The sequence below is a fragment of the Ammospiza caudacuta genome, chromosome 11 (genome assembly GCF_027887145.1).
Source record: "Ammospiza caudacuta isolate bAmmCau1 chromosome 11, bAmmCau1.pri, whole genome shotgun sequence".
NCBI classification, from domain to species: domain Eukaryota; kingdom Metazoa; phylum Chordata; class Aves; order Passeriformes; family Passerellidae; genus Ammospiza; species Ammospiza caudacuta.
In genome coordinates, this window is record NC_080603.1 from 5321299 (window position 1) to 5386488 (window position 65190).

The 65190-nt window shown below is 41.2% G+C and overlaps 3 protein-coding genes across 5 annotated transcripts; 1 reads left to right on the forward strand and 2 right to left on the reverse strand.

Annotated features, from left to right (window-relative positions):
* The first annotated feature begins 15277 nt into the window (after window positions 1–15277).
* MRPS22 (mitochondrial ribosomal protein S22) lies at window positions 15278–22437 on the forward strand. The gene is made up of 8 exons (XM_058812384.1): window positions 15278–15378; window positions 15619–15779; window positions 16366–16530; window positions 18247–18390; window positions 18767–18850; window positions 20788–20933; window positions 21911–22019; window positions 22262–22437. Exons 1-8 carry the CDS (start codon window positions 15279–15281, stop codon window positions 22352–22354), a joined length of 1002 nt encoding a protein of 333 aa, XP_058668367.1. The 5' UTR covers window position 15278; the 3' UTR covers window positions 22355–22437.
* A 543-nt stretch (window positions 22438–22980) lies between these two features.
* COPB2 (COPI coat complex subunit beta 2) lies at window positions 22981–37061 on the reverse strand. 3 transcript variants are annotated; one of them, XM_058811889.1, is made up of 22 exons: window positions 36970–37061; window positions 35378–35515; window positions 35071–35157; window positions 34091–34217; window positions 33380–33528; window positions 32239–32385; window positions 31140–31239; window positions 30882–31024; window positions 30144–30343; window positions 29747–29857; window positions 29405–29493; window positions 29222–29328; window positions 28797–28940; window positions 28022–28152; window positions 27547–27754; window positions 27215–27325; window positions 26213–26427; window positions 25861–25953; window positions 25601–25781; window positions 25419–25487; window positions 23693–23785; window positions 22981–23318 (listed from the first exon to the last, which is right to left on the reverse strand). In XM_058811889.1, the coding sequence occupies exons 1-22, from the start codon at window positions 36970–36972 to the stop codon at window positions 23223–23225; spliced, it is 2742 nt and encodes a 913-aa protein (XP_058667872.1). In that variant the 5' UTR covers window positions 36973–37061; the 3' UTR covers window positions 22981–23222. The 3 variants fall into 3 exon arrangements, with proteins under 3 accessions (XP_058667872.1, XP_058667871.1, XP_058667870.1); XM_058811888.1 differs by lacking the exon at window positions 36970–37061 and adding an exon at window positions 36633–36651 and having other exon boundaries at window positions 23693–23782; XM_058811887.1 differs by lacking the exon at window positions 36970–37061 and adding an exon at window positions 36633–36648.
* A 16559-nt stretch (window positions 37062–53620) lies between these two features.
* On the reverse strand, window positions 53621–60688 carry RBP2 (retinol binding protein 2). The gene is made up of 4 exons (XM_058812485.1): window positions 60616–60688; window positions 57802–57980; window positions 55232–55333; window positions 53621–53674 (listed from the first exon to the last, which is right to left on the reverse strand). Exons 1-4 carry the CDS (start codon window positions 60686–60688, stop codon window positions 53621–53623), a joined length of 408 nt encoding a protein of 135 aa, XP_058668468.1.
* Between the last annotated feature and the right edge of the window lie 4502 nt (window positions 60689–65190).

A 65190-nucleotide genomic window follows, 5' to 3' on the forward strand; every position in this document is an offset into this window, starting at 1 on the left:
TTAGCACAGGCAGTTATTATTTGATATGTACCAAACCTCCTTCTCTGAATGCTATTTAGATTAGAAGTATGAGCAGTTTAGTTTGAAGAGGGTCTCAGACAATAAATTACCTTCACTTGCAAATACTCACTTTTATTGAGTATTAATACTCACTTTTATTGAGTATTTTATTGAGTATTTGCTTGTTTAAATGCTGGAGTAGTGGTACTCAGCATTAGCACTGCTCACTATACAAAACTGATGCATGTTCCATAAAATACAACAAAAAAAGAGTCATGGGGTGAACAGTCACAGCCCAACATATGGCAGCAACTTGTGCAGTGAAATGGAGCAACAGTAAACCAGGAAAAGAAAGATAATACTGGACAGCACTTTCCTCAGCTAAGAAATTCTGAGCCTTGTAGTTACAGCACAAGTGAAGGAGACAGGAAATCTGGGATTTATTCTGGGATCTGTCACAGATTTCCTGCATGGCTTTAAGAAAGTCCTGTGGGGTTAACTTCAGCCATGGGCTCTTGTTCCTGTGAGAGCAGCTCATACCCCTATCTCAACCCTCCTTTACAGTGTGAGCTAATTAACACTAAGGGAGGTGATATTTGTGCAGATTTTGTACAGAAAAAACAGCAGAACCAGGTCTAATGCAGGTGAAACTGTATGATCACAGCAGCCTGGGCAATAATGGACCAAACACCAAGGCAGGCAACACCCCCTCCCCAGGAGCTGGCAGGGAGGGAGTAAAAAGGATGTGCACCGCAGTTGTGACACTGCTGGAATCAGGAAACAGAAATTTATCTCCACTGGAAGCCAAGACTTCATTTCCCTACTTTCTTCCAAGCCTAAAAACTAAAGAGGGACATAGAGGGCTTCTAATTTCTTGAGTGACACCTCTTTCCAGTTGTCACACAGAGTGCATTCTCCTTGTGCAATCCTGCTGTGGGAAACCAAGGCAGTCATTCTCCTAAAAGACTCCTTCACATGCTCAGCTAAGTTAGCCCAGAGCTTTCAGTTAGAGAAAGCAGTATGATAATTTCAGCAGGTCAGCTTTATTCCTCAGGCTTTAAGCCTTTCTCAGGTTTAATGTCCGAGATTTGAGCAAAACAGAATAAATCCCACATGTTCCTGTTGGGACCTGATACCCCTTTGGGTTCTTCTGGCTGGAGAGATGGTTCCATTCATTCTCTGAGGACTACCCCAAATGAAGACAACTAATCCACAATAAACCACTTGATTTAGGTCACTTGCCTGGTGCTCCCAGATGATCCCTTTTTATCCTTTGTGTTCTGAGCTATTTTGTTTCTACTCAGTGTTGCTACCTGCAAGAGAAGTAAAACCTCTAGAAGACAGCTCAATGATGCTCTGGTGTTCAGTTAACAAGGATCTGGAACCAGGCATTACCCAACTGAATTTCCCACCCTCTAGCCAATGGGGTTATTGAATCACAGCAGGTGTTTCTACTTGTTTCATGATGTTAATAGATGCTTGGATGCTAACTGAGTTTGTAACACATTTGCAGCTTTTGGTTATTTATGGAAAATGCAGTCTAGAAAAGCCTTATTTTGACTTTGATCTGTGTGAAGAATTTGTCAAACTTCTGCAGTGATTTATTTTAGTATGTGCATCAAATCTTCAGCTGAAGAATGACTTGCTTGAACTTTCATTTTTCAGAGAAAGACAAGACTGGAATTGGACACTTGGCCCATAAAATAATATTGCATCTCAATATATTAAATCATCCTCAAGAAAAAAGATGTGGCAACATAGAACTGCATCCACATAACCCTAAATCACAGCCTTTGGTACAAATTGTCTTTATAGACAGTTGTGGGGATTAAATTTCTAGGAGACCTGAAACCACATTTAACCACTGAAAATGAGGCATCTGGTTTCTCAAAGACATCCAGCTCAACTGGATCTGCTGGGCAATTGTGAGAAACCCATCACTGAAACCCTAACTGGAAACAAGTGACTAGTGATCCCATTCAGACCCACAAGCAGCACAACTCTAGAAATAAAACAGGAGGCAGGATAACAGCTTGTGTCCTGAGCTTCAGGCTCAGCTTTGAATTCAGACTTGATTATGGATGGAAATGTAAACCTTAAAATCAAAGTTTTATAACAGAAAAAAGTTCAGCATACAGGGCCACAGGTTGCTTTTGTCCACTGTAACTCTTCCCTGGTGTGGAGGTAAATCCCATCCCTACAAAGCCTTGCACTGCATTGAAATGGTTGTGACTGTCTGCTCACACTCATCCTCTTCCTCCTCAGCCACATGTGCAGCTTCACCTTCCAAGCAGCGTGCAGGAAGCAGTCCCTGAGCAAATTCCAACATCATGCCAAACACACAAACCTCCTCCTGATTTAGGGCCACTTATCAGCCCTCTTCTTCTTCACCAGCTCCTCCAGAGACTTACAGGAATATTCCCAGGAACAGGTCTAATCACAAGCATTAAGCATTCCACAGATCCTAAAGAGGTGCAGTGTCAGACCACACCAAAATAACTGGCAAAGGGCTAAGGGCTTTCCCTTTCCTAAGGGCTCTAAGGACCCTAGAACAAAAATACTCTGGACATCATTTTTCTCTTTAAATCCACAGTGACTCTAGAGACATTGATAGTGGAAAGATTTCTGACCTGAGGTATAAAACCAACATCTTCCTAAAATCTACAGGCTTAAGTTCTATGACTCTTGGACATAGCATAGGCCATGCAAATGTCTGTCCTAGTGAAATGTATCTGATTGCCACGTATTGTTCCAACTATTCTTTCCTCTGATGCTGTACCAGAGTCTTTAAAATCTCCTCAGAAAGTAGAACATTCAAGTTTAGGGTAAAAATCTCTTCTATGGTGGAGTTTAAGATGCAAGACAGTCAAATCCGTAGAAAAATTAAAGATTATGAAATATTTCTTTGGCATGAGATGCATTTTGTGTAAGTTTTTACATTCTCTTTTCCAGAATTCACATCCATCTACCTAAACAAACCCTGCTCACCTGCATCCACGTTTTCTAGCATGAGTTTTGCTACTTGTCCCCATTCTTGGGTGTGTGTTAAATGCAGTTATAAATCACCTGGGCCTACAAGGGGAGTTCCCACAGCCTCACACTGTTAGGGTTCAACTATTCCATGGTGCTCCTCCTTTGGAGCAAACACTCCCTGCCTACAGCCCATTACTTCCCAGGAACACCAAAACCAGGCTCCAATTTGGAAACACAAAATGAGAAAGACTTTTCACGTATTCATTTGAGATTAGAAAAACAAAAAGTCTTTATTTATTTTAGCTCTAAGAATGACTCAAACTTTCGAAACAAAACTGAAATTGAGTGCTGCTCTTTTATAGCCTTGGTCTGTCTAAAGCACCTTGGGAAAGCTTCTCCACGCTGTGCTAACAGGAACAACAGAAAAACCTCCCAGTTATGACTGTATCAAATTTGGGCCATGTCTTTTTCATTGTGTTTGTGGGCCTCTAATGCTGACACCTTTCTGAGAATACAGGAGAACAAAAACACAAAAAGGAGGCTGATGGTGGTGCTGCAGTTGTGGTTGGGTCATTCTGAGCATGGGTGTGAGGTTCAGCTCATCCAGAAGGGATGGGCAGACCAGATTGTTGACTACATGAGAAAAGATTCAGAAAGTTTTTAATAAATATTTTTTCATGCTGTTACTGCATTTTGACAACAATCTAATTTTGTTAAAATATCATAAGAATAGTTTATTAACTCAGAGCATTCCTTCAAAATCTAAACTGAGTTCTACAGAACAGTTCCAGATAATTGACATCAGAACATGCCCATCTGTTTTTCTTCCTGGAAAAGTGGTACCTCAGAAATGAACTGAAATTAGCAATCCCAAAGATTAAAAAAAATGAAAAATCTCCTTCAAAAAAGGAAAATGCGTGAGACAACACAACCAATGACTGGATAATATGTGGATAATTTATACAGGACCATTGTCCTGTCTAAATGACTGGATAATATAGGGATAATTTAGACAAAACCATAGTCCTGTCTAAATTACAGTATTGTAACTCTTTTATTCTCTTATATATTACAGTTCTAGATAGTTTTGTGTTATAGCAGAGAGCACCTTCAGAATATTTTAATTTTTTTTCATTTACTAAGTCTTTATTGCCATGAAACAGACGCTCAGTCAGAGCAGATTCTTGTATATAATAAACTTTATCATTTTGTAATATTTTTGCCAGTATCTTACACTATTACTGAAAATCTTACATAGATCTTCTAGGAAGCAGAGGAAGCATAATTATCCCTTCCTAATTATTGCACTTTGGCTTCCTTGGATTATTGGTTTAGCATGAAGATTTGTTTATGTTCACTGATACTTTGCTTAAGTTTATTCTTCATTTACTTTGAATTTGCTGTTCCAAGGATATTTTACTGAACACTCCTTGTAAGACCTTCAACTGTGGCCACCCACATCCTGAAGTTTTCTCTCTACCTAATCCTGCCTTATGTCATAACACAGTGTATATATATATATGTATATATATGTATATATATGTATATGTATATGTATATATGTATTTATATAAATATATATTATATAAAGATATATAAATATAATAAATAAATATAAAACAATTTATTAATATATAAATATAATATATAATAAAGAAACAAATATAAAAATATACATAGTAAATATAATATATAATATAATATATATTATGTGTATATATATATTATGTATATATATATATATATATGTATATATATATATATATATATATATATATAAATATTGTATTTACAACACAAATTTTTTCCAGCAAAATATACTGAGTATTTTGTATGTTATTTCAAAAAGCTTATGGAGCATTGCACAATGTGTGTATGTATACATAAACATGTGCACTTGCTAACCCCCCTAAGAACATGCACAGAGCCATTGTTGAAAATTTTCATTAAAACTGTGTAAAGGAAGTCCATCTGCCACAGCTCAGGATGTCCTGTTTCTCTGAGGAGCTTCAGCTATTGCTTGGCCATTTTCTCACTGAAAACACAAGTAGGAGACTTGAGGGCATTTAATCTGCTATTAAAACAAACTGATTTGGAATGGGTGTTGTGAAGAGTTTTCCCCCACCAGCTGAGAACCCTGAGGCAGGGACACCTCCGCAGACACAGCACACTCAGGTTTGTGTCCTCTGCACTGGTGCCATCAGTGGGAAGGGTGGGAGGAAAAATTCCTTCTGTAGGGAGGGCATATCATCTGGTCATTGAGATAACCTCAGAGAACAGCTTTGTTCCCAAGCAATATCTGTGCCCTGCTTGTGTTTCACAGCAGGGCCCAGCCAGGCCCTGGGGGCTGCTGGAGTGAACTGGGCTGCAGCTCCTGCCCTGCCCCAGCCCCTCAGCACAGGGAAGGCACAGAGATCCTTGGCTTTTAAAGCACTGGGGACACAGTTTGGAGTTAGCCTGTCTCATGGTATACATCTGCCTGCTCTGAGACTGATTGCTTTGCAAGAGGATGGGGACAGCTCTGTGGCCAGTTTGGATCCTGACTTTATTTTGAATCAAAACCCCAAAATTTCAAACCTCAGGAAAGTTCTTTCATGATTCATTGGGTGTATTTTGTTTTATTTTAGCACAGCTCTCCAAAATGTTCAGCTTTAATTTTACAGTTGATCAGTCTACAGGAAGTCCCAAATCTTATTTCCACTAAACAAGAGCTTTCCTTGTTTGTGTTCCTCATTGAGAAATAAAAGATTGTAGCCATGAGAGGTTTACACTTACATACAGTTGTTATGAGGACCCAAACCAAAATGTTTTTGGTGGGGACTGGTGTCAGTCCCAACCAAACAAAACCAAATGCCACAGGGATACGCCCTATTACCAGGAAAAGAAGAGAAGGACAGAAAGAGACAATGGGTGGAAAAAAAGGAAGTGCACAAAGGGTCAAAAATGTCAAAATAAAGCACCAGTGGGGAACATGGAGCAGAGAGACCAACTGCAAAGAAGAGACTGGGGGCAGAGAAGGGTCATTAATAAATGCCACAAATATCTTAGTTTTCCCATCCAAGTTCCCTTTCCCAATGGAATGACTACTGGTGTTTATCACAAGACAGCCCTGGATGCTGCCTTAGGATGGAGAAAGCAACAAGGAGACACTGGAAATCAAATGTCTGCTCTGGGCTCTGCCTCTCATTTTGGGCATGGAAAGCAGCATTGCCTCTGAGAAGAGAGAGAATGAGACATTCAACCTACATTCCAGGACAACCACAGGCCATGGATGGCCCTTCAATTCCATCAGAGCACAGCTGAAAGAGCCTTTTCACCCTCCTGTTGCAGAGGCAGACACACCTGCAGACACAAACCCTTCCTGCCCCATGGAGAGCCCTCCAGTGCAGGGGCAATCAACCATTCTGGCATGCCTTAAGCAAAATCCCCACCCCTGACAGCCATGGTGGGCCCTCACCATTCCAGATTTCCCCCTTGTCTGAACAGCAATAATACACTCCATGCAAAATTCCTCAAGAAATTATTTCTACCTGCCTGCCTGCAAAGTGAGATCATTGAGCCTGACAAACATAGGGCACCAGCTTATCTTGATAAAAAGTGACCCTCACAGGCTGGTCAGGAGGGAGACCTAAAGCAGAGGTAGGCTATGAAAAGAAAAAGTAGAAACACACCTCAAGGTGTTCAGCTTCATTCCCAAAACACACATAATATTTTCTATATTTTCTAGACACCCTGTGCAGGATTGGGCCCTTCAACAACTGTCAGTTGTGTGGTTTTGAAGCCACTTCTTTTGAAGTCACCCAAAAGCATTCAAACACTGACAGCTGCTGCACTGGCTGTCCTCAGGATGGCTCCATGGCTTGAAATAGGGGTACAAGTTTCCTATTGCCACCTGAGTTTTTAATGTCCATTCTCATCATTGCCCTGACACCAAATAAAAGGTTATTTGAGGAGAGAGGGGAGGGCAACATCTTGTCATTCCTCCTTCTTCTTTCATGGTAAGGAACACCCTAATGATGCCAGGAACTGGAAATTCTGCCTTTTGATAGATTAATCAATTGGAGAGCTTTACAGCAGACCAAAAAAACGGGTAAATGTTGTACTCACCAGTCTAACTCATTAAGAAATGTTCCCCATGTAGTCATAATGCAGGAAAAAGGAAGTTTGCACAGCTTTTAGACTGCAAAAAAGGAGCATTTACACATTATAATTGTTTTCATAATAAGAAGGCAATATTACAAATATTTTTGAAACACGAGGATTCTCTCACGTGTGGAGACTTTCGCTGCTGCCGTTCCCTGGATGTCGCACAGCCACATTGCCATCTAGCGCCAGAGGCCACACCCGCAGCAACAACTTGGAAAGGATATTCCGAATTAGTTCTCAATAACAAACACAGATCAGTTTTGTTTTTCACAAGTGCAGTACTATATGATAGAACAATCACATCTAACAGATGTCAAGGAAGATTTTTTTGTTAGTTATTTTTTTAGTTGTATTGAGGAAACCATGAGGAGAAAGCAAAAAAAAGTCTGACTATAAGCAATGTTGAACTATCAGTAGGAAATATAATAATATTTAGAGAATATAATAAATTGCACATATTTTATCAGCATTTAGAAGAAGTTTTATTGGATCTACAATGAAAAAAAGAGAGAAGAAAGGAGAAAAGAGTGAACAACTAATTCAAATTATGCTCTCTGCTTTAAAGGCAAATATTCAGTCCTTCAGGCAGAAATGTGCTTAAAAATGGCACAGTTAATTTTGGAGTGTTACAAAAAATCCCTCCAAGCAATACTCTGCTTAATTTACACGTATCAATCGAAAACTCCCCTGCCTCCCTGCAAAAGTGAAATTGTCTCAGTGCTGCCAAACTCTCCTGTGAAATACCCTTGGCTTGGCTGCATCTCAGTAAAATACCTTGTAAGGTTTAGGAGAGGTCTGTGCTGTTGCAGAGACTCAAAAGGGATGGAATCCAGTTTGCTTTTCCATTTAATCTCCCTTTCAGAGTGAGATCCTGAATTTCCATGTCACAAACTACTGTGCTTTTAATCAAAACTCACAAGAAAATTATTGACTCTGTTTAGTGGCTGTTATGAAGAACAAAATGTTTTTAGAGAGGGCTTGAACAGAGGAAACAGGAAAGTCTGAGATCAGTTTTGGGCAGATATAAAACTGCATCTTGAGATTGCAATTACCTGAAAAGCTGTAACAATCTGGAGGTTTGCTGCTAACAAACTGGGAAGATTCTTCTTCCATTTTTTCCTTCAGAGGATCTGGAACTCAGTGGGTCCCTCTGTAACTCGACTCAGCTCACTAACCAAAAAGAAAATTGATTCATTGTCTGCACTTGGATAATATACTGAAGGTGTTTATGAAAAGATATAATGTGTGTATTTGGTGTGGGTATAAAGGGAGGAATCAGACACAGCCTGCCCAGAAATGGGTATATAAAAGGGAAGACCAAGACATTCCCTTTGCCTGTGCAGTTGTAAAAAAATTAAATAAATAAAAAGATCAAACCAGACAAAAACACTTGGACTTCTAGCACTTTTAACTTTAATTTTCATTCTACTTGCTTGCTGAAGGGTTGTTTTTTATCCCCTTCCCCAACAATGAAAGAATTCCCTGCTCTCTGTGTCCCACACTCATCCCTCAGACAATGGGGACACCCTGCTCTGTGCACAGGGCAGTCAGGCCTGTGTTTCATGTTTCTATGTCTAATATTTCCCCTGCCATGCTTGGCTGTCTGCTGGCTTTTACTTCCCTTAAAGCATTTAATAAAACCACTACTAGATGCCTCCAGCTGCCCAGCTACATTATTTATTAAGATATGAAATATGTGCCTTCACAAAATGCCACTGCATTGCTGCAGAATGCTGTGGGCAGCAGGCAGGGCATGCAGGAGAAAGCCCTGTGGAAATTCAGGGCTCTGCCCAGAAACACTCTCTGAAAACCCCCAGAAGCATAAATGCAATTGATTCCTCAGTGTACAGGCTTAAACCAATTTATGAAGAGCATATATATATATATTTTGGCCCAAATACAGGCAGGGATAGCACCAGCTGAATCATTTTTTGTTGTGGCTCTTCTGGAAATCATCTGGTGATGGCTCGTTCTCCAATCAGACAGTTTGTCCAAAAAATGGAGGGGAGCCTTTCTATTAGCTACAGTGAGCTAATAAAATGTCAAGAGGTTTATTTGGAAATAAATGCAAAAAACAATCTGGTAACTATTTGACAAATTAATTATATTTCTGTTTTGGTTTCTGGAATTTTCTTGCTTCCTTTCTACTTAAGCAAGTCAGTTAGCACAAACACAACTGGAAAGTGTCCTTGTGAGACTGGCTCTTCCCTAAAGAACTGAATAACCATTTTTTCCTGGGCCTAAACACAACCTTCATATCAAACAGGTAAATAGAGCTGTTTGATTAGCAAATGAAAATGTTTCTGCTTAAAATGAAAATAAAAAAAATGTTGGATTTAACAGGAATGGCTAAGATTTTAACTGACACAAAATTCTTTTAGCTCTGCTTCTGTGAGATAAAAATATCTTTAACTTTCTGAGGCTTTTCTTTCACTTATTTGATCCTGAAGAAAAGATAGTGTAGATTTATGTGTTGTTTGTCCTGGAGAGCACAGCTGGTTTAGCTTTTCTGTCAGACCCCCAGGATCCTGTCTTTAAAATGACTTTTTAAAATCCACAGTGGGTTTGCCTAAGCAAATTTAATTTGTATTACAGTTTGGATCCAAAGGAAAGGATAAGAAAAAAACAGAAGGAAAAAAACAAACACACAAACAGATCTCCAGTGCCACCTTTAAAAGAGAGGTGATTCTATTTTAAGTAGTGTGATATTGGTATGAAATAGTTAAAAATGTTGGCCCTATCCTGCAGGCTATTTATATATATAATAGCAAGCCAAAGGTACACATTGCCCTTATCAACAACAACAAAGTAAATGAAAAAGTGCAGACTGTTAAATAGCAAACTACAGGAGCTATTTCCACAAAAAATTCAATTGGGGAAAGACAAAAGAAAAATCAAGGTGACAAAACAAATCCTAATAAACCCAGATGAATTCAAAGTGATATGAAGACAGGAAGGTTTAGGGGTACTATAAAGAACAAGTAAGACACTTAAAGAAAAATAATTGGATAAAAAGAGAAGTGAAATTGTACAAGAATCCCAGACAGATGAGTCTCAGAGGGAAAAAGAACTTGAGAAGGGAATGGCATGCAGATAAGAGTAGTTTCTTGGCATCACTAAGCAGCAAGATGGTTGGTGTTAAACTGGAAAAAATAAACAAACACAATTATAGAAATTGAACTGGTTTTGGAGAAAAAAATTAATGCTATTAACTATTACAAGTCACAAGAAGAGAAATATATTCACCTTCTGAGGCAATTTAAGAGTGAAGTAGTTGCTTATTAATAAAATCAAGAACAAGCTGGAAGAAACAAAACTTGGCTTGAGTGGTATTAAACCAGTTTATAACTAGGAGGATGTGCTTCTTTGCCAGGTAAATTCATTGATAAAATAATTAAATAAAAAACCATAAAATGAGTCAATAGCCCAGATGAAACTTGGATCTAAAAAAGCAGGAAAACCAGACCTCCAGGCTTCTTTGTAAGGATCACAAAACACAACAGTGTAACTAGCAGACACACGGGATTTAGATTTTTATGAAACCTTTGACAACAGACCAGGCAATACACACAACACACATCTAGGTTTAATTTGGACAGTTTTGGTTCCAGACGATTCTCTCAGTGAAAAACAGATAAAAGTACAATTATGAGAACAAGGTATTGACTACTTGTGCTAGCAACAGGAGAGAAGGAAAAGATTACAATTAACCTTTGAATTGGAAGGTGTTGTCTTCTCCTAATTTTCCTGTGCCCAAAGAACAAAACAAATCAACAAATCTGCCAGAATCATTGCTCTTCCTTCTCCTGTGAAAACAAAGGGATCAGACACATCCCACCTGCCCACACATAACAGTTTGTGCTGCACACCAGATTTAGTTCACAGTGCCCTGGCAAGTGCTTGGATTCAGAAGGAAAATAGTGATGGAATGTAGAGGGAGGTTAAAAACTATTAAGACTGGAAAAAAAACCCCAGTTGCTCAAACCATACCTTGCTTTGAATAATACTGAATATGTACTATTATTTTTTTCCTTGATAATTGTTTTTAAAAGATAAGTATTACAAGAGGACAAAGGAATAATAAAATTAATTTGGAAACTAGGAACTCCTAATTCAGAGCCCGCTGAAGTTAGGAAAGGACTTTAATGGGCTTTGGCTCAAGCCCTTATAGTGTAGCAAAGAAAACAATATAAACTGGAGTGGGATTTATATCCCTACTATAAATAATGTATGTAATCTCAACTACTGGAGACGGGTTTTGTGTGTATCTAATTCATCATTATTAAAGTGAGATTATGGCAGCTTTATGTGAGACAGAGGCAAATGTGGGTCATTAATGGAAACAGTTTATTTACATTACCCGCTGCAGCTCCTCAGGCACTTCCCTTGCTCGGAGCCCTCGCTCCTGCCCCGCAGCGGCCCGCAGGAACACAGCACAGAGCGCTGCCTGAAACAAGGCTGAAAACTGGAAATAAAGAGCACGGATAATCCTTCCTGCTTTGCCATTGCCCCCTCGAATTGGAAACACAGATGTCAAATAGTCACGGCACAAATAAAACCTCGAGGGGCATTTGGTGTACAACCTGTGCTGACTAGGAGCACTTGCTAAAAGTGACAGCACCAAAGGAGCAGCTTTGGGAGCCTTTCCATCACATTTCCTCAGGCATCTCCCTGGGGATGTCTGCAGCGGCAGAACACAGCTGGCTGCACAGCTCCAGCTCCTGAGGTTCAGTGGCAGCTCTGAAAACAAGCAATCCTACAGAAAACCACAACTCCAACAATTGTAGCAAAAAATATCCACTCCCTCAGTGTACATAATGAAACAAAACCAGCCACGTGTAGTATTTAATTCCTTTAAAAACTAACAAGGTTTGTGTCATCTTTCTTATGTTAGCACGCTACGCCTTCTCTGGAAAAAATAATTTATCTTCAGACTAATCCATGCAGGTTTAGTAAAAAGAGCTTCCCGCTTGGTCCATTGTGTCCTTCAGAAAAATATTCCACAGGATTGCCAGACTTTTTCTTATCAGGATGAAGAGAACCAACTATTAACTCTAAAAAGTTAATACATGCACAGCCTGACTGGGTCCACTCTGTGTTCTTCACATAACAATTGGATGCACAGTTACCAAACCTGACATTTTGTATTTTTCTCTGTGTTTTTCCAAGAAAGAATTCTTCCTACCAAACAACTTTTCACTACTAATTTGACATATTTATGGCTCAGGAAGACTAGTAAACTGCAGCCCCTTATTTGATCAATTAAATAGGCATAGCAGCAACACAAGCTCCTAAGCTCCTCATTTGTCTCCTCTCTCCCTGAGATGTCACTCTCAGCAGCCATCTGACCCTTCTGATATCCTGAAGCTGCCAACAAAAAGGAAATTAATGCCAACTGTGCAGGTGATCTTGTATAGACACTTTCCCTGCAGTGGAAACCCATTGGACCAGTCATGGGTTTCACTGGGGACATCCACCCATCATCAGATGGTTGTAATTTTCCAACAGCCAACTGTCCTGGGATGCATTGAAAATAATGACAAAAGCTCAGAAAATTTCTTTATTTCATTATTGATTTTTCCACCACTCATTCTTCAAGCTGGTGTTACATTTTTAACTACATCAAAATAAAATATCCTACTTAAAGCTGTTACTTCACTACAAATTTAATCCACAATAAAATATAACCAATTTACCCCTTATAAATGATCCTACTTTATAAGTATGTTAACCTGCTATACTTCCATCTACAGTATAGTTAGTTAATATTTCCTTTCATCCCACCAGCCAAAAAGGTTAATCCTCACAGCAGCTGTTACTACTCCAGTACAGACTGAATGTGAATTTAACCTCTCCTGGATATTGCCCAATAAATTCTGTTGTTTTTCTAAGCACTTCTGTGAATTAAAATGGACGTTGGCTTGCCATCCAAACTCATGAACAGGTCTGAAGTGGCTTTTAGGCACGTCGCCAAATAACTTCCCAATTCCCTTATAGGGTATAGCTCTCACTCCAGAGATCTTCCACGCAAGAATTGAGAAACAACACCTTCTCCATTTCATTAAAATTATTTTTCATTTTCTTAGCATTATTTAAATACATTCTGCACAAAATTACATTAAAATAATATTAAGGGTTTCATTTGCCCTCTGCAATACCCAGTCATTTCAATTTTGATGTAACAAGGCAAATATGAGAAGAACATATCCTCCTGCAACCTTTTTGACAAGGCCAGGATATTGAAAAGCCTGATTAATAAATTCAACTCAGAGCACGTGTTTGGATATAAAGCTGAAAAAAACCATGAATACTCCCCAGTACAAAAAAGATCAATTATAAGAAACAATACACTTTTAAAACTTTATTTTAACTAAAACCAATATATGTTAAAAAGTCTTCGTTTTCTCCCAAACTTCAATCATCATTTTCAAAAGTAGTATAACAGATCTGGGAAAGCAATGAACAACCATCTAAAGTTTAAAACAATTGGAGATCTACAGAACATGAGCATCATAAGCATCTTTCTCGTGTTGCCCCTCCTGGAGATGAACTCTTTCCTGTCTCAATGGGAAGGCAGAGCCAGCTTGCAGTGATGGATGGCTTTGATTTTCTGGAACTTGAGGCATTCCCGGTTCTTGGACAGAGACTTGCCTGCTGATAAGAGAATCATACAACAATCAGGACTGGAAGAGACCTTTAAGATCAAATTTTGTTTCACACCTCCCTGAGCAGAGTCTGTAAGACTGAAATTCACAATAAAAGATATACAGACTAACTAGAATAAATAATCTTCAAGTCATAATAAACTTGCAACCCCCTAAACAGGCCCAGTTATTAAGAAGTCAGTATCCCCTCTTCACAGACATTAGAGCCGATATGTCATAATTATTGAGTATAAAGCTAATTTTGGTTTTATGGTTAAGTGCAGTTATGTATTTTCCTTCCTTTACAAAAGCGTTAAAGCTCCCTGAACATGAGGGCAGCAGTTCCTCACTACCCGCGGCAGTGAAGCCGTGCCCGGGCTGACGAGGCCGGTGCCCCGCACAGTCCAGGCGCCTCAGGGCACCACGCAGGGCCGGAGTGGCACAGCCAGAGCCAGGTGGGGTTTGATGGGCGAATTCCCAGCGTGTTCCTCCCTTTGGGGCAGCCTGTCCGGCCGCAGGGCCGGGAGCTGCCTGCCCCTTACAGCGGGCAGCAGCCGGTGCAGGGCACCCACTGCCGCCCGCAGCCCTCCGGACCCGCGGGTCAACAGCGCTTTAATCCCTCACAGTGGCCTCAATTCCACCGGTTTTCCTAGTCTCCGCTAAGGAAGGAAACCCGCAGCCCTGCTCTGTGTCCCGGGCGGCTGAGGGAGCCGGGCACCCCGCAGCCCTGCTCCTAGCCCGGGGCAGCTGAGGGAGCCGGGCACCCCGCAGCCCTGCTCTGTGTCCTGGGCGGCTGAGGGAGCCGGGCACCCCGTGCTGAGGAAGGGAGCCGGCAGCCCTGCTCCGTGCCCGGGGCGGCTGAGGGAGCCGGGCACCCCGTGCTGAGGAAGGGAGCCGGCAGCCCTGCCCCGTGCCCGGGGCGGCTGAGGGAGCCGGGCACCCCGTGCTCCTGCCGGACTTGTGCTACACCCGCAGAATGAGCTCCCCGCCCTCACCAGGCCCTCAGCAGCGCTTTAATGGCACAAACGCGCTGGGAGCGCTTGGAGCAGCAACGTTCTTGCCCTTTGCCTCCGGGACAGTGCCGGGGGACCGCGTGTTTCCCTCACGCCGGGAGGAGACTCAGGAGACCTCATAACAGTCTACATCTTCCTCATGAGGGGAAACGGAGGGGCAAGCACTGATTTCTGCTCCCTGGCGACCAGTGACAGGACCCGAGAGAACGGCCTGAAGGTGTGTCAGGGGAGGTTTAAGTTGGATGTCACGGGAAGGTTTTGCACCCAGAGTGGCTGGGCGGCCGTGGTCACAGCACCAAGCCTGTCTGAGTTCAAGAAGCATTTGGACAAGGCTTTCAGGCACAGGGTGCGACTCCTCGCACACGACCTGACTCTTAGCACAGGATACGACTGCTGTGCAGGGCCAGGAGGAGTCGGGCTCACTGGTCCCGCTCGGGCTGCACCGCGGCTCCGTGACTCCATTTCCCGGCGCGCCGCGGGGCAGGAAGGGGCGGGATTGAAGATGGCGGCGCTGGCGGCGCGGGGCACCGCGGCGCTCCCGGCGCGGCTGCGGCCGCTCTGGGCGCTCCCCGCGCGGCGGGCGCTGGCGGCGGCTGCGGGCGGTACGCGAGGGGACCGGGGCTTCCCTCAGAGCGCTCCCGGCTGCCCCGGCCTCGGGGTCCGGCCGCCCCGCGTGTTGGTGTGGGCTGCGGTTCCCTGGGGAGGGATGCGGGTCGGGGCGGGTGTGGGGCCGGGAGGAGCCGTGAGGGCAGGGGGTGTCCCCTCGGTGACCGTGCGCGTCCCCTCGGTGACCGTGGCTGTCCCCTCAGCCCCCGGCTAACAGCGTATGCCCTCTCCTACAGAGGGAAAGGCCGCCCAGCCCAAGCCCGCCTTCACGGACGAAGCGGTTCAGCATCTGCTGTACAAAATGACGGGACTCGACCTGCACAAGGTGTTCCGGCCTGAGAAGAAGGGCCTCAAGCCGCCCCACTACAAGCTGATGACCGAAGCTCAGCTGGAAGAGGTAGGCTGCTCTGCTTCCTTCGGAAGTAAGTGTTGATTTTAGCAAAATACCTGTAATAGCCGTATTTCTGCCTTCCTTACTGCTGCGTTTGAAAACATTCTTGTTTCTTTTCTTCATAACTCTGTCAAATACCTTCATCTGATATTTAAGTTATAGCCCTGGGACTCCTTTGACTACTTTTTTCCCTCTCTCTTCTTGTCTGACTTCATTTAGGATGACAAAGGGCTTGACTTAAGCCGGTTCTGCTGTAGCCACAATTAAAGCTATATACAAGCTGTTGCAGTTTGTGTTTTGGGGGAAATTTACCATGGAAAAACACCTGAAATAAACTTGGTGTTTGCAATAGTTTGTCTGTTGTAGTTTTGTAACTTCCTCCAGCATTTTATCCAGGTTTTAGTAGTGGCAAATTGTTTACATGAAATTCACCTACCTAGAGGTGGAATTGGTGTCTGCTTTTTTCTCAACTGCAGAAGAAAAAAACCAAGCTTGTGTAACTGAAAATATTTGTCCCCAAAATGTATATTATCTTTCCAATGGGATTATATTTTTAGTTGTAAAATTAAACTACTTTTTTCCCCCCTACAAGGCCACAAGAAAAGCCATTGAGGAAGCTAAAACAAAACTAATCATGCCCCCTGTTTTGAATGAACGAGAGCCAATTGATGATGTCTTAGCAGAAGACAAAATCCTTGAAGGAACTGAAACTGCAAAATATGTGTTTACAGATTTAAGCCTCTCCATTCCACATCGTGTAAGTAATGTGATCAACATTATTAATTTGTTCTCAAAATAAGCTTTAATGCAAATGTAGATGGATCAGTTTGCAGAAGGGCTGAGGAGTTAGTCTGTACAAGGCAGTAGAGAAAAATGTATTTCTAAATACCTGCTTCTAACTGATAATCATAAATTACATTCTGCTACTCAAAAGTAGGCATGGGAAGGCTGTGTGGTAGGTGGTTAATTATTTTATAAGCAAGTGCTAGAAGCGCTGAGTTCTTCCATGCTCCTAGAAGGTTTTTGTAGGATTGGATTCCTTTGTAAGATGGAACTACTCCACGCTTGCAAAGATCTGGAAGAGGTTTGGAAAGAGCTGTGGAAATGATGAATGAGATCCTGTTCGGGGTTCCCAGAGAGCACTCGGGGTTCGGCATTCCCAGAGAGCACTCGGGGTTTGGGGTTCCCAGAGAGCACTTGGGGTTCAGCGTTCCCAGAGAGCACTTGGGGTTCAGCGTTCCCAGAGAGCACTCGGGGTTCCCAGAGAGCACTCGGGGTTTGGGGTTCCCAGAGAGCACTCGGGGTTTCCAGAGAGCACTTGGGGTTCAGCGTTCCCAGAGAGCACTCGGGGTTTGGGGTTCCCAGAGAGCACTTGGGGTTCAGCATTCCCAGAGAGCACTCGGGGTTCCCAGAGAGCACTCGGAGTTCCCAGAGAGCATTCGGGGTTCAGCGTTCCCAGAGAGCACTCGGGGTTCCCAGAGAGCACTCGGGGTTCGGGGTTCCCAGAGAGCACTCAGGGTTTGGGGTTCCCAGAGAGCACTCAGGGTTTGGGGTTCCCAGAGAGCACTCGGGGTTTGGGGTTCCCAGAGAGCACTCGGGGTTCGGGGTTCCCGGAGCAATCCAGGTTCGGGGTTCCCGGAGCAATCCAGGTTCGGGGTTCCCAGAGCAATGCAGGTTCGGGGTTCCCAGAGCAATGCAGGTTCGGGGTTCCTGGGCCCTGGAGCAGCCGGTGCTCGGTCCCTCAGGGCTGAGCTCCAGCAGTGCCGGTGAATTGTCCCCGCAGTGAGGGACAGCCTGGCCGCCCTCCCCAGCCCTGCCCATTACCTGCCTCTGTTGTCACGGGATCTCTGTCCCCCTGAAAGAAAACTCCCAAAAACCAGAGGAGTTCCCCCTCCTCGCTGCCTCAAGCACCCAGCCACCACTGCTTCTTACCAACTCAGTGGGAAAAAGTTCCACAAGTAACAAGAAAAACCCAACCCCCAACAACCATACTGAAAACTTTCCTGTCCAACAAACCTTCCCATTTGCCACCCTAAAGTAGTTATGCTTGTAAACAGATCTGAGTATGTTGTTTAATTTGTTGTATTTTTTGCCTTGCACTTGCTCTTACTTGATTCTAGCCTACCTCTTGAAAAAAGGTACAAAAGTGCACAACACTTGCATTCCTAATTTTGTAGGTGTTATTAAAAGATAAAATCAGGCTAACTGCCTGTCTGGGTGTGAATCATGTTTTCTCCAAACTTCCCAGAGCCACGGCTTTCAGTGTTGGCACATGCACAGTTGTCAGACAGTAAAACCGAGGTGCAAAAGCAGCACTTATCCAGCAGGTAGTAAGGCAGACATGAATCTGGCATATGGCCACAGTCAGCTAGAAACTGGTGTGACTTTAGGAGCAGAAGGACTTTGACAAATGAGGCTTTTTTTATGATGAGAGAAGGCTTTGGACAAGGTTTGGTTTTTACCTCATTTGCAGGAACGTTTCATTGTAGTCAGAGAACCAAACGGGGTGCTACGCAAAGCCACCTGGGAGGAACGAGACAGGATGATCCAGATATTCTTCCCAAAGGAAGGGCGCAGGGTGATTCCCCCAACATTATTCAAGGACGAGAACCTTGGGGTAAGCTCTTCTTGCCTTTGAAACTGAGCACTTTTATTTCATTGCAGTCCGATAGTGAAACTCTGCTCTCTGGACAGGGTAACTCGCAATAAGCCATTCTGCATGGGTGTGTTTAGTGCTTGAATTCTGTTTGGACCAATTGCCTTTCATTGTAACTTGGTTAAAATATTTGAAACAAAGTTCCAGGTTAGGGCCCAGCAAATCCTGGATAGGTGTAAGTACTGTGTCATACTAGAAACAATTGTCCATGTTGTCTTTTGATGAAGGGGTTACTCATTGTGTTGTCCAGAAAAGAGCTGTGGCTGCTGTTTTGATTTTGGAGAGTTGGGATGGTGGGATTACATGACCTACCCCTGAATCTAAACTCTTGTTTCAGACTGTATTTCAGCAAGACCGTCACGAAGATGTCCTGAACATGTGCATTGCTCAGTTTGAGCCAGATTCACCTGACTATATCAGAGTGAGTTCACTTTCCATTTTTCTAGCAAAAAAAAAAAATCCTAGTGGAGAATTGTAAGGTTTGTTTTGTAAACATAATATTTATCTGGGAGTAGAGGTGTTGGTCATATGTGCTCTAATTTCTCCCACATAGACTATCCTTGTGATGAGTTTTGGGGTTTATTTTTATGCAGAACAGTAAAACAGGATTTTGCACAAGTAATTTTTACCAGCCTAGAAGGATACTGCACATACAGAAATAGTCTTTATTCAGGCGCTTTTGGTATCAAAGCAGAATTGATGGTAACACTTGTCAGGGGCTCTGAGCAGAATTTTGCTGCTGAAGTCACACTGACTGCTGGCTTTGGAGCTCACAAAATGCATTTTGAGAAACAGCACTGTGCACAAAGTATTATTTTTGACAAAGATCAGCTACTAAAATGTAGTTCTAGCAGAATAAAATTAGTAGCTATAGCTGCTGGTAAATGTAAGTCTAGATTTGCTTTTAAAATGTTTACTTCTCTTTAAACTGTAATGTCACAGACATCTTTTATGAAAAATCCTTTCTTTAGGATTTTTCCTCTTGAGAAGCTGAGAGGCCTCAAGAACAAAATGTAAACAATGCTGGTGTGGGATGCAACAGGTGCATCTGTGATTGGTCTCATGTGGTTGTTTCTAATTAATGGCCAATCACAGTCAGCTGGCTCGGACAGAGAGGCTGAGCCATAAGCCTTTGTTATCATTCTTTTTTTTTTCTATTCTTAGCCTGCCTTCTGATGAAATCCTTTCTTCTACTCTCTTAGTATAGTTTTAATGTAATATATATCATAAAATAATAAATCAGACTTCTGAAACATAGTCAGATCCTTGTCTCTTCCCTCATCCTCAGACCCCTGTGAACACTGTCACACTGTAATGTTCTCAGTGATTTGAGAAACTGTAATTTGTATCAGCCTTAATAATAGGCTTTATTAAATTAGATTTTTCAAGTAACTTTTTTTCCTAAGAAAAATTTCACAGCTCTTTGCTCTAGGATTTTTCTCCTGAAATAATAGATGCAGCTTGACAGCAGTGCAGTGAAGGTGCAGAGCTCATGTCCCTATGTCCCCAAAAATTCAAGAGAGACAGGATTTAGCTTCCTTTTACCATAAGGATGTCTATGCCTGAGTACCAAGGACTGGGCTAGCCTGGCATTACCCTGAATTATAACAGGTGTATGGTTCAGCATGGGGCTTACCCCTGCACCTTAGGGTCTCGAGTTGTTGTTGATATTTGCTGCCCTGAGATGTGCAGGATGTCTCTGCTTTGGCCCACACAACTGAAGAACGAGTCTGGACTCTTCCCTTTTAGGTCTTGAGGTTGTTTATTAATTCTTATCTATAAAATTTTCTTTCTGCCCACCTGAGATCTGCTCAGCAGGGCCGCCACAGGCACTCTGTGTTGTCCTTTTATACTACAAACTACATATAACATATTTACACTTAATCCCCAATACCCATCACCTGTGTTAGACAGTGAGCTTCTACTCTAAACCAATCCCAAAGTGCCAACATCACTGCAGAAAATGGAGAACAAGAAGAAAGAAGAAGGACTAGACATGCCCTGATTCCTCCATCTTGTCTTCATAACCCCCATACCAAAAGTCCTAAAATCTACATTTTCACCCTGTGCATATTTTATTATTACACCATTCAAAGCTGTGTGACTTTCACATCCTCATACAAAGCTGGCAACTTGCTCCAGTGGTCAAAATCAAATCCCCAGGTGTTCTGGGCAGCATGCCAGGGTCTCTGAGCCCCCGATGAGGTTCTCTGGACATCCAAAGGGATGTGCTGAGTTCCGACATTAGGGAAATGAAAAAGATTAAAAACTCAGGTACAGGGGGAAAGCTGTCAGCAGGCTGCAGTTCTGCCATGAACAAGCCCATGTGTGTGTGTGTGTGTGTGTGTGTGTGTGCAGGTTCACCACCGCACCTACGAGGACATCGAGAAACACGGCAAGTACGACCTGCTGCGCTCCACCAGGCACTTCGGGGGCATGGTGTGGTACCTGCTCAGCAGGAAGAAGGCAGATGGATTACTCATAGACATGATCAACAGAGACCTGTGAGTACAGCCTGCCACTTGGTAATGCTGCCTTGCCTTAGAAAAGTACTGCTGTTTGGCAATAAAAACAGGATTTGTGTCAGATGTAGGAAAGTTCTCGTTTACCTGATGTTTTAGGCCAGCTGTGTAGGTACTGTTAGCTGTGCAGGAGCACCAGTAACAGTCCATGATGTTGTAGGGTGTATATGTAGGTTTCTGCAGAAATTAGCCTCCTGTGGTTTTTGGGTTTTTATTTTTGTTTCCCATGTAATTGTCAGAACACTTCCAGCTCTGAGCACTTCTGATCTTAAAGCCTGGCATTTCCATACTGAGTCCAGTTTTGCCTTATAAAGTTGATACACTCTGGGTTTTAGAGCAACTCCTAAGTAGCTTAGGAATATGTAGATAAGGTTTAATTTTAAATGGGTGAATTTCTATAAAACGTGGTGCTAAATTTATTCCAAGTTCCCTGAAGTGAACAATATTCAATAGTTCAAAATGCCACTAGAGCTGGGAGAAATTAGAAATGTGTACCATCAGAACTCCAGGTTGCAGTGATAGTGGCATTTATTTTCTGCTGTTTCAGTGGTCAGATCTTGCTTTTTAACCTGAGCACATGGAGAAATCAGAAAGGTTCCTGGTTTAGAATCGAATTGGTAAAAGGAAAATTCACGTATCTGGCCCATTTAACAAGCAGAGTTTGAATGTCTTTTCCTGCCACACACTTCAGTAGTTTTAAACTCAGCTGAGAGCTCTGTGTTACAGGATTTCTAATGCTACTTCTGTAAAACATACTGGTCATTGCAGTCAGAAAGTTCCACTAAACACTCATTAAGCAGGCCAGAGGGATAGATGTAGGTACTTGCTTGTGTATTCCAGGGACTGGATACTCAGTGGTGGCAGCAGTTTGACAGCCTGTGCTGTGCAAAGCACATCACAAAATACACTCTGTAAGTGCTCTGAGAGAGGAATTGCTAAATGAGCCTTTATTTGTTTAGGCTGGATGATGCTACAAGTTTAATTACCCTGTATCATATGCTTCACCCTGAATGTCAGTCAGCAAAGGAAGCTAAAGAACAGAAACTTCAAGGAGTTGATCTGATCAAGGTAAGCTTTTCTGCTTCTACATAACCTGCACAAGAGCGCTTTTAACCAGCAGAACCCAGTGAGCAGTTACATTTCTCCTTACCTTAGGAAGCAGATACTTAACAGAACTGTTGTACATGCCAGGCTGGGGTTTTTGTTAAACTCTATACCTACAGCTGCACCAGGACTGCAGTTGTGACTGATCTGCCACTGGCATGGTTAACTCTGCTGTTACATTAACCTCTCTCCTGCCATGGCTGCAGGTATTTGTGAAAACTGAATCCCAGAGAGAAGGTTACATCCAGCTGGCCCTGCAGGCTTATGAAGAAGCAATGGCAACTTCTTCAGCTTCATGAAGTAAACCTCAGCTCATCAAAAGTTTTAAGTCTGTTTATAAACATTTTCTGTACAGGATTCCACAATAAATATTTGAAAATTACTGCTGTAGAATGTATTTTTCTTTACTGAAATACATGTGCATCACTACAGCAGTTTATTTTGAGAAGTTCTGTAAGTGAACTTAGAGCAGCCCTCATGACTTGTTTTCACTGACACTGTACCCTGAGTTCAATTTTTTTACTGTTGCATCTTGAATCTAAGGATTTGCCCACAATTCATTTTACTTACTGAGGTAAGTGCAGGGTCTGGACAGCTTCCTTTAGGAAAGGGTGTAACAAACACCCCTTCTAACCCTTAAGCTGTATCACTGCTCTGTTGGAGCTTTTAGCTACAAGTGGTGTCTGAAAGAGTAACTGAGCTGATACTAATGGTTACCAGTGCTAGATGGCAGCACAGTGAAAACAGTGGAGGTGCTGACAAAAGTCAGGTTAAAATAAAATACCATTTTTCAGCTACTGTGTTCCTGTTTCACAGATTTGGAATGTACACTATGGAAGCTGGGTTATTCTTAAGAATTTGAGTATTCTTAGTAAATACTAGTAGTAAATGGAGAACTGAGGGAGCAGAAATTTTAAAAGGATTTATTGAACAGCTTGATAAATGAAAACTTTTTTAGTAGGTTCTGGAGCAGGTTTACATCTCGAATTTCAACATACTGGAAGCTGATTCTCTTTGTACAGTTGCTACTGTATACTTCCTTCTACATGTACATGGTCCACTTGTGATACAAAAATCAAAATAACTTGGAGCACACAGTCCACAGAACTTCATTCCTCTGGGTTTTGACCAAATTATTTCCTGATTTGGTCATCTAAAAAAGGATGTTCACTCATCTAAGATCTCTTCATCCAGATTGATATCTGTGGTATCAATATCCTCCAGATCCAAGTTATCTAAGTCATCTTCCAAGTCCAGCAGTGTCTAGGGAGAGAAAAGACTGGATGAGGAGGATTCCACTATGGTTACATGTGCTGCAGCTTGTGGGATGGATCTGCACTCTGCAAAGCCCAGCCAAGGCCTCATGAGGAACACCATGCCAAAGGAGGCTGCAGAGCAGCTGCCTGCTGGTGAGGAAGCCTCTTCCACCAGTGCAGCTTTCTACCATGGGAGCAGCTGGGTTTGAACTCCCTCTGTCCCCCTGCCTGCTGCACTGGTCTGTTACTGTGTGCAGGGCTCTGAACACTGCTCTGGGACTGCCACAGTCACGTGTGCAGCTGCTTGAATCACACTCCTTGAAGTCTTAGTGTAAAATGAATTCAGTGCTTATACTTCACCTCATCAAACTGTTTGGGTACCTTTTGATCTCTTGCTGGAAGGTTATCAGAATTCTGCACAACTGTCTTCATCACTTCTTGTTTAGGAGAGGGAACTGGTTCTTCAGCCTTCTTCTAATGGCAAAGAAATTCCTTTAGTTTTTTTTTTTTTCAATTTAAATTCTTTCAACAAAAGCAGGTAAACAACAGCAGACCTAATGCCCCTTGCCCAGTGGTTCTTTCAGCTTCCCTCAGTTACTCTTGAGCCAGATCTTCACTGTCAGAAAATATTCTAGTCCTCACTCCACTGGAGACTATTTCCCTTCCCAGTATATCAATGGAACTGATAAAATGAGAACCTTCAGAAATTATCAATTCATTTTAAACACTGAAGTGCTGCTAGTGATTTTCAACATCCTCAGCAGGAGAGACTAAGTTAGTTGAGACTGACAGGAAATTTTAGGAGTTGCTGGGCTAAGGGTTCCAAATCCTATAATGGTTTAACACTTTCTTCTTGCTTCACTGCTGCATAAACTTTATATTAAGATAATTCATCAGTCAGTACTATTATTGAAGCAATGGTACTATTCAATTAACTGTACTTAATTATAGAATTTATCTATCTCTTACAAAATGTCCCATATTCAGCCTCTGCTGTAAGAGACAGCTGGGGTTTAGGGCTTCTATGAGAACATGAGCTGAATGCAAAGATACACTGAGGTCTTGATTTCAGCTCCTATGGCAAGCTAGTTCTCAGTTCTTTCCATTTGTTTCCATAGGTAGCCCAGACAGTTTGTTTATCATCTTTAACAAACGAGCAGACAAGTTTGATTTTGCTTTAATAGTATTTCCTTTGATGCACAAGAGGTGAAGAGTCACTACAGAGGCTTGAGAGTAACCAAACCTCTCTGCTCTGTCAGGGATGTCCCAAACTATGCTCTGTAGTGCACCTCCTATGAGGAAAAACATACAGACAATGGAGAGCTGTAGCTTTTCTGTTTCTCCTTCAGTTTCCAGTGCAGTTTTGATTTTGGATGTTTATAGCCTCAAAGAGTTGTGCCAGTATCACTGCCTTTAAGAAACCCTCACATTATGATTTTCACATACAAATGTAAAGTGTATTTGACTTGAGCAAAATTAGAAGTTGTCATTTTCTCCTAAGGCTCTGAAAAGCCTTAAATTTGTTTCAATCTCTATGCTTACCACTTATACTTGTCCTGTTTTCTGCATAAGAACTGGACAACTGAGGTGGTAAAAAAATCAGTTTGTTACTTCAGACATTGACTAGAATCTATGTTCAAATACATGAGTAGGATTCCTGGCCAGTTAGTTATGGAGCACTGTTATTCCACAACCATGGAGCACACCAACAAATAACACAGAGCATTTGTCATTGCTGTAATAGGCAAGAGTTTCCATTTCCAGCTACTGAGCTTTAGAAAACCAGCTGCAGCTGAGGCAGTGTTTGTAAATGCAACTGGAGTTACTTTTCTGTAGGATGAATTCAATGGAAAGAGTCTAGAAGTACTCACACTACACAGGGTGACCCAAGGTAAGGAAGCACACAAATCATTTCACAGTCAAGAAGCTGTTAGTAAGTGCAGATGTAGATGAAAAAGAATCTGAGGCAAAAGAACATGAAGCCAGCTGCAGCACTTACAGTCAAGGTAATAAAAGCAACAATTTGTCCATTACTGGTGAAATATTCTCCAGGGTAGAAGTTACTGTAAGATAGCAAAGTTCTCCCTTAGACTCATCACTGACTGACCTGAGATGGCATTATTCCAGAGGGCTCAAATCCTTTTGCTTCTTCAAGTAAGTTTCTTTCTTCATTTGGCTAAAAGGAAAAAGAACCCCAGACACATTTAAGTGTTGCACTGAGTTGCTTAGAGCTGATTTTACACAGCACCAAATGTTACTCTTGTAGAGACAGTAAAACCTTCTACTTACAGTGACAAGGGGGTATTCCCTGGCTGGCCTCAACTCAGCAAGACTTTGCTTTACATACTCTTCAGCAACAAAAGCTTCCTTTAATCCAGGGAAAAGATTTTCATATTCTGTGGGATCAGCAAGGGACTCAGCAGCCTTCTGATTGACTTTGGAGAGGTTCTCCCTCCAGAGTTTAACCACCCTGGGGATGCAAACCACATTTGTTAGAGACAGCTCATTCAGACAACACAGCTCATGCTCTGCACATGCTCAGAAATTACCTTGAAACTTGGCTTGGCAAATACGTCCGTGCAAGGAAAGCAGCCTCAGGGAGACGCCCGGTTTTGATCAGCAGTTCCAAACATGAATCAAGCCTAAAAAGATTTCAAAATATGATTTGAACCAGTAAACTTAATAAAGACAAATTTTTGTATTAGAACAGCTTTTTATTCTATTCCATTCATTTAAGGTGCTTTCATTTCAGACTTTATAGAATGAGCTTTTCTGAGAAGGATCTAGCTCATCTTTCTCCATGAAGTTTTCAGTTAGCTGAAGTTAACCACTTGAGGAACCTGAGGGTCTCTGCACTTGAGACAGCAGAACAGAACAATCAGAAGCTCATTTGCTACTTACTTTCCCTGCAGGAAGTAGCTCATAAATGCCACATTATTCTTGCCATCCTTCTCAGCACCTTCTGCCAACTTGTTCACCATGCTGGCATTTCCTGAAGCTGTGGCCAGGAGCAGCAGCCCTCCATAGTCCTGGGCATGGTGGAGACACTCCTGGGCTAAGCCAAACTGGCATTTACTGATGGCAAGCTCTGCAAGCTGCTTCCACTTCTGTTCTGACTGATTGTACAGAAGGGGGAGAGGGAGGGAAAGAAAAAAAACAAAATCACTCACATTTCTGAACAGCATTTAAAGGTTTTCAGAGCACTCAGTATGAAAATAGGAGTTGACTTGTGAAGGTGCTGTATCCCATGACTACATTTGTCCTCCCATTGAGGTACTGTAATTACTGCAGCTTCCCAGCATGGCACAGTGAATGCCAAGAGATCCCTACCTAGCTCTAACATTACATAAAATAAACAGCTTCTCAGTAAACATGGAGGGGAGAAGCAGGCATAACTCTGGAAGTTTAACTATAACAATCTCTTAAAGCTCCCAAGTTAACCCTCAGAACGCTGAAAGCCATCTGTGTCTTTAACTAAGTTAATATTCCTTCTAAATAACTGGATTATTTTACAGCAGGAACAAGGAGATCAACTCTCTGCATAATAATGATGGGAAAAATCAGTTTTTTTAGTGCAGCGGTCTAAGTTTGCCAAGGCTGGAACAAAGGTCTGAAGCCTTCAGCCCTGTCTTTCCTTCTCTCACTGTTAAGTAACGGAGATTAAGGCTTGGTTCTGGGCTCAAGTTTTGTATTCTCCAGGAGTTCCAGTGGCTTTCTGAGCAGACACCGTTCTTTGTCCCTATCCCACAGCTTAGATTCCTCTGAATTACAGGCAGCAGAACTTCACCAAAGGAGTTGGAGTTGTATTGCATCCCCACATACCACTGCCTTTTCTTACAGGGCCTCTCAGACTCCCGCTAATACTCACAATCCCGGATGAATCATCCAAATTTATATCATTACCTCCGCTTCCACTGCAAGCTGATAGGCTATTTTTAATTCTCCAAGTTGAAGAGCAAGTTCAAAACGATGCTCTGGGTCTGTAGATACTGCAAGAGCTTGTTGTTTGAAGCCCTAAAATAAAAATGTGACAGTGAAGCTGGGACCTGTCAGGTCAATCATAATCCTAAATACTTTAACAAAAGCACTCTGAACAGAAGGTTACAGTGTTCTCAAACAAACAGGATAATTAACAAGAGTTAATGCTCAATGGGTTTTGCTTAGCAAACTCCATTAAGAATGTGAATAAAATTATTTATTTATTTAGTTGGATAACTAAGAAGTAGTTTTCTTGCCTGTTTTTCAAGAAAATGTGCAACCCTGGTTCTCTGTTCTTTTGGGATTGTGGGAAGAACTTTGTCAGCCATGCCGAAATCCCTCCTCATGACAGCAGTTTGATATTCGAGCACTGAGACCAGCAGAGAGTAACTAACAATGTTCAGCTCTTTATCACCCAAATACAGCCTGTTGTCCTTGGGGATATAGCCCAGGAGATACATTGTTCTGGAACAAAACAAATAAAACAAAATGTCAGCTTCAACAGATCCACACAAACTGTACAAAACTATTCCAGTAGCTCTTATGGTAGCAAGAATACTCCTATCAAACACTCTGCTTTTCCTGGATGAACACTTTCACACAGCACTGTTCATCCCTCAGGATTGCACTGCTGCCTCACAACACCCCACTTGTTCCCACCCCTGCCAGGGGGCACCTTGAACCCCCTTCACTGAGAGAACCTTGAGCACTTGAACTGAAGCAGCAACTCACCTGTCCAGGTGGGCAATGGTGACAATCTCTCCTCCAACGTAGTAATTGAGTCTGTTCACAGAACTGGTGTAAATAAAGCAGTCACCAACCCACAGACCTGTTTTCACAATCTCCTGGATCTCACCAAGAACCTGCAAAGCAAATTTTGGGTAATTAGATACATAAAAAGGTACTTCTAGGTAGCAGAAAGACTACTGCTATTTAAAATATAATTCCATATTCTATACTTTAATCTGGACAAGTTGCAAATATATGTTTAGATTTAGATTAGAAGTACATAAATTATAATTTCATTCTACATGCATGCTACCCTAATTCTTAAGTAAGCCCATTATAAATCTAGGAAACAAGCACCAAACTAAGGATTAAGCAAGACAATCAAAGGTAGCTTTCTTTCTGAAATTCTGGTTCACTACATGAGGTTTTTTCACTTCTCAAACTTGAGTAATATTTCAAAACTTGGAATTTGTAGAAAAAAAAATTAATCAATGACCCAAAAGTGTGTTTTAAAAAATATCTCTATAACTCTCTGACAATAATGAACAGATGGAGATAAATGTTGGCATCAAGATCTGTTATGCTGGGATTCAGACAGGGATACACTCCTCATGAATCCCAAAAAAATTATTAAGTGTTCCTCAGGCAGATGCACAATGTGATACTAAAAATGGCCTGGAAACTAACATTTAAATTGGACTATGTTAACGACTAAGTTTGCTGCACTCTCTTGCTTCTACCATCTCTAATCTCATTCCACTTTTTAAATAGAAGGTACCTCAAAGGCATCTTCAATTCCATCTTCAGTTACACCTTCATGTGTTTCTTGGGCTGCTGCCACTTTTTCTGACAGGTACTTGAGAATGAAGAATGACTCTTCGGTAGCAATGCACACGAGCTCACCCGAGTCAGACCAGAAAATCTGTGAGAGCAGAATCAACAGTGGCAGTGTTACACACCCCAGGCTAAGAAGGATGATGTGGGAATTAAGGGTTAAACACCTCAAGTCTAGAAGCTGTAGGACTGAGAAGTCAACACATACAGGAATTTTTCTGTCCTTTCTGCTACATGACTGAGATAAACTTAAATTATTATTTTATTATTGACAGCTTTGATTCATGCAAGAAAACCAGTTTAGTAAAAAAGAAATATAAATCAGTACATCAGACAGGTAAATATCTTCAGTGCCATGCAGAAACTCACATGTTTGGGCTGGATTTCAATCCTGCGAATCAGCTCTGTGTTCTCCCAGTCATAGAATGCCAGGCCATTGACAGACCTGACTCCCAAGAGAAAGCCACCATAGATACCTACAAGAAAATAAAGGTGGAAGAAATCCACATTGTACAAAAACCATACCAGTATATCTATTTGTAAAGTATTTACCTTCTGCTCCAAAATCAGGCTTGAACGACTTCTTCTCTTTGAAATTTTTAAATATCTTTACAACACTGTTGCTCTCCCTGATTGCATACCTAAATAGAGATTAAATTGTAAATAAACAAAACAATTATTTTGTTTCCAAAGTAGTAAATTATTAAACTATAAGCTGCTACAAAACAACTGCATTTGACTTATTTTCTAAAACCAGCAGAGTGCTAAAAACCCAAACTTTTCAAGCAGGACAACTACTGAAAGTTCATTTTACATGCATGTTTCATGGCCTGAAAACTAAACTAAAGTAGCAGCTGCAAATGTAATACAAAGGAAAAAACTTGCAAGACTTACTCTGAAGAGTCATGTGCCCACACAAACTCCTGTGCAGAACCAAAACTCTTGTTCCTCAGAGCCATGGCTGTGTAGATGATGTACTCACCATCACCACACACCACCACAAACCTGGGGCAGGAGAGAGAGGCACTTGTCAGATATCTGTGTCCAGGTCAACAGGCAGCAGCAAGAAGGCAGATTATCTGTAAAGGTAAAGGCTCTCTGCCCAAGGTAATCACTGAAACACAGAGCATGAGCTTTATATATGCCTAAAATGTCATGGAACTCTATTTCCTTCTGAGTCATGCTCCTTCTGGTCTCCACTGAGTCTCTTGGACTCTGGATCCCTTTTTTTTGAGCCTGTTAACTAAAAAACCTAAACCAGTTCAAGAGAAGAGACGAAGGAATGTGTTACCGTCCATTAGGGTTGTGCTGGATTGTCTGAGGATAGATTTCACAGCTGCCCATATCCTTCACAGCCAGTGGCAGCCTCTCTCCATCTTTGATTTCAGCATCTCCCATTGCTTTCAAGTTAGCCTGCTGGACTTCAGAATGTTTAGCCCAAATAATTTTTCCATTTGCATCCATGGACATGGCAGGTTCTTCACGACCAAGCTAGAAAGTAAGTAAGAGGTGAGGTATAGTAGGAGTCTTAGTAAAATATCTGTATTGTATATTGAATATCTGTATATAGGCCTTGCCCTGATAAGCCCTGGTTGTTTTTGATAGGCTGCAGCTGTGATGTCCTTCATTGGGCTGCAGCTGTAGCTAGTGAAGATAACTGGGATAAAAGGGGCTGGGCTTGGCCAGTCGAGTTGAGCTGACAACAAGCAGGAGAAGAAGTCAGAGCTGTGAAGAAGTGCCCCCAAGAAGTATCACCGAGAAGGTACGAGACTTTAGAAATATGATTGAGACAATATGGGACTTTAGAAATACAACAACAAGATTACAACAGTGAGGCTATGGAAAAAATACACTGTTGATTTTCTTTTCAGTTGTAAATATCAAGTGAAATAGCCAATCTCTACGGAAAAATGCCAATTAAAATGCCAAAATGTCAGTATTTTACGTATTATTCCAGAATCAGATACCAGTTGTTGTGCAGACAGGACAGGATGAATCACAGTTTCTCACTCCACAGCATTAACTGTACCTTAACAATGATGCTGCCCTCATCATAGCCCAGAGCCACGTTGTTGGAGCCCCTGAGGCTGGCCACACACCACACCCTCTCCATGCCGTAGTTCAGGGTGCTCTCCAGGCGGTAAGTGCTGGAGTGCCAGATCCGCACCGTGCCTGGGGAAAAACACAGCCATGCATCCCTTCAGCTCAGGGGTGCAGCCACAGCACCACAAGAGCTCTGCCCTCAGTGCTTTTCCTGTCCTTTCTACACCACAAAATGCAAAGTTACCATCTTCAGAGCCGGTGATGATGATGGGCAGCTCTGGATGGAAGCTGACACACGACACGTTCTGAGCATGGCCTTCCAGTGTCTGGACACAAGTTTTATTCTGAAAGCAAGAGAGAACACAATGCCACATTTTAACCCTTATTTCTTAAAAAAAAATCTCCCCCAAATCCAAAATAGATCTGAAAATTCTCTAGATTTCTTACATTTGCAAGGTGTTCAAACAACAGCACTAAGCTATTAAAAAATGATTGCATTGAGCTGTACCTCCTGCCCAGAAGAAAGTATTTCCCCTGACAGAAGTGTTTTCCTCTATTTTCAGAGGTGTTTATGGCTAGAAAATATGCTTTCTCAGCATAGCACAACACATTAAAGCATGACAGAAAGCTTAGTTCACTGTGAAAAAAAAATCATAACCCAACATTGCATTACAGGTGAAAACAGATCTAATTTAGGTCTTTGGTAGGAATGTTCATTCACACAGTCGTGAAAGTCAAGCTGCTCTACTTGGGGTAACTAAGACTGGAGCATGTACAGTGTCTCCAGCTGCACATGGTGGCAAAATCCCAAGCACTGTTGTGTAATATTCATGACTGCATTGAATGCTTAAATTAACAATGCCAGCTTCAACTTCTGGGCTTGGATTTACTCCAGGGCAGTAAGTTTTAGTGACCAGAAAGTACCACCTAACAACTTCTGTCTCACCCTTCTGGCCATTCAGACACTTGTAGAGAACTCAGGAGCTCTAGGCTCCAGCAACAGAAGTGAATCTCTGGATTAGATCTCTCTTTTCTGAGGAGCATTCAAGCAGTACCTCATCACTCCTGCCCTGTTTGGGGGTACAAGCACTGCATGGGTGTGCATGCAACACATGGGGCTGTGCCAATGAGCACAGGATGAAACAGGATGGGGGAAGCTATAAAGGATGAAACAGGAGGAGGGAAGAGCTATAAAGATTGAAGAAAAAAAAGAAGAATAGCTTAATCCACAAACATGAGGCCTAAAAGGCAGGGAATCAATTTGTCACAGGAAAAAAAAAATCTAACAACAGAAACTGAATAAGAAATATGGCACAAAGGCTTCTGAAGAGCTGAGCACACACCTGGTAGTCCCAGATCTTCACCAGGCGATCATCTGCCCCAGAAATGAGGTATGGCTTGTCCCCACCACTGTAATAGTCAATGCAGTTCACTCCTTTCTCATGGCCTTCCAAGGTGAAGTTGGGAGAGGATGATCCAAGCTGCCACACCTGAGCAATGAAACACAAACACTTGTACCCCGCAACCTGCTGTGCCCAGGTCACCCTTGGCACACACAACAGGTGCCCAGAAGTACTTCACAAATGCAGTGAGAAATAACACAGAATTCCAAAGACACTGTTGTTTTCTTAGGTGAAAAACCTCAATAACTGCTCAGCAAACTACAGTCCTTCCCCCAATAAACACAAATAACATGCTGAATTGCCCATGCTCTGCTCATACCTCTGAACATTGAAATTGGTTGCTTTACACTTTTTTTAAGGACATGAAACCATATAAAGGACTGTTTTTAAGAACTACTATGTGTTTATAAAGTAACTAGTTGAGTTTCCTCCGTGTCCTGAATTTTAATTTTTCCAGCTACACTCAAGAATATCAAATCTCATGTTAAATGAGGATACAAAATGAAGCAAGTCAAGTGTAGACATACTAGTGTTTTCTCATGTTTATCACATCAAATCAAAATTTTTATGCACCTGATCTCAACATCTATGGCCAAATGAAATCAGTGCTGGCTTTTTACAGCCAATATACTGATGATGTACAGGAAATGTGAGGAGGTGTCCCTGCTCAGTGGCTGAAAATCTGTAGTCATAGATATTTAATAACAGCTGCACTGCAGATGAGACAATGAGAAGGCCAAAGGCATCACTGGAAACAATTCCATGCACAGACAGCCAAGGACATGCAAGTAATGAGAGAGACACCTTTACCAGGGTTGTTTTTTCTTTTTAGTGCACAGTTAAAGATACAGCACTTAGAAAAGTTTAAAGAACAACTTTCCAATTGTTAGAGACAACAGGTAATCTGGTAAATTTACTGAATTACTTAGCAGGTGCCTGGAGCAATGTCCAGGTCTTTGTTCAGTCAAAATTCTATTATTGCACCTGTTTTTAAGAATATGACCCATCATCCATCCAGGATTATTGCTTTGTGTACACTGATAATCACAATGACTAAAAACCCCAAATACAGCTTCTGTACCTTAATTGTCCTATCCAAAGAGGCACTGGCAAACTGGTTGTTGTCTTTTGGGTTTATGACAATCTGCATGACGTAATGGGTGTGTCCTTCAAACACCTGAGAACAGGACCACTTCTTATCCCAGTCCCAGAGCTTGATCAGCATGTCATCTGGAAAAAACCACAAACAACCAAGCTTCAGTGGGTGATAACAACCTCCTTAAAGTGCATAATCCTCCAGAAGTTCGCAAATAGATTATTAGCAGTGCCTCCTTTCCAGCCTGTACCATGAAGTTACCTACTGGTAATCTGTAGGATTACTAGTCCTTCAGAAGGACCAAAGGGAGATGAAAGCTGTCTGTTGCTTTCAAGTCAGATTTCCCAGCTAAAAACTTACTCCAAACCACAACGAAATCTTTTTAAAAACACAACTTGAGCTGTTATTTGAGAGTTTGCCACACACACAAATGTCTCCTCTGGCAGATATTAGGAGAGAAAGCTCTTTTCTCTGACAAGAACACAAGCCATTATATTTTAAATTTTAAGTGCAAATGATATACCATGAAAAAAAAAAAAAATAAACACATCTACCAAGAAACAACAAAATGACAACTGCAACGTTGGCTTCTTGCTCAAGGGCTCCTGAGTCTCCCCAGAGGGTGCAAGCCCTCACCCCACAGAAAACAGGAGCCTGGGGAGAGCTGAACATGAAAAGACCCCAAAGGACTCTCACCACTGCTCGTGAGGATGAAGGGCTGCGTGGGGTGCACTGCAATGCACCGGATGTAGTCAGAATGAGCCTCAAACATGTGAACTCTTTCCAGGGTGTTGTAATTAAAAACTCTGATCTGCATGTCATCCTGGGAAAGGGAGAAAAACCATGTGAAAAGAAGTCTCTTGTGCAGTGCATCTTCTATGCAATGCAGGGGAGCTAGGAAAGAACATTCCACCACTGAAGACAACAAAATGTTTAAGGAAGTTTGCTTGCTAATGATATAAATTATACTTGGATTCAGAAGGCTGTAAATTACTGCTGTTTCAAGTCATTTATGAAATGAAAAAAGCAAATTTTCATTTTTACAAGTGACTGAGTCATGGCAGCATATGGTAATGAAATGAAAACACATTTTTACTCTGGGTACAGGGCAGAAGACTAGGAAATGAAAGTTGAGAAAAAAAAACTATTTAGGCATTACCTTAATTTAGTCAAAAAATATTCATTCCATAGAGAAAAATGTGTTACCAAGATCAGAATACAATTATTCCTCTCAAGGTACATTCACTGAATAAAAGCAGGCATTTTTTCCTAGTGATGAGCAAAACTAAAAATTATTTTTAACATAACCAAGAAAAAAAAGTAGAAAGCAATTTCAAATTCATTTTACCTAGGATTGTCAATAGTTTCATCTTAGTTAAAGCAGCACTGAGTCAGAACTCTGTGCTGAGTATGTTCCAGCTGGCAGTAACAGCTGAACTCCATCTACCTGGCATTACCTGCAGAGTCAGTCACCTTAGCAGGTTGCTCTTTTTTGAAATGAAAATTTAAGCTTCTAAGCTTCCTTAAAGGAGAAAACTTCTGGGAAACTGTAGTGCAGTATTCCTTTCTCCTCTGCAAATTCAGATGATGTTATTACATGATGCAGAAAGTAATGGCATGAAAATTGACCAGAGAAAGTGCAGCTGAACAGGAAAACACAAGAGGAAACAGCTTACAGCTCCAGTAACAACCCAGTTCTTCCTCGCCACGAACTTGGCAGCTCTCACAGGCAGGTCACACACTTCAAAATTCTTCACCAGAGTCTGAAAATAAAACCAGTTAAGTTTATAACACTGGGAAAAAAATACCAACTTTGAGATGAGCTCTATTTTCTTAACAGTGTCCAATATGTCACTTCCTTGTCTACTGATACCGTGACTCTCGCACTCAGCCAGAGCAGCACAGTCAGTTATAACAGCAGTGACTGAAGAATCTGTACAAATCCCATTTCCAGTCATGCACACTTCCCAGCAAGGCCCTCACCTGTGTCTCGTGGTTCCAGACACAGACACTGCCGTTGTAGAGGCTGGCCAGCATCCATGGCTCCGTGGGGTGCAGGTCCACGCTCTTGACGCGGTCAGAGCGCGCCGTCAGCTTCCGCTTGATGTCCAGGCGCAGAGGCTGGGGGAACAACGGGAGCACCGGGTGACACAACAGCAAACTGGGACAGGGAAAGGGACAGGGAAAGCTGCAGTTCACTCTGAGAATGCAAGGATCCAATCCTGCTGCCCGTGCACACAGAAGGTTACCACTCTTTTCTATCTATCTGTGTGTCTGTTTTTGTAGGAAGGCGTCACATCCCCACCAACGGCAGTGGCTCTGCTTCATTTAATTCTGTGAAACTCAAGATTTTCTTGCAAAAGTACCTCCAGCAGCGTCAAAAAAAAAAAAAAAAACAACCAAAAAAAAGATGCACTGCACATCCTCCTGGTGTCCCTGAACTATGATAGCAAAGCAAAGAGAATTTGCTCCTAAGACAAATGTTAGAAAATAAATGTTAGAAATGTTAGAAAATAAATCTTCCTGCTACTTCACCTGGCAAATCAGGAAGAAAACTCAGTTACCACAATAAAGCACATTTGCTCATTGTAAATTTACTTCCATTCACAATTCCAAATGTTAGAAAATAAATCTTCCTGCTACTTCACCTATTTGCATCTATAGGATTACTAGTCCTAACTGACTTTTCTTCCTGACAAACCAGGAAGAAAAGTCAGTTACCACAATAAAGCGCAACATTTGCCCACTGTAAATTTACTTTCATTCACAATTCCAAAATTATGGTTTAGAACGGAACACTGTCTGGTAAAAACTGAGAGCAGGGAAAAGTTTAAGTCTTTCCCTTACAAAGAAGGCTCTGATCTTCCACTTTAATCACTGGCAATGTAAAGCTGTCGCCACAGAGCAGAGGTTGCTCCTGGCCCCTTGCTTCCCCTTAGGGGGATGCTGGAGATTGCTGTGAGCTCTCCCCGAGTCTCCTGCAGACTGAACACACCAAGTGTCCCAAAGCACTCACACAATATTTAAAAGGCATGAAGTCTAGCAAAGTGATTTTCTAATATATCCGAGGCATTGTGGATTCCTTTAGACACTCACTGGAGACGATTTAACGCTGTTTTTATCTCAGACAACTCAGTGGATAATGGCTGACCAAAGAACACTACACGCATTAATAAAACCTGCAGTTACCTATATTAGACACTGCAAGGAAAAAAACCACCTGGTTATCAGGTAGTACCTGAACCATGGCTATGACACGGGATGTGGAGATGAGTTTGGGTTCTCTCCTGCTACAAACACCAGCAAGGCAAGCACAGCTACGCTCGGCTCCGCGCTTATCCCGGGAACCGCCGGGAAGGGCCGCTCCGAGAGCTGAGCGCGACACGCACCCCGAGCCCCGGGACAGCCGCTCGCTGCGGCTGAGCACAGCACGGGCAGCACCGCGCTGCGAGCCCGGCCCCTCATACACCCGATCCGCCGATCGCGGGGCTGCGCTGCCTCGCCGGGGCCGGCTGGGATGGTCACCCTCCCGCAGCGGGGGCGAGGCGCTCCTCGGGACCCTGCGTGTCGCTCACCATGGCCGCGCTGTGCCCAGGTGCCGCCCGGTGTCCCCAGGTGCCGCCCGCTGTCCCCGGCCCCGCTCCGGCCCCGCTCCGCCCGGGCTCGCTCCGATCTCCGACGTGGAGCTTCCGGGCCCGCCGCTCTCGCGACAGCCCCGCGGCGCGCCCCTCAGTCTCGCGAGAGCGAGGCGCTCCCGTGGGATGCCGGGATGTGTAGTCGGCGGCGCGGGGCAGGGTGGGAGTTGTAGGCGGCTCGGGGCCGGGGAGGCACCGGGCGGGGCGGGACCCGCCGGGACTGTGGAACCCAGCCCCGGGTGCTGGCACCGCACCTCGAGCGGCGCTCCGTGTGTCTAAGAGCGCTTACCAAACCCCTGAACCCTGTCAGGCTCAGTGCTGTGCCCACCGCCCTGCGGAGCCTGTTCAGTGCCCAACCTCCGTGAGAACAGCCTCAGTGTTTCCTGACCCGGCTCTCTCTCTGCTGTTCCCTCAGGTCCTGTCGCTGTCGCCACAGAGCAGAAATCCCTACCGGCCGCTCACTTCCCCTCACGAGGATGCTGGAGATTGCTGTGAGCTCTCCCTGAGACTCCTGCAGGCTGAACAGACCAAGTGTCCCAAACCGTTCTCACGGCATCCCCTGCTTGTGGCCTCCTTTGGACACTCCCGAATAGCTGGATGTCTTTTTCTGTACTGTGATGCCCTGTGGGAACTCACTACATCACTCCGGATGCCCCGAGTTGCCGAGAACCCTCTTGGGGGGCTCGGAAGTCTTGGAATGTTGCCAGAAGTGCCTGGTGGCTTGACTTTGATCCATCTAGGGATGTGCCACCTGTGTATGAGGACATGAGAGGCACTCGGGTTTGAAGGGTGCAGGAATGATATATTTACAGGGTGAAAATATAGATTTTAGGGGTTTTGGCATAAAGGGTAATGGGGACAAGATGGAGGAATCTGGGTGTGTCTTGTCCTTCTTTCTTCTTCATGCCATCCATTTTCTGTGATGATGTTGGCACTTGGGGATTGGTTTAGAGTAGAAGTGCACTGTCTAACATGGGTGATAGGTATTGGGACATAAAAGTAAATATGATATATGTAGTTTGTAGTATATAAAGACGCCACCGCCTCAGAGGTGGTTAGAGTGCCTTTGGCTGCCTTGCTGTTCAGACCTCGGCTGGGCAGAAGGAAAAACTTTGTAGATAAGAAATAGTAAACAACCTCAAGATTGAAAACTGAAGAGTCCAGTCTCATCCTTCAAAGCTCGGGCTGCCTCCGAACCATCCCACGCACCTCGGGGCAGAGACAGACAACAGCTCCCGAGAATGCCCCAAACTGTGTCCCCTCAGTGTCCCCTGCAGAGTCCCCACTGTGACCCTGGACTCCTCAGTGAGGAGGTGTGGTGACAATGTCCCGGAGTGCCCGGCTGTGCCCGGTGCTGTCCCCTCAGCGCTGTCCCCTCCGTGTGGTCTGGCCGTGCCCAGTGTTGTTCCCTCAGCACGGTCCGGCTGTGCCTGGTCCTGTCCCCCCGGCGCTGTCCCCTCAGCGCGGCCATGGTGGCACTGCCAGGGGACAGGAGCCTGGTGACAGTGCTCCGGGGCCCCTGCCAGGGAGCCCGGCGTGCCCATTGCCACCAAAGGCAAACACTGAGCCTGGCCAGTCCTTTACACCCCGAGACAGGCAATAGGACACTTTTCTCAATCATTGTGCCAGCTGAAATTGCTGCAAGTCCAAACAGCATCTAAAGAAACATGGAGAATGTGAGGGTTCCCACGAGGAACCACTCCTGAGGGAATTTCTCCTACCCCCACTCCCAGACTGAAGTTCCATCACTAAAATTGCATCCCCCACATTTTGTTGTATAAAGGAGAGGAATAACACAGAGTGTCTTTATTGGGATCCAGTTAAAGATAATTCTCTTTTTGATACAAGTGTTCAGCTGGGGATTAGGAGCTCTGTGTCCTTCATCCCACAACACTGCAAGAAGGATTACACCAGCCTGGAGTGTTTACAGTCTGAAGGACATAAACAAACAAAAGCCAGAGAGACTGAACAGTTACTGCAATTCTTGTCATTTTCACTCCGAGTGAGAAAATACAGATAATTGAATCTTTAAAAAAAACCCACAAGTCTGATGAAAAGTGAGAAAAGAAGCAAGAAAAGGGGCACAATATTGTCAACTGCTATGGATGAATTTAGACTTTCAGCTTCTTTTAAGTCTTGCTTTCCACTTTGAATTCATCACAGTGATGATTCTACAATGTAATGAATAACACTTAAAATGTTTAAGTACAGAATCTGAGGATGCAGAATCTGGATAACCCTGCCTAAAAGGAACAATTTGAGTAAAATATATGAATTTTGAGTGTAGTTCAGGATTTTTAGGCTGAGGTGGAACACTGAAAGAAGAGATGGGGAGGAAAGTGACCATAATAGAGAATGTAAAGTGACCATAATAGAGAATGTAGGTGGTGGGGGATATACAGCACACACTGTGTGTTTTTCCTTGAAAAACTCAATGCAGTCCTGTCCAGAGACAGGTGAGACTATTACAGGGCAGTTAGAGATGGTCAGCAAGGAAAGAGAAAGATGAGGGAGTAGAGCTTGTTAGTCAAGAAAACAACAGCAGAGAAAGGAAGAAAGTATTTTGCTGTTAGCTTCTCCTGGGAAGTTGTAGTAATAGAAAAGCTAAAGGAGAGAGAAAAAGCACAGGGTGTAAGCCAAGACTGACCTTACAGGAGGAAAGATGACATGAAAAAAAAGCAATTAAATTCGAAACAAGAAATATCCCTCACAAGCTGTAAGAGGCAAGTTTACCAGCTGGGTATGAGTTCTGAGTCCAAAGCATGATCCATTGTGGAAATTAAATAGGTGTACAGAGGGAATATACTATTTATTTGCTTGCCTTTCCTGTGCTTTCCCCTGTATGCTGTACTGACCACTGTTCCACCAGGGGCTGCATACAGAACAGGAACTGTGCTGTGTCCCTGAGAAGCCTTTCAGTGCAGGGATTACATGAGAACACAATCTCTGCTTCAGGTTTTTTGTGTAACTCAGCAGCTATTCCTATGCTTGTTTACTGAAAGATATTTTTCAGGTAAAAAATCCCAACACAGTGTTTTATTGCAGAGCAGGCACACCTGGGCTGGGCATTTGGCTCTTTCCTCCCAGGCCTGGAAGAAATTGAACATTTTCTTTACTCTGGAGGAAGGGCACAAACCTGAGTTTGCCTGTAGCTATCAGATATCTTACAGACCACAGACAGGGAAAGGGGAGAGGAGAGGAAATGCAAGGAAATGATGAGATGGCTGCAGATAAGAAGAATGCAGCCTCAGGTCTGGCTTCCTTCAAAAACCAGAATAAAGGTGTACAGGACATTTTCAGTGCAGTGGGACTGGCCAGTCCACAACTGCCTTTTTGTTAGGAACACATGTGTAAGTGTGGATATAGGTGTGTCTACAAGTGTATAACAGAGGAACTGCTGATAGGGTGTTGCAGGACACATTTCCTGTAGGTGCAAAGCTGCTTTTAAATCTCTTGAAAGTTCTCAGTGCAGAGCATTAAAAAGCATTTTTTATTACCCAAATAATTGTCTCTCAGAAAAGCCAATCCACTCAACCTTACTTTTCTGAGATTTATTTTGGCTATGATATTATTGGTGGGTTTTTGGTAATAAAAAGGTTTTTTGGAAGTGGGATACAGCATTTTAATGTTTATTAAAAAAGGTACAGTATCATTATTTCAGAGAAAAAGATGAGAACAGTTTGGGATAACAATCACAAGCACTGATTGTTTATTTTTAGTGTACCAAATGAATTTTAACAATAAAATACCAGTCCACTTTCTTTTTCTCTCAAGTAAAGACTAGAGGTCTGGAAAAAAGAGTCATATCTATGTGGCACATCCTATATGTGTGAAAATTCCTTTTCAGCTCTGCAGTGCTGTCAGGTAGACCCAAAAATAAATAATAAATGCAATTTCTTATTAATATAATAATAGATGTAATAAATATATGCAATGCATATGTATTAGGTGTAATATTTATATGCAATAAATATGTGTGCTGCTGCTTGCTGCAGTAGGCAGCTCAGTCCTGGGGTCCAGGGTTTCTTTGCCCTGATTGATGTACCCAGGACACAAATTCTTTCTCCAGGCACTGCTGGCTCTCCTCACAGGGAGGCATCTCCTGGGATCTCTGCATTTCACCTGGGGCTCAGCTCCCCAGGCCCTCGGGGCTTGGCTGACTGAGCTCTGTTGGGGATTACCAATTCCCTAAGTGAGCTGCCCTGTAACCTGAAATTCTCATAAGGTCCTTGCTTTTAGGAGACACAGAGGCACTCACCTCTTCAGGTCAGCTCTACAGGATTGTGAAGTGTTTATTTCACGTGGAGTTAATGTGCTGTGCTGCTGATTGCCAGGAGTTAATACTTGCAGTGCACTGAACTGAGGCAAACTCGTTGCAGCCTTAACTTGGCAGCCAGTGAAGATTGATGGAACGCGGTGGGTTTAAAGGAAAGGTGTTATTAACGTGTAGGAGGCAGAGCTGGGAGACAAACCCTGCTGTAAATCTGAATTAAAGCCTCCCTTGTTAGGACAGCATTTCACTCTGTGGTGGCTCAGGGACGCTCAGTGGTGTGGAATGCACTTTGTCTCCTTTAGTCTGAGCTGCCCAGCCTGTCTCTAACTCTCCAGGAAACATCCCAGCCTTGGATACAATCCTGACTCACACATCAAACATTAACCTGACTAGAATAATGAGGAATTTAAATGCCAGTAAAAAATAAAAACTGTCAAAAGGCCAGAGCTCAGATTAGAAGAAACATAACCCCATCCCCCCCAAAACCTGCAGCCTGCCTGTAGCAGCCTGATGGTGCATAAAATGATTGTTTCCAAAAATGGTTGTTCCTTCAAATGCAATCATGTACGTGGTGCATGCAGAGGAACAAGCTACTGCAATCAGTAAAGGAGAGACTGGAAGTTTTGTATTTTGTGTCATCTAAAATAGTATTGCCTGACACTTTCATTACTGACCTGCCTTTTCAACTCACAATTCTGCCAAACCTCAGTCACGTGGGTTTGGATTTTTTGTACTGGGTGTCTTCATCTCAACAAGATAACTATTTCAGACTGTTTTCAAATTTCGGTAGAAAGGTTTACTATTTTTAAGGGGATTTCAGTGAGCACAAATACCACCTTCTTTAAAATCAGCAACAGGATAATCAGCAAACTTTCAGCAACATCTGATATGGATTTAATTTAAAGAGAAAATCCAAAGTATTAATTGTGGTAGCACTGTAGTATGTGATAATGCTAATAACAAGGAGACATATCTTTAAACAGACAACTCTGAGGGAAAAAAAGGTTGTCAGTGAGAGAGACCAAAGTGTTGTACATAATAAAAAGACTCCAGTTCTTGACATCTTGTGCTACAGCTTCTTTGGGCCCCTTTGATTCATTAGATAAGTGCTATCTTTATGTCATTCATGTAATCACTTAGCAAGAACCATCCTGATTGACCCGTTAGTGCTCCTGATTTATTAACACTTGCTTCTTGTTTTATTTCCTGGAGGCCACAGTTCCAATTCTGGCATGATTCCATTTCCATTAAAATTGGTGGCAATAGGGCAAGCCTTAAACCACAGAAATGCTTTGGAAGGCAGCAGTTTATATCCTCCCAGGTATTCCAAGTTTGGAGCTCGTAATTTCTTTCTTTATCAGATTTACAATGCCTTCCACTATAGTTGAATCTTGGTGCTAATGTTCTTTTACTGAGTTTTGAGGCTTCAGATAAACTTATTCCATTTTCTCTGCTCATCTTCAAACCTGCCAAACTGCTCCTAAGGTCTGATTCAGTGAGCAGTTTAGTTTGCTCTGAATATAGTCTTGAGATAACATGAACTAGAAATCCTAAAATTATTTCCTCTTGTCCGAGGAGTATCAGTCCAGTAGCTGCTTAAAAATTTCTGTAATGACATTGATTTCAGGACAGAGAGATTCTGTGATTTCCATTTTTATTTACTATTATATATTTTTAACTTATCATTGCTGAATACAGAGTAGGAGCGTTCTTGGGAAATGATTCAGCAGCAGATTTTCCATAAGCTTGCAAAAATTGTTTATTGAATAGCATGGGTTGCCAGCACCCTGGAAAACTGAGAACACTGTGTTTGTTTTCTATTAAAGTTACACAAAATTGACATAGAGTTATTTTTTATCCAGATACAAAGTGGTAATAAAAGGAAATTTAGGAGCAGCACTATGGACACTGAGTCAACATGAAAGGTTCATGGCCAGACTTTGATAATTGACTGTGGCTTGTGAAGGAAGGAATTTGGTTGTTTTCTCTTGATCTGGCAGGTTTGCATTTTTCACATGCAGAGGTGAAGCTTCAGCTCCTACTGCAACATCTGTACAATGTCCAGAACAATCCAGAATCCAATATCCTGTCCAACAGCCTACAGGTGACTGCCTCAAAGGAGCAGCAATGATGGAAAACCTGCTTTTGTGGCAGTCCACTGATATCTGACAATGCCTTCCACATGTGCATTTCATCAGCAAACAAAGGAAAGGGTTTAAAGCACAGATGTCACTGTTGTCACTAAGATCCCAAGGCACAAAGTCTTTTCTCTTTATCATTTGATAGCAGTTGTTTCCCCATGGGCTCAAATGCAGCTCAGCCTTGTGGTGTGCTAGGCACAGAAAACCAAACCCTTGGTAATTTGCACAGGGTGTCAGAAGAACCTTCTAGAAACCCCAAATGTGACCATAATCCAACACAATTCTCCCGAGATATGCCTGTCAAATGGAAGGTGGCTTTGTCAACAGGTTTGGAACATTTTTTTGAATCTATTATCATTTCTAAATTACTTTACAGCAGTGTAATATGTAGGTGTTTTTCTAGGAAAGGTCAAAGCCCTCTATATTTATGATTGGAGTTGCATAGTTACATGGTTTATGAGTTTGCATTGTGTTCAGAAAACCAGCAGCACACAGGATTCTGTGGCATTTCTGCAGCACTGAATGTGTGTCTTTGTATTGGAAGATTTTTCTTCACAATAACCCAGTAACAAGTTGTTTATGTAGGAGAGCAGGCTGTGATGAAAGCTGTATTAAATTTTATCCTTGCTCTTTTACAATAATCACACATAAATAACATATTGCCAGAGGCAAATGTAACAATATATTTATATGTACTAGTCTTATACAAGCAGTGTTTTTTTGTTTTTCCATTTCTATTAGAACCTGAATCATTAATTTTTTCAGAAATACAGTCATATTTTAAAAATTCAACAGTATTAGTGTGTGGTGTGTACCTTCTTTGTGCAGTCTGAAGACTGCAAGTTATCTCACCAATCTCTGCCCATTGTTTGAATTTCTGAACTCAGACTATAGCAATGAATTCTTTTAGCTTTGAATACCTCTTTTTCAATCCTTGCTCAGTATATTGCATTCATAGAACCTGACATAGGATTTGCAGCATTCAGATCTGGACAAATTCATTCCCAAAGATGAAGTAAAAAATCTATTGATGAGTGAGGATCAGTACAGAACCTCATTTAGACTAAAACAGTTTAGGCTTTTAATGCTACAGGTTTTTGGTTCAACTCTTCTGCTGCTGTTCTTGCCATTCTGTAATACAGTCAGCTTCCCCCTCCCTCTAAGCAGTGATAATAACCATCACCCACACACACTTTTATATCTTTTAGCAATTCTTCAATCGAAAATGGAGATGGATTATTTCTTATATGGCTTTCCAAATTAAAACTGAGGAGTATTAACAACATGTAGCCAGTATGTTGTTGGAGTTTCATCTCCCCAAACTAAAAGCACTTGGAAAGTTGTGGTGGGTTATGAGTAAAAAAATTATCTAAACAGTTCTGTTCTTGAAAATAAATGACAAGGATGTTATTCAATTTTCCACAGAGGTATGAAAAGAATGACTATTTTTGGTTTGAGGGAAGAGGGCAGTGTGAGTACAAGATTCACCACTCGATGGCGCCTTGATTCTGTACATCTCCATTTCGTTTTCCTCTCCGATGTCTGGACACAAAATCCCAAAACTGGTTTTGTAGTAAATCTGTCTGGGAAAAAATACTTATCACATATCTCTAAGCGATAGTTTTAAATGTCTTCTGCAGAAGTAAATAAAATTATTAAAATTTTCACTGGTACCTTGTAACTCTTTCAATGAAAAAAGGTGAATTCCCTCGGTTTTGGTTCAGCAGCTCTTCAGTGTAAATATATGTGGGCAGACAATGGCATGGGAACGGTTCCTGGTATCAAATTGGCCAACAAGGCTTTTTTCCTTTGTGATACTTTTTCTGTGTCCAGGGGCTGCACTACATCCATGACAAAAACCCCAAATACAACAGATTTTAGGATTTTGCTCTGTTCTGTGCACACTTGTCTGTTTTGCTGACAAAATCAAGGCTTGCTGAATGGGTTTGTAACTGGAAGAGGTGCCATGCACTGTTTAAACTTTTTAAAATTAGTTAAAGAATTACTTGAATGAAAATGCAGTCTGATTTTCTATGTGAAATATTTCATGACAAGTGATGAATATTGTACCATTCAATGTATTAGAAATTAGTGCTGGAGTTGTTTGAAAGCTCCTCTGAGAAGGGATTCAGAAGATTGGCTGCAAATAGAAGCTGGAAATGTTTATAAAATAACACTGGAGACAATGTCATTCTGCCAGCAGGGTCATTAGTGATTGTGTGTTGGCTGAGAGTGTTCTGCTGTTTGGGAAAGTAGATTTGATTTGCACAAGACAAAAACTGGGCTTTGCTGGCTGTCATCATGTTTGTGTTTATAGATTTGTGACAAAAGGAGTTTTTTGGCAACAAACCTTTGCAGTTTGAGGAAACTTTTCTATGTTGAAAGACTTTGAGGAAATTTTTTCTATGCTGAAGGTAATAGTATAGAAAAAATGCGCTTATTGCACTACTCATATAAGTGCTCTTAAAAAACCAAATATGACTAATTTAAGTATTTATCTCCAGAGCAGATGCTGCAAATTCTTCTGTGGCTCCAAGTAACTTCTAAAAGTTACAACCTCACACTTTACAGGGAACTACAGGAACCAAGATTCATTTCTTTTGTTCTCTAAATGCTTCCAAATAAGAAGAACTGACATTGAACTGGATATAGAAATACATGAAATCTTCTCCTACCAAAAGATGTTCTCTGGTGCCTTTTTTTCCTTTTTTTTTTTTCTTTCTTTTGCTTTTTTTTTTTTTTTTTTTTTTTTTTTGCTATATAATCATTATAATGCAGGGGGAAATTGGTGATAAAAGCACCTTTATGCTCCTCACTCAGTGGAGATTAATTACTGCTGAGGCAGCTGGCAGGGAAGGATAGGATAGTAATGGTTTATTGGTTTCATTACCAAAACCTATGGAGTGGTCAGGGAAGAAGGATAAATTACAACCTTTTAACAAAATGAGATCAATTGATAAAAATATTTTCATATTTTGGTCCCTAAGTCCGAGTGGAATCCAGAAAAATAAACAAAACATGTTCCTCAAATGCTTTAGCATTGACCTAATATTTGAGAAAATTACTTATTAAGAGGAAACTATGTGAGGTGTGAGGCTGTGAACTCACTTGGCTGCAGAATTCTATCCAGAGTGGATGGACTGAGAACTCTTGGTTGTTCTATTGCTGCCCATCAAGGCAGGAACTGCTAATATTTGGAATAAATTGCAAGCCCAGATTATTAGATAAATTGCTGCACTGTTGTGATACTGATTTATTCTATGATATAACTTTGATCTGTGTCAATTCCATTAGGAAACAAACTTGCAGGGTGAGGTGAGATATTTGGGCCTTATTAAACCCATCCCAAGGTGCCTGGGGCTGCTTCTTGTTTTGGATGACACAAGTCCCCTAAACCAAAAATCCTTCAGTTCTGATCATCCTTGCTGTGGAAAACAGTTATTTTCATTTAGCAACTCTGGCTGTGCTAACATTTTAACTAAGTGCTCGTGTTTGCTGTGTATTCAGTTTATGCCATCAAGGAAAGCAATTTGCTGTAATGCTACACAAGGCACCCATTAGTAGCAAACAGCAATCTGTGTTTTCAGAGAACCAAGGCTGTTATTTCACAAAGGGAGCAATTCAACTCTGCCTCGATCCTCTATCCAGTAAAGCTCATCCTCCAGGTGTTTTTCCTGACTATTTGACCGCTTTTGGCTTCTCAAAAGTGTTTAGAAAATGAAAGTCTAATTTAAATTAAGTTGTTGATGATTATTAAAGAAATTCAATATGGTACAAATGTATGCAAATAAATGTAAATTCTCACTTTTTTATAAAATGACAGAAAAAAATGCCATATGTCACATGCCTTTATTTTTAGCTGCTTCTTTCCAATAGCTAAGCAAAAAGAAAAATGTTTAACTTAAAACCCTGTCTCTAAACTTTCAGGAACTTCGTTGCATTCATTTATTGTATCAACAACAGTGAGTAGCAAGACACACTTTTCTGACACTGATACTTTGAATGCAGGAAATTCAGCAGCTTCAGAGTCTACAGTCTGTTTTCAGTAGAGGCCTGATCAGGATCTGATCTGCCTGAACTGAATAAATGACTCCCTGCAAGTGCTCTGACTTAAGCAGAGCCACTTGCAAAATAAGCTCCAATATATAGTTTGACACCCTTATAATTATTTCAAAAGCTGAAAATTAACTAAAACCATATCAAGAAAAGATAAAGTTGTGTATTTTGAGAACCTGTTGTCTCACTTGTTACACAAATGGACTTTTATGGCACCTCAAGAGAAAACATATTATTTTGTTAATAAAGTTATTTTCCCCTACACATATGTAGGGAAAGATGAGCAAATTTTTTAAAAACAAGTCAGGTCCTAGAGAGACAGCCAGAAAAAGACAAATCATATCATTTAGTAAGTAGAAAAAATATTAAATATTGTAAAGTAGACAATGAAACAAGTACTGCTGTGAGTAGCAGAACCACCAAAGCTTGGTTTCTAGGGGATTTTATCTCATGGTTGAGTTCATTGGCATCCAGCTGAAGGTTTTCCATGGTTACAGGCATTTATCCTAAATTATTTTCTGGGACTTGATAAACATGAGCTCACCCTGTAGCCTTTTACTGGAGGCATTCTATCAGGCTATTAATTTTCACATAATATAGAAATATTACATTTAGAGACTTTATACTTTACTTTACTTTGCTTGACCAGTCTGCCCTGGGCAATTGGTTCAAAAGATGTGGGGGGGTAGGCAAACAAATATCATGGGCACCTATGAACCCTTCTGCCCCTGGATGTAAATACACGTGTGTAAAGATGCATAAATCAATCAATCAATCAATCTAAATATATACATATATATATATATATACATATACACATATTTCTCTCCATGGATATGGTACATGTGTATTGCATTCCCATTTCTATTTAATGGTGACTGAAGCACTGCAGTGTGAGGTATAATTAAAGCAAATGTGCTATTTAGAGAATAACTGACAAAATTTTTGCAGCTATTAAAAAGCTTGTCTCATTAGTATTATTTTAAACCTAATTTTCACAAAATGATTTCTTCCAATCCTCACAATCTGCAGAAGAAAGAAGTAATCAGCAAGCTGAAATTAAAGTAGCTGCAACCCTCTGCCCTTTAAGTCAGTCACAAATTAAAGAAAATAATCTCTTCTAGTGGGAAAAAAACTTGCTAAAGAAATCCCTTCTATCAATCTCTCCCCACTAAAGGAAAATATATACCCTTGCTTAGAAGAATATGAATAAATCTTACTAAGCAACATTTCTTTTGTTGAATTTTGTCTCCATCAGATCTGCTGATTTAAAAACCTCAGACTTCTTGGCAGATGGCAGTGGAGTATCTTTGACAAGCAGCAGAGCATCCAGGATAGCCATGGCAAATTGAGAAGGCATTCTGTGCCTGTGTGTGACCCTCCAGAGCTGCAGAGGAAGGCAGCACTGCAGGGCTTTGCCACACAACACAACTGGTAGCAGATTAACAACATTATTCTACAGCCTCTGCCTGCAGTGTTGCTCTCTCCTTTTAGCAGTTGGCAATAAAATGCTTAACTTTTTGGAAGAAAAACTGGCTCAATACACAGCCAGTTGGCTCAATGCAGAGGTTTTTAGAAATTCCACCATAAAAATTTGTTCTACACAGCTTTGCCATTGTAATTTGAAAAGCCCAGTGACAGGCAATGGTACTGGTTCTTTACCCAGTCCTGCACTCACGAGGAAGTGGTGTGGAGTTGCTCAGGCTTTTCTGTTCTGGATTTATTGGGTTTGCATGGCCAAGCTTTGGCAGGGTGGAGCTCCAGGGTGGCTCCTGTGAGCAGCTGCTGGGAGGTTCCTCTGTGTCCACCAGAGCCGGCCCTGGCAGCTCCAGAGGAGGACATGCTGCTGGCCAGGGCTGCTCACTCAGAAATGGTGGGAACAGATCTGAGAAGGGAGAAAAGGGAACTGCACAGCTGTGGCCAGAGTGGGGTGGGAATGTGGGAGAGGAGCAGCTCAGCAAGGGCAGGGAGGAAGGGGGGCAGGAGTGCTCCAGGCACCAGAGCTGGGATCCCTCTGCAGCCCGAGGGGAGGCAGCTGTGCCCTGAACCCATGGAGGAGCCAGAGATCCACCCACAGCCTGTGGAGATCCACCTGCAGCTCATGGAGATCCACCTGCAGCCCATGGAGATCCACCTGCATCCCTTAGAGATCCACCTGCAGCCCATGGAGGCATGGGGGAGGCAGAGATCCACCTGCAAATCTTGGAAGAAGATCCACAGGGATGTAGAGATCCACCCACAGCCCATGGGGATCCACAGGGATTCAAAGATCTACCCATAGCTCATGGAAGATCCACAGAGATTCAGAGATCCTCCTACAGCCCATGGTGACCCACAGAGATGCAGAGATCCACCCACAGCCTGTGGGGATCCACAGGGGTGCAGAGATCCACCTGCAGCCCGTGTAGGAGCCCAGGCCGGAGCAGGGGAATCCTGGAGGAGGCTGTGACCCCGTGGGAGGCCTGTGGAGAGATGGGCCCTGCTCCCAGGCTGGAGACCCCTGTCCTTGGAGAACTGACCCCTGGAAGAGTGACCTACACTGCAGCAGGTTTGGGAGGACTCTGAGCCTGTGGGATGGACTCACACTGGAGATGTTCCTGGAGAACTGTCTCCCATGGGATAGACTCACATTGAAGAAGTTCCTGGAGAACTGTTTCCCGTGGGATGGATTCACACTGGAGAAGCTGAAGTTCCTGGAGAACTGTGTCCCATGGGAGGGACCCCACGTGCAGCAGGGGGAGGACTCCCCTCCCTGAGCAGCAGGAGAAGCCAGGGGTGAGGAGCTGACCATAGCCCCCATCCCTGTCTCCTGGCACCACTGGGGCAGGAGGTAGAGCTGGGAAGGAGGGAGGAGTGGGGGGAAGCTGTTTTCAAGATCTTATTTTGGTTCTCATTATCCTGCTCTGTTTTGTTAGAGATAAAGTCAATTAATATCTCTAATTAGAGCCCATTTTGCCCGTGATGGTATCTGGTGAGGGATCTCTCCCAGTGCTTATCTCAGCCCATGAACCCTTTGTTGTTTTTTGTCTCCCCTGTGCAGCTGCAGAGAGGAGTCAGAGCGAGAGGCTCTGGTGGCTTCCAAGAATCCATCCAGGGTCATCCCACTACGCTGGATCAGAAGGTTGCTGATAAATTCCCTTCCTGGGGCTGTACTTGAGCAATATTCTCTGTGAGGAAAAGAATAAAGAATCCATGCAAACGGTAATCCTTCAAAACACCTGAGACAGCACTGTGTGCCAGAGGGCTGAAAGAATGTGAATGAACATTCTTTGATTTACCAGCAAGGTCTGTTCCTCCAGCACAAGTATTTAATCTGCTGACAAGGAGATAAGGGACTTGGAACAGCTTAGAGACCAGCCTAACATCACAAATATGATGCAAACAAGGATAACTTTGGGAGGAATTATAATGCAACAGAATATCTCCTCTGTCTCCAGCACTGTGCAGTTGTAAAGGAAGCTGCAAGTTCTTGTGTATCAGTCTGTGCAAAAAGAAAATGTTGTTTTGGAGAGTAAAAAAGCTTGCATATTTCCTCACTTTCTGTTAGAAGTTTTCATTTTTGAGATAGGCAAAAAAATAGAAATGTTCATTTTTGAGCTAGGCAAAAAAATAAGGTCAGATCCAGTTTCCTCCCAGTCAAAGTCTACTTGTGCTCAATTGCCCGCTTCCTTTACTTCTGAACCATAACCATTAGCCAGAACTAGTGAGCATAATAAGAAACCAGTTAAAGAATGTTTGCTTTCCCTCTTCAGACTCATCATTGATGATAGTACCTTGTGATATATATGAAAGGTTTTCTTTGGATTTATGGTTTGGTGTGAATTTACAAACAGGGTTACTCCTGGCAAGAAACAACCAGGAGAAATGTCACTGATTATAACATGCACATTTTGTTTCCTAGTGATTACATTCTGATAATAATTTGAAAGCTTAATGAGCTGTGGTACTTTTTTATCCTTGTAACTAGCAGAGACTGAGAACTATGAATTGAATGCATTTCTACTGAAAAGTCCAGGTCAGGGCTGAATAAGTCAAAATAAGGAGTTTACTAACTCCAAGTGCAGTTTCTTCTGTGCAATCTAACATGAAAGCATTGCCCAGGCAACAGGCACAGGAAGTTTGATACCAAGTCAACTTTTATCAGGAGAAGCAAAGTCCAATTCATAAAAATATCCTGACATATGCACTTGTATGCCTGTCGTGATTTAATTCCAGCTGGCAACTAAGCACCACAGAGACAATCCTGGAGAAAACTCCAGGGCTGAGCCAATGACAGTTTAATGGGTGAAGAAAAAGCTGCATGCACGAGCAAAGCAAAGAACAAGGAGCTCATTCTCCACTTCCCAGGTGGGTGTTCAGGCATGCCCAAGACGTGGGGTCCATCTCATGTAACAGCTCCTTGGGAAGCCCAAGGAATTATTGGGGAATGCCATCCCAAACACAACAGTTTTCCCCGTCCTTCTTGCAGCTTTGTATGCTCAGCATGATGTTCTGTGGTGTGGAATATCCCTCTGGGCACTTTGGGTCAGCTGTCCTGGTTCTGCTCCCTCCCTCCTCACAGGCAGAACAGGGAACCTGGAGTCCTTGGCTTAGAGGAAGCACTAGTTAGCAACAACTAAACCATCAGTGTGATATCAACGTTATTCTCATGCTAAATCCAACACACAGCTCTGTACTAGCTACTAAAATGAAATTTATCTCAATCCCAGTGGAACCAGGCTAATGGCCATGGCCACAGAAGTATTGGTGGTACATTAATCAGATTTTTGCAGATGTAACCTAGTTCAGCTGGGAGGCTCCCTCCTTTCCTACCCTGAGCTATTGACAGTGAGTGGGCCGAGGAGCAGGTGGAGATGAGGAGAAAGCATATGCTCCTCCATTTCTGCCAAAGCTTTTTCACATATTTTCTGTGCTTCCACTGAGCCACTGATGTGTTCAGTGGATTTTCACTCCTCCCATACTAAACAGAGGATGGGAGCCTATGGACATGAGGGAACTTAACAGTGCTAAAGCTGATGTGGAAGTTTTTACATCTGAAAGGCAAGGTTGTAGGAAAGACAGTGTATTTTATTAGAATAATTCATGTCATTAGAAAAAGCAGATGAGCTTTTGGGCATACAAGCTCTTCTGGGGAAGGTGTGCACACATTCTGTTGAATAATAAAAGTTTCTATCTACTGAAGTAGTGTTCATCATCCATGGTTAACTTAAACTTGCCTTTAGCAAAGAACATGAATTCTTTTGAAAAACCCTGAATAAAACTGAGAAGGATTGCATGGAAAAGATTTTCCTTTTTACAGTCTCTGAAAGGTGGTACAAGGTGAAGATTGCAGCATGCTGGGCACTCTTTCTGCACAGGGTACATGCACACTGTGTGTACTCTGCAGTTTTCCCCTCACAGTCCTAAGTGTGCCTTAGTTTTCACACCATGGAGCAACTCTTCCATGCAGGGTTTGCTTCAAACAGCAGATTTCCCCACGGGGATGGTTGTTAGGCTGCCAGCTCTAACTGGAAGTTACAGCATTGTCATTGATCCATGTTTGGATGGTACTGAGGAGCTGCAGCACTTCACAAAGGCCATGGGATATTGATCAGGGGATAATCAGCAGCAGCTTTAGACCTGGGCCAAATCCAGGGGAACAGTCCTGATGTGAAAGGACATGCACTGTGCTCAGTGAGGCATTCTGTTGCCTGCAACTGTGGACTTAGTGATCCAGGAGTAAATTAAATAGAAACAGTCCAGTGAATATCCAGTGTTAATCAGTCACCCAGAGACATTATGGTAATACAGCACTATGGAGACACAGACTGTGACTGAAATAATTGTGGCTGTTCATTTTCAGCCTTGTTGCTAATGGACATTCCTCTGGAAGTCATTAAAAAGATGTAGGGAAACATAATTTGAAAGAAAATTACTTTTATTTAACTCTAGACTGGAAGGTAAAGGAATTTATGAGGTATGTAACTCTTCGATGTTATTTGTATAAAATGTGTTTGTTTCCATAAACAGGCACATAATATCTTCACATAGAAGCGTCAAAGGAATGAAAATCTGGCTCCATTCTTCTCTTTAGACAAAACACAACATTGTGATGAAAATCTGGGAGGTTTTCTGCTCCATTTTAGTTCTTCTTCTTAAATGTCTGATGGCACACCTGGTCTTCACATGTCAGTTCCTACAGTATTAAAACAATTAGTAAGTATATAGTGGTAGAAGTTTTATTTTGCATACATATCAGATCCCACCAGAAATTGCTACAACTGAACCACTGCATTAAAAACTTATGAAACAGAGAACAGTAAGAAAAGTGCATTATTTGTAACCAAACAGCAGGTATGCATTTCATGTTGCAGTAATTAGTTTTTGATACATGAACTTAACTCTAAGAAGAATAAACATGAACAATGCATTAAAATTTTGCTTTAATTCAAGGCTTTTTCATGTTCTGTTATTAAAACAATATAATGTAATAGTTTATAATTCATGTTACCTCAAAATTCATGAGAGGCACTGAAACAAGAAAATAAATAAAAAACCAGGAATGCAGCATTCCTGAGCCAAACAGGGCTTGCAAGGGACTGGAAAAGGTGGCCAGCAATGGGCCAAGCCTGCAGGACAATTTCTGGGGGCTGCTGTAAGAATCTGCTTGGTTTTGTTTCCACCAGCCTCAGCCTAAACCCTGGTGCCAGCATGCAGAACTTTCCCGGTCAGCTTTTGAATGTGTGCTCAGGCAGAGCTGCAGGAGTGCACTGGACAGGAGATTTTGGTTGGGTGGCACTTTGTGGTTTTGAATTCCTGTCTCTGCCCTTTCAGGCACAGAGATGGGAGCCGCTGTGACTGCCCACACCAAGCATGTGTACAGCAAGCCTGGGAAGGGGCAGATTGCTTGCAGCAAAGCTTAGGACAGAACAATGGGCTCAAGAATCTCTCTCCATCCCCCTGCTGTGCCACCCAGTATTGCCATGCCCATTTCTTGATTGGAAACTCTGTAATCATTATCATTATGAGAAATGTTCAAAAAAAAAAATGAGTAGATGTGGCATTTTGTGATATGGGTTAATGGGCATGGTGGTGTTCAGTCAAAGTTGGGACTTTGTGATCCAGGAGGTCTTTTCCAACCTTAATGCTTCTGTGATTCTACAGTACTGTCATTTTGAAATCTTTCTGCACATCACTGATTGCTGATTTCCTGCACAGGTTTTTCTGGCTTCTCTTGGACTCACCACACCTATCTTTGGGCTACACCTTGCTACTTTAGGTGTTTGAATTTATTATTGAACTAAGAAAAAATAATTGCAGTATAGGTTGTTTGTGGGATCCTCTTGAATATGCAGGGGTTTCTGATCTATATTACAGTGCAGTGTGCCAAAATTTCATATTGTTTGGCTCAGAAAAAGAATAACATTTACCTTGAAATCTGATTTTTTTTTTTTTCTGCTTTACCAGTGATTATATAAGAAAAAGATTTTGTTAGAGGTGCAATGTAACAGGAAGGGTTGAGGGCTGGAGTGGACTGTAGCAAAAAAAAACCACTGCAGGGTTATGACTTAATTGGGAGCAGGTGGACAGAAACTGAGCATTCCTGAATTGAAACAGAGGAGAAATTTCCTTAGAGTTCAGAGATCAGAACTGTCTGAAGACCTTTCTAACTAGAGAAAAATAACAAATCCTTTGAAACAGAAAACCTGAGCAGCCTCAGTGGTGTGCTGTTGGTGTGTGGAGCAGCCCTTACCAGGTGCAGGATGTCTCCTTCAATCCAGTGCTTCCAGCCCCTGTTGTTCTTTTCACCTTTCTGCACACAGACCAGTTTGTCACCATCCCAGGTCACCAGGGACTGCATGAATCAGATCATTAACTCAGTTACATTAACCAGAAGCTTATGAACATATGAAAATAAGTTCAAACAATGTGAATACACAATTACAGTTGCTTCCTATCATTCTCCAATTTCCTCATTAAAAAAAAAACCTCAGAGCATTTAAACAAAACCCAAATGCATTCAGGATGACAGCAGTGTGACAGAGGGAAGCTTTTGCAGTGCTTTGTTGTCATTTCCATGAGTTTCTTCACATACATGAGTAACAAGTGTTCACACTAACTGGTGAATTGTTGAGTGTGTTTACAGCTATTGGTGCAATATATGCAAAATGCTTTTTTTCCTTGCTGTTTAAAGGCATTAATGAATAAAAGTTATAGGGTTTCATGAGTGAAGACTTGAAGGCTTGTACTGCAAAGTGCAGTGATAACACATTTTCTAGCTCTGCATAAAGTAACAAGAGGAACAGTGTGTTACTATCATCTCATCCACTAAATTTGTTTGTCCTCACTAAATTTGTCACTCACATCTCCATTAAATGTGTTTGTATATTTTAATGTACTTTCTGAAATGTCTGGTGGCACACCTGGTCTTCACATGTCAGTTCCCACAGCATTAAACAACTAGTAAGAAATTTAAAGAGATGTGATCATAAGCTGGACAATGGGCTGTAGCTGACCCTGCCTGAGCAGACAGGTTGGACCTGGTGCCTTCAGGAGCAGGAGAACCTTCAGCAAGGGAAAGTTCTCTTTACAGGCTGAATTACCTGTCTACAGATGTTCCAGGGTACATTCAAAGCAACTTTGTTGGAATTGCTCTGCATTTGAGCCACTGCCTTTTAGGGGTGTATTTAACCATGTATCAGACATCTCCTTATTAGACACCAGTTACAGTCCATGAAAGCTCAGTTATTATAAAGCTCCAAGCATATTGGGAGCTTAATTTATTTTCTAGTCCAGCACTGGATGATTTATTTCTCATATGAGGGAGCTTTCCATTAATAATGAGACAAAACTCATTCCATTTCAGTTAATTTCTTTCTTATTTACGGAATTTTCAAGCTACATGCTCTTTAAATTATCCATGCCCTCTTTACATTTAAATGTTGCCTACCAATTTTATTACCTTCATCTAACTTTAATGTGTTTGAGGCATTGTTTTGTTAATGAAATGACCAGAAAATACTTTTAGAGCAATTCAGAAAGTAATGGCATGACATGTGTGCTTTTTCCTTCTCCCCTCTAGAAACAAATAACGATTCCTTTAGAAATTAGTATTGTAATTAAATCAAGGGGGGTTATAAATGCACAATTCCTTCCTTCCTCCTTCCTTCCCTTCCCTTCCCTTTTTCCTTTCCCTTTCCTTTCCTTTCCTTTCCTTTCCTTTCCTTTCTTCCTTTCCTTTCCTTTCCTTTCCTTTCCTTTCCTTCCTTTCCTTTCCTTTCCTTTCCTTTCTTTCCTTTCCTTTCCTTTCCTTTCCTTTCCTTTCCTTTCCTTTCCTTTCCTTTCCTTTCCTTTCCTTTCCTTTTTCCTTTCCTTTCCTTTCCTTTCCTTTCCTTTCCTTTCCTTTCCTTTCCTTTCGTCTTTGCAGAGCAAGGTTTTGTAGTGGTGATGAGCACTAGATGAGCACTAATTAATGGATTTAAGGAGTGATGAAATGAGTCCTTAGATCCTTAGCAATGCCTTCAACTGCTCTGAAGAGATGTGGGAGCAGTGTTTTTAAGCATAGAATTTGTCACAGGAGTTAGTTCCACTCAGTGCCCACTGGAGAAGGAGACAGAAAGAAAATTTAGATATAGGGATGTTCAGGATAGTGAAAAAAATGGGTCTTACTCTTTGATGGCTTGCAGTGCTGTGAATGAGAAATAATTTGGAAGAAATCATAGGAATTACACTGCACAAACTTAGTTTGAGAGTTAAAAGTGATCTGTGGTGAGCAAGCCATGTCTTCTGCTAAATTTGTGTCCCTCCGGTGAGGGATAATGTGAGTTCAAACACAAATATGTTTGAACTTGCCAAAACAATTGCCAAAACAAACAAACTGCCCTGCCGAGACTGATCAGTGCAAACCCATCCCAAAATGAAAGGTGCTATTGATGCAGTCCTAAATTCAACCCCCAGTTTCCTTAAAGAGGATGCATAGGTAAAAATACAATTTTGCCGCTTTCTGGATACATAAGGTGTATCAGAAAAACTGGAAAAATCCCCCAGTAGAAAAACCTAATTAATGATTGTCCTCACATATCTCAGTAGCCATCCTGATTTGCATTTCTAATAAATGCTTGTAGCAGGAAAGAAAACTGTCTCAGGATGCAAATTACTTCTGCTTTATAAAAATCCTCTGATGTCAGTAAAATATTGGGGTTTGACTTAATATATTCATAATAATAATACAATAATAATTCATGTAATATATATTATAAGCTGATTTTGGGAGCTGCAGGCTCCTGGAGCTGACTGTGGCATGAACAGACAGCAGGTTTTTACCTTCACCACTCTGTTATCCAGTCCTTTGGTGTGCTCCTCAAACTCCACCCCCACAGTGAAATCCAGATCATAGTTTCTGAAAGTGCTGAGTGTTTTGGTTTTAAAATTGTCTCCATTTTGAACAATCTCCTTGGTTTGTTTCAAGTGTTTCGCAATCTTACGAGTTGCAAAGTCAATACCTGTCAAAAACCAGAAAAGAGAGAGTGAAAATTCCAGGATTTGGTAATGAAAATAAAGCCCCACAGCATTTATATTTACACATTAAAAAATATAATGTGTAAATATATACACATATTTTATATTGTATATATACAATATATAATATTGTATATAGACAATATTATACTGTTCCACAATTGGTGCTCTTACTGCAACATTTTTCAGAGAAAAACATAATTTCAAATAAAAAGCATCTTGTGCTTACAAGTACACTTTCAACTTGAGGCTCTTCCACTGATAATAAATTTATTTCTTAAAGGGATATCTGTGGGAATATTGTGAGCATATAACCTACAAGCAGGAGTGAATAGGTGCTGGTGTGTTTAATCACCTGAATTTTTTTGAGAATGTGAAACAAGAGGGGCTATTAAGCCTGACAGTGCCTTTTTTGCCTCACTAAAGTAGGATCTCACAATAATATCCCTTATCAGAGATTTATCAGGTTAGACTGGGTATGTAATCAACGGAGAATAAGCATGTAATCAAGAGGACCTGGGCATGTTACTTTTATGATGAACCTGTGGTCTGGGAGTATACAAAAGGTTAATTAGTGTAAAAGAATGAAACGAAAAAAGAAGCAATCAAACAAAAACGTGAAACCCATTGTTGTTCAATAGCAGACAGACAAACAAGTCGCAGTTCAAAAGGAGGCAAATCCAAAGTCAAAAGTCAAAAAAGAGCATTTGTGCAGGGCATTTGACGGTTTCTGTTTCATATTCTGCCAACATTTCCTGCAGTGCTGATCCCCTTGGCACCCTTATTTTGCTCCCAACGAGGACTAACATGATGCTTGGCACTGGGAGCCCTGCTGGCACCATGGGGAGAACATCCCTGGCACCATGGGGAGAAAGAACATCCCTGGCACCATCCCAGTGCCAGCAGCATCTGCAATAACAATTTCTGACATGGGGATCTGATTGTGCTGCTGTGTGCACGTGAAATCACCTCCCATGCTCCTGCAGCTCTGCAAGATTCGGGTTTGGCTTGCTGGCCATCCTCTGGTGGCTGTAAATCACTGCCAGCCCAGCAATGCCACTCCCTAATGGAGCCCTTTTCTCCTGCTGGATTCATTATCCCACTTGGGAAGTGCTAATTGAGTTGAGCAAGAGGATGGGCTTGAAAAAAAAAAAAAGTGGCTTTTAAACGTGGGGAATAATGGTCTTGTTCAGTATTTATATGCAGGGCTTCTTGGGTATATTTTATCTGCTGCGGTGGATTAAAGGTATCTCCGGGGCTGATTTATAGCCAGGCAACATAAAATTTAGTTCTCTCTGAGGGCAGAAAAGTCTAGACCTCTAAAGAAATGCTATTTCTGACTAATATATTGGTCTTGTAGCTCCTGGAGAAAAATCAGGGAGGTTTTATTAAAGCATGGTTTTCATAACTGCATTTTGAACAATATAAGCAATAAAAATGATATGTAGTTCTATTATAGTATATTTAAATACTTTGTAACATGTTTATGATAAAATCAAACTTTCTGACTTAGAGGGCAAACCTAATCTTTAATTAAAGTATAGAAATGTGTATGCATTAATTAAAAGGACAGATGAATTAAAAATACCCCTCAAAACCTGTGTGCTTTGAATCTGAGCATATTAATACTTAAAATATCAGCAAAATGTAAAATGGGGAGAAAAAGAGCAGAAGAATATCTTTTCACCCTTTCCCTGCCATTTCTTTCTGAGACTCATCTACAGCATTTGCGTCTTTGCACTGGTTTTGGTGTTGGGTTATTTTTGCTTATTCATTGGCAGTTTGAAATTACTATAGCTGATTGTGTAGATATAACTTATAGTTTATATATGCACAAAAATCTCTTCAATTAATGTGTATCTTTCTCCTTAAATTCAAGACATTGTCCTAATAATTATCATTTTCAAGCACTCTCTCTTTTTGTCCCTCACAAGTGTATATACATAATATTTACAGATGTTCCTGAAGTTATTGAATTTTTTTCCACAAATACAAAAGCTAAAAACCATGGATAGTGAGACTTGACTTTCTCCCTTAAGAGAGTTAAAGCTTTCGCAAAATTGCAACTTCTTTCAATTGTTGATGAATAATGATTAGAGTTTATTTGTGTGTATTTATGTATTTCTTCTATTTCAATCTGAACAGATAAATCAATTAGCAATAAGGTTCTTTGGTAAAACTAGTTAAAATTTGTTAAAGCATCAAATTTTCCATCTCTGTACCATAATTAGTTCAAAGCACCAATTAAATAATGGCATTATTATTAATTTACTGATATAGAGTATCTTATTCCTCTTTAACTAACTTGTGGCTCCACTGTTAGAGCAAGAATATACCAGGAGTAAAAAAGAGCTTTTAGATCTGAAAACCTGTTGGTTTGGGGCTTTCCTCCCGAGATGTATCTGTTTTTTCATTTATCTAAATAAAAAATAACATCTTTGGCTACCAGTCTTCAATTGCTTATATATTTAGATCATTGCAATTCTGAAAACAATTACTTGATCTGGCAGCAACCCTTATGCCACAACGTATATTACAGAAAAAGTTCATTAATTTTAGAATGATTTGGTTCAGAATTGAACCATTTTCTGTTGATCTCATTAATATTTTGTCATTTACCTAAAGCAACCATGTATCCTTCGAAGTTTTCATTGCTCTGCATCTCCCAGGTGCCATTGTAGTCGGCAGGCATGGTGGCAGAGCACAGAGGCAGCTTCAGCTCAGCAGAACAGCCTGCACGCAGCCTCTGCTCAGGGAATCTTTTATAAACCTCCCCAGAGCTTTTTTTCCACTCAGGTTTATGGTTTTGTAGATAATGCAGTTGAAGGGGCAGAGTGATAACCCTGGAAACTTTGCTTTCACTGGCAAAGTCCAGCTGAGCAGCTGGCAGACAAGGAACAATTTCAGAAATATGGAGTAATACAGGATATGATTTTACAGTGACCTTTGTAGGGAACTGCTGGCTATTATGGGATACCTTTGAAATATATTGAACACGGTGGCAAATTGTACAAGCCAGTTAAGGTTCCCAAGGTGAATTGGTTTTTAGCTCCTTTCTACGTGTCACTTTTCCCTATGAACCTGAGTCTTACAGAGCTGACCCATACAGAACTCCCACTTAAAGCTTAAGGAAGTCTTGAGCGTGAAACAAATGTTAGACAGGGCAGGAGAGAGAATACTCTTATTCAAAATATTTTTGGCTTTTTTTGATTTTTGATATATCTGCCAGATATCAGTAGCTGTGCTTATACCAACTGCACTTTCATTTTTTTGTTTTGGTTTAAGAGCAAGTTTCGGAAATGTAAACTAAATCAAAATCAATCATAATTAGTATCAATCATGCCCTGAAAATTATTTCATAATTTCTCTGAAACATGTCAGTTTTTATTGGAAATCTATTTTATACATGGCTGGGGAAAAAAACATGGATTTCAGTTGTGCAGATAAGCACATTCAGAATGTGTCAGAACAGAGAATGTGCAGTCAAATTTTACTGGAATTTAAAGTAAGTAGTAAAAGCAAATTAGTTTAAGATAAGGTTTTATGTTGTGGCTTTAATCAGACAAGATAATGTACAGATGGCTCTATGGAGACAATAACTGAAGTGACCAAAAGTAAAAACTTGAACTCCTTGCCTTCCTCTCCTTTTTTTTTTTTTTTTAATTGGAATATTATTTTAAAATTTGCTAGAAAATGTATTAAGGTCTAGATCTTCAACTCAGAAATTAGTAAAGGGAAGAGTTACTGATCTTGTGATTTCCCTTCTATGCCTTTACTTTGTTTAAATTTAACCAAGTTAAAATTCCACAAACGCTGAAAATTTGTACAGGGATTAAAAAAAACCCACAAAACAAACCCAAAGAAAATTGAGAGTTTCTGGGGGTTGAGTTCTTAAAATGCCTCAACTTCAGGAGCTAATTTAAGACAAGGAAAAGAAGTTTCAGTATCCTGATCTGCCCTTGCAGGAGCCCTGAAAGGGTTTTTAGTGGGGGAGAGGCAGGGGGAGCATTATATATAATAAAATATATTATCGATATTATCTATATTATATATATTATATACCTCTGCAATAATTGGATTTTGAACATCTTTGTGTGCTTGATTTCTCAGCTTCTGTGTTTCATCAATGTCAATAATAGATTATTACTATGTATGTAAATATATAATACTATTCACATATACAGCAATATAATAATAATATAAAGATAAAATTACAATATTTTAAATAAAATATATATTATCTATTTAGATATAATATTATATATATTATATATATAATATATTATATATTATCTATATTATCTATATTATATATATTATATACCTCTGCAATAACTGGATTTTGAACATCTTTGTGTGCTTGATTTCTCAGCTTCTGTGTTTCATCAATGTCAATAATAGATTATTACTATGTATGTAAATATATAATACTATTCACATATACAGCAATATAATAATAATATAAAGATAAAATTACAATATTTTAAATAAAATATATATTATCTATTTAGATATATTATATATATTATATATATAATATATTATATATTATCTATATTATCTATATTATATATATTATATACCCTTGCAATAATTGGATTTTGAACATCTTTGTGTGCTTGATTTCTTAGCTTCTGTGTTGCATCAATGTCAATAATACATTATTACTATATATGTAAATATATAATACTATTCACATATATAGCAATATAATAATAATATAAAGATAAAATTACAATATTTTAAATAAAATATTATATATTATCTATTTATATATAATATATATGATATATTATATATAATATATTATCTATATTATCGATAATGTATATTATATATAATATATTATATATAATATATATAATATATTATATATATAATATATATATAATATATATATATTATATATACCTCTGCAATAATTGGATTTTGAACATCTTTGTGTACATGATTTCTCAGCTTCTGTGTTTCATCAATGTTAATAATACATTATTACTATATATGTAAATATATAATAATATTTACATATATAGCAATATAGTAATGATAATATAAGCATTCTAATATTTTAAAATAAAAATATAATATTTACCTATTACATGCACATACAAAAAGGTCCTGTAAAAATAAGAATAGATCAGACTGTCTACAATCACCTCCTAGAATGAGAGCATGTGCCAGAAGCTCAAGGTGGGATATTGTAGATGCTCACTGATTTCAGTTCTGACACAGTTTACTTCCTATGTAACGCTCATTTTGGTCAGCTGGGGAAGAGACTGAGGCTGTGACCATCAGCAATTAATGTCCATTAACAACTAACAGAGTAACAGAGGGCTCCATTGCTGTAGATATTCAGAGCTGGGCACATTCTGAGAGAATTAATTATGACATGAATACATCCTTTGCACAAAATTTCATAGCTAGTTAACAGCATGGACATTTACTTGTACAGCTTTTCCCCACAGTGTTTTGGTTATGCTCATCCCTTATTAAATTTTACTTTTTTTCCCCAATATATGTGTTTTCTAAGCATGTGTTTATCCATTAGACTAAATTAGCCTTCTGAGCCTTTTCAGGTAAAAATACAACTAGGAGGTTTACAGACACTACATTTAACCAATCAGAGAACTGGCTAAGTAGGGAATTAATAAAACATGAAATATTGACAGAGTTCTGTGATGCTTCATGAGCTTAAAAAGAGTGTGGCACTAAGGTCCACAAAGAGAATATTCAGTTTATGAATCAAAATCTTGAGAGACAGTAGAACCTCTAGCACAGCCAAATGGTGCCAGGGCACAGCACAGGGATTGCTCAAAATATTGCCTGAAACCCTGGGGGGACAGTTCCAGCTCTCAGCTTTGCCTTTGCCTCTCAACAAAGTTTTAAAATTTTTACTTATTATCTACTTGAAATCTTAGGAATTAGTCTTTGTGCTTTGTATTTATCGTTTATGCACTCCATACACAGAGACAAACTTTCAAAATGGCAAAACAGTATTACCTTCCCATGGGAAAAGTGAACATTTGGAGAAATGCAGGTAAGGTGCCCTCTCCTAATTGTCATGACTGTCTTGTTCTCAGCACCCTTTGCTTGCAAAACCACTTGCTAAAAATGAAACACTGAGCTCATATATTTTTTTTCAACACAGGGCTAAGATTTATGGCTGAATATTGAGTTAGTGGAAATAAAGCAAAGTCAAAAAAATCAACTTACTTCTGCTGAAAGCCTAAATAACTTTTCCAGTCTTTATTTATGTGTGAAGAAACAAAGATGGCATTGTTTGCCTCGTTCCTATGAGTCAGGATTGATTGGAGGCAGTTTGAAATGAAAAGCTGTCATGGAAAACACCCAAATGCTGTTTGTGTGGAAGAGTCGGCTTCCAACATTTCCAGTTCCTCCCATTGTGTCTGAGACCTGCCCAGAGAGAAGTTCTGTCTGGGTAGGTGAACAAAGTTCAGCCTTTCTTGCTGTCTGAAAGAGCTGCAAGTACATTCTCCTTGGAAAAGATCTCCTGTCGGAGCTCCAGATGAAGCACAGAAGGACCAGTCAAATGGAATTTTCCCTGCAAACTTTTGGGGATGGTGTTTTGAAGAGTCTCTAACACGCTTCCCACTCTGCCCTTGCCTCATTGAATTTTTCTTTTAAATGATCCAACATGCAGATATGACAGAGGAGAGAAATGCCTGGTACTCCTCCCCCAAGCAGCCCCTGCACTCCTCATGCTTGACAGCTGGGACTTTTGCCTGTAGTGATTTGGTTGTTGTTTAACACATGGGAATATGGCAAACTGCAGAAGTTGTTCTTAGCAACTGAATCCCCCTGAAGGATTCAGACAGAAGCAGCATGGTCACAGACACCTATTATTATTTTTAACTTGTTAGCACATTGCACTCACTAGGTTTATTTTTATTTTTTTAAAAAGAAAATTAATCACTCGCAATGCATTCAGTGATGGCTGCTGCTGCAAAAGCTGTCAGAGGTGCTGTCTGTGGGAATCCACAAAATCAGAGGGTTTTGGGAAAGCTGCAAAAGGCAGGACTCAGAGACAGCAGAACTGTGAGTAGAGCTAAAGCAGCAGCCATGAGATTGGTCAGCAGAAAAACTATTTAAACTGTAGAAAAGCAAAGACAAATAAAACAATGGTCTGTGTATTCACACTTGTCTGGAATAACTCTCTAAGCTACAGAAAGGTTT

Coding starts and splice junctions, on each gene's coding strand:
- COPB2 (XM_058811887.1), bottom strand. Junction 28,941..29,221: donor TTGAAATCCAGCCCAAACAT/GTGAGTTTCTGC, acceptor CTGCTCTCACAG/ATTTTCTGGTCTGACTCGGG. Junction 23,319..23,692: donor TTCCAGCAAGAGATCAAAAG/GTACCCAAACAG, acceptor TTCTCTCCCTAG/ACACTGCTGGACTTGGAAGA.
- RBP2 (XM_058812485.1), bottom strand. CDS start 60,688: ATGCCTGCCGACTACAATGGCACCTGGGAGATGCAGAGCAATGAAAAC. Junction 57,981..60,615: donor AGGATACATGGTTGCTTTAG/GTAAATGACAAA, acceptor GGTTTTTGACAG/GTATTGACTTTGCAACTCGT. Junction 55,334..57,801: donor TGGATAACAGAGTGGTGAAG/GTAAAAACCTGC, acceptor TGATTCATGCAG/TCCCTGGTGACCTGGGATGG.
- MRPS22 (XM_058812384.1), top strand. CDS start 15,279: ATGGCGGCGCTGGCGGCGCGGGGCACCGCGGCGCTCCCGGCGCGGCTG. Junction 18,391..18,766: donor TCAAGGACGAGAACCTTGGG/GTAAGCTCTTCT, acceptor CTCTTGTTTCAG/ACTGTATTTCAGCAAGACCG. Junction 20,934..21,910: donor GACATGATCAACAGAGACCT/GTGAGTACAGCC, acceptor TTATTTGTTTAG/GCTGGATGATGCTACAAGTT.